Genomic DNA, 72,089 nt, shown 5'->3' with positions numbered 1-72,089 from the left:
AATTCTTCCCATCAAGGATGATTTTGATGGGAATTGTGTAGGGTTTGTTTATGTTTTTGTTTTTTGTATTATTTTTAGGGGAACGTGTTTATGTTATATGATGTTTGGTTTCTTTGTTAATTATTGGTTCTTTTGAGAAGAAGTGTTCGGTTTCAGATAATTAGGATTTTTTTTCCCTTTTAATTATAATTTATTATAATGGTTGCGGCGACTGAGGGTGGTGTTGTTTCTATTCCCTGTTTAATATCGAATACCACAATGTTGCGTTAGCTTAAATTCAATAAAAATTACTCATAATATTTTTTTTTTTAATTTTTGCTTTTGTTTTTGTATGTTTTTTTTTTTATTATTTTTTTATTAGTGTTACTGTTATTATATTTTTTTATTTTTTCTTTCTTTTTCCTTTTTTCTGAAGTTTATTTCTTTTTTATTTAATTTTTTCTTTTTTATTTTAATTTGTATTAAAAATATAAAATTAAAAGAATTATAAAAAGGTATACAAGATAGAAAAAATAAAAAAGAAGAAAAAGAAAAAAAATGAAAAGAAGATGATGATGATAAAAAGAAAAGAGAGTTTTAAATTATGTAAACTTTATCAAAAAAATAACACCAAAATATTTTAAATGTGACACAAAAAAAATTATTTTTGACATTAAAATTTATTAATTGACACAAATTTTTATTAAGAAAGTGAAACAAGAAAAATTATGAAAATATAAAAAAAAGGTGAGTAAGAGGAATTTTGAATTGTGTAGAATTTATTAAAAAAATAGAAACAAAATTTTTCAACCGTGACACAGAAAATTTTTTTTTAACACCAAAATTTTTTAAACGTGACACTAAAAATTTCTAAACCAATTAAAAATGATGAGAAAGTTTCTTAACTTGTGGTCCTTTAAAAGCTTTTGATTTTTTGTCATTTACCAAAAATTTCTTTATCATTTTGAAATGAATAATGCACTTTTCTTATCATTGAATTAATTGAGTGGTATTAAATTCATATATAAGAGTTCCAATTATTCATGTATTATTTGTAACAAATTAATGTATTTTTTAGTTTCAAAACATATTTCAAATGTATTTTGTTGGTTGAGTGAGTTACGATTTTTGAATTTATGATTTTTTAAAATTTTTTTGTGTCATTTATAAAAAAAACCCATATGTCATTTTCAATAGATTTTTTGTGCCATTAATAAAAATTTTCTGTGTCACTTTTGTTATTATTAAACTAATTTTGTGATATTGAATTCAGAAGAAGAAAATGATGAAGAAAAAAAATGATAATGTTGATGATGATAACAAAGAAGGAGATGAAAAAAAAAAAGAAAAGGTGGAAATGGAACAGAGAAAAAAAAATATATATATAAAAAGCGTGTAGGTAAATTTAACTTGGTTGAACTTGCATTGATTTAAAAAAAAATTGGTTATCTAATATTTCTATTAGATTGTTAGCATCAAGGTTGCGAGAACCGGACCGGTCATTGAACCGATCAAGTAACTGATTTAATGGTTTAATGGTTCAACCAGGGTTGAACCGTGGTTGAACCGTAGTTGAACCGATTTAATTAATAAACATGTGTTTGGTAAGGATGTTAGAATTTTATGCACTTGTATGTATAAAGTTTGCAACCGAAATAAAGTTTGCAGCTAAAATAATCAAAAAATAATCAAAATGAAACTTTTCTACAGCAAGCATCATTAACCCTTAAAATTAAAGATGACAAATTCCTCATAGTAAATAACATCAAAGTAATACATTTAAAAAGAATAAATAAATAAACAAAAGGAGTTCAGCTCAAAACATGAGTAAGCCCTTCAAAAATTAAAGTTTATTTGGTCCGTCGAATATGCATTTGACATCAAATTGATCATCAATTTATATATTACTAAATTGGTCAAATTAGTTCCAAAGATATATGGGACATTAAATTGTCTCTTCACTATCAATCTGTTACATTTCTTCATAAAATTAGACCTCAAAATCATAAAATTGGTTCTTGATGAACAGAAAATTGATTATTAAAGAACCATTTTGATGCTGCTGACACAAATGAGCATCAATGTGTTGCCCTACGTACCTGAACTTTTCTAGGCCTACATGAAATATAAGGATTTAAAATAACAGAACAAAAAGCAGCAGAAGCAAAACTTTGAACAGAAACTGAATTTTAATTCAATTCTCTAGCAACAACTTGATACATTATATGCATTGTCTGGCTCTGTATAAGAAAAGAACAAACTGAGAAAATATTTGCCTTGGATTATATCAATTCATACAGCATTCAAAATCCAGAATTATATTCAGCAAAAGTCAATGTAGCATTCAAAATCTAGAGTTCCAAAATTGTATCAATTCTATATAGCATTCAAAATCCAGAATCCAAAATTGAACTTATATCAAATTTATATTAAGCAAATTCAAAATTACAAAAAGATTAATTCATATAATTAACAAAATAAAAAAAAAACTGAAAAGCAGAAGAACTCTGCATCAAGCCATCGATTCATATATTTAACAAGACAATTGAACTAACAATCTCCCAACAAACAATTCATATAGTGAATTAACAAAATAAAAAAAATAATTCAAAAACCCAAGAACTCACAGTGGCAGTGGCAGAGAGCAGAGGTCAGAACAAAACACCAACAATCTAGCTCTGTTAACAACAATGAACAGCGAAAAAAATTAACTCAGAAAACAACTAATTAACCCAGAAAAAAAAATCAACAATCAACCTAATTAAATCCAGAAAAATAGTAATTAGCTCCCAAAAATAAAATTGAAGAAGCAGTGGAGGGATGGAGGCTTACCAACGGTGACAGTGACTGAGCTACGAGAAAGAGAGAGAGAGAGAGAGACAGAGACGAAGCAAAAAAAAAACGCCGACAAGAAGCAAACGTGAGTGAACGACGGCGATGACGCCGATGAGAGAAGTCCAGGACTGAGTTGTGGTGCACCGGTGAAAGCCATAAGCGAACCAAACTTAACAAAATCACTAAAAGCAGTAAATCAGGGCCGACGATGACTGGCTTGACCTTCGAGAGGGCCGAGCAAACCTTCGAGAGGGCTGTCACTATCGGCGGCGACAGTGGAAAGGGCTAGCACGCGAACTGGAGCTTGAAGGTGGCTGCTTTGATAGGGTTTCCTTCGTGTGTGAGAGAGAACTGAGATCTGCCTTTTTTTTTAAATATATATAGCGAACCGGGATGCTCAAAAACCCAGACGGTTCAAACGGTTTACCGGTTAACCACCGGTTCGTCCGGTTTTTTCCCGGTTTTTTGCAGATCGGTTTCTAGCATCAACCAAACTGGCCAGATGACCGATTTCCGGTTAACCCGGTCAAACCGGCCGGTCTGGTTCAGTTTTCAGAACCTTGGTTAGCATATCATCCTTGTTAAATCCTTTTATAAACACAACCAAAGGCCTCAGATTAATTAGCTAGGATTTTGTGGAAAACTTTTCTTTTAAATATTGGGCTAATTAAGAGAAGTGTTATCCCAAAATAGGCCTGCTACACATCCATGTAACCATGTAATCAAGTTGGCCCAAACTTAAAACAACTAACGCGTTTCCAATCTCATTAAATAAACATGACTTCCACGCGCCCCATACAAACGAAATGACTACTTCATTCGCGCTTCATTATGAAAAAGCATTCCTTCTTTTTCAAAACACACGAAACCGCTCCGTCTCTTCGAATCTCTCTCAAAATCACTCAAACTTTAGTCATGTTCTCTGCAAAAACCACTACTACAGAAGAATCGCGAGAAGATTTGGCAAGGAACAACTAAAAAAGAACGAAAACAGCATCACAGACTACCAAAGGTATGAGAAAAACTACTGTTCATTTGAAATCTTGCAATGTCGCATTTCTCCTAGTTGCATTTTAGCTTTACTGAATTGATTTTCTTTGTTTAGTAGATCGAACTATTGTGAATGCATCTCTATATTATAACTAGGGTTTGGAATGAAATTTATTGTTGTTTTCATTCAGTTCAGAAGATAGTGTAACTAGTGCTTTAAAATTGGTTGTTACTCTGTTCAGTACTTCTTTTGTATGGAGAAATACTATTCTTGATGATTAAAAGTTGAAATGATTTATTATTGACATGAACATTTTTCGGTTTGGTGGCATTCTGGAAATACTGTGATTGAATTTTTACAGTATAACTAGGGCTTTGGAATAAATTTTGTGGATATTTTTAAATTTGGCCAAATGAATTTTGTTCTTCGGTGGCTTTCTTTTGCTTTGTTCATTATTTAAGATTATTGTGATAGCATGCAGCAATAATTTTCTAACTGTTTCATTATTTATCATGTTTGATTCTGTGCATAAATGTGTTTTGCTTCGGTGGCCTGTGGCATTTTAATTGACTTGAGTAAGATATACATGCTTGTGCTTATTGGTGTATTGAGTGAAGTATTGACCAAACTTTTTCATTATAGCAAAACAGAACAAGATAATGGCAACAATGAAGGAGAAGCTGCACTATAATGTAAGCACATTAAATATATTTATCCGCTTTCATTTGAATAATATCTATTTTGTATTATAAATATATCCTCACATTCTGTTTCAAAACTTGCAGAATACTCATTATTGCAGATGCCAAACAAAGGCAATGGCAACAGTATACAGGGATATGACTCAAGAAAAGAAAGATATAGTGGAAGAAATGGGATTTGGTGCCCTGGCACATATCCCAGAAATGAATGTTTCTCATGCCCTGTTGAGAGAATTGATTGATCACTTTGATGAAGAGAAAGGATGCTTGAAAACTCTCCAGGGCAGAATATACATAACTCCTCGAAAAGTAGCAACTGCCTTGGGCATAACCAACAGAGGTAATACACTTTCCACTTACTGCTTATTTTCAGTTCATTGGTTTACAGAAAATTAAACTGAGCCTTTTTGACTGATTTTTGCTCCTAAAATATTGTAGGAAATCGTTTTCATGATAAGGTTGATTACAACAAATTGAATCCAGAAGACAAGAAAATATTTGACAGTGTCAAAAATATTTCCTTGGTGACTTTGACAAGGAATGTGCTGGATATGAGCGTAGAGGGGAGGAGAACCGGAAAAAATTCAAGAGGACTTTTGTTATCTTCATACAAAAGTGCTTTTTGCTTCCTACAATGGTAAGTGTGGCCTCCCCAATCTATAAGCCACCGATCTTTCATGTGGACAAAATTTGGGAATGGGATTGGGCAAAACATGTGCTCAACTTCTTGATGAAAGGAGTTGAAAACAAGAGAAAGGGGAGGAAACAGTCCGTTGATGGTTGTGTTTTTGTATTGATGTTGATATACTTTCATGAAACCAAGTTCCCTCGCCCGTTCACACCTGATGCTCCCCCAGCACCTTGGGTGGCCCATTGGACAAAGCAAATGATGCTTGAACGGATTTCTAGCGAAGCAACAGAACCATTGGTAAATACTCTACTAAAATTCCCCCTAAAATTTGGTTTCAAATGCTTTTAAAATACTCTACTAACTAAATAAACTTCTGTTTTAGGTTATAATTAATTTATTTGTCCTACTGGTAATCGTTCACCATATGAACCTTGTTCGGTTAGGTGGGCTCGCTCCCTTTACTTCATCTGATTGTTAGTGTGTTCAATTGAGTCCTTGTGCATGCAAAAATGTTTCTTTGATCATTAAATAATTATCATGTTTTATGGATTTTTATTCAGCACATTACTATCATTCGGTAAAGTGGGTTGCTCATGTTGATTAAATGGTTGTTATTGTATTTCTCATTAAATAATTGAGTCTTTGTTTCTGTTTTAGGGATTTCTGTACAAAAAATAAAAAAAGAATGAAAAAAAAACAAGGAAGTTGGATAAAAAAGAAAAAGAAAAGAAAATAAAAAAGAAAATTGTCAATCTGGATTCTTCTTCGGAAGAAGAAAGATTTTCTGAATCTGAATCTCAATCTAAATCTGACAAAACACCACCGGCAAAGAGAGCAAGACAAAAGAAGGTGGTTAAAAAACAAAAGCTTGTTGAGAAGGATTCACAATCAACAAGTGAAACTGAAAGCATTCTCACAGATTCAAAAAGCAAAAGTGAATCCGAAAACCAGTAAGTTTAATGTTCATATTGATTTCATTTAACTTGTATTTGCTTAAATTTGTTCTTATACGCTTGTTCTTATGTATTGCAGAGAAGAAGAAATCAAAAAAACTGGAACAAAGAAAAGAAAACAACCACCGAAGGTGGTTAAAAAACAAACCAAAAAAAGGAAGCCTGTGCTGACAGATTCAGATAGCACAAGCAAATCTGAAAGCCAGTAAGTATTGTTCAGCCAATGAATTTCTTTTGGTCCGGTAGTCTTCTAATTTTCGGTTCTGCCTTCTAATTGTTTTCGGTTCGGTGGTGTCTGTCAGTTTGGTTGAATTGATTGTTATTTTCTTGTTCTTGCTTATATTTTTCTCGGTTATAAATTCAATGTGTTTGTCTATCTTGCAGAGAAAAAGAAATTGAGAAAACACCCATAATGAAAAGAAAACAACTGCAAATGGTGGCAAAAAAATAAATCCAATCTGAAAAGGAGTAAGTTTCTTGAATCATATTTTCTTTTATTGATACTTTCGTTTTAGGTGTATTGATACTTATTTTATGAACTTTCAGAACTGAACAAGCAAAAGACAACGCTGCAGAAAGAAGAAGGCAAGCGTTGGAGACGATAAGAGAAAAGAGATAAAAAAAGAAATGATGGAACTTAGTCAATAGACATTGCTCCGGATCAGTTTGCCTCAACAGAGGCACGAAATGAATCCTCTCAGACGTAAGATTCAATTTCTTATACCAAGTTCTTTTCCTTTCTTTGCTTACTTTTGCTATAACCTTTTGTAATTCCTCTAGATTCAATTAATAATATTTATTTATCTTGGTTAGACTGCCAACTATAAATCTTGGAAGTGAACCACTCTTGCAGACTTAGGGAAGCTCCACATTGTCTATAAATGCCCAAGACAATACCAGGTTCGTTGCACTCTTTACTTTCGGTTTGGTGGTTTCCAAAAATGAATTTGATGTGTTTCTAAACCTCTGCTTTTAATTTTGGTTTCTAATTTTAATTTATATATTGTTTTTAGGAAAAATACCCCAGAATCCACGGTTAAATATTTTAGAAAAAAATTCATCCAAGAAAGACTTTAAAAAGTCCACCAGTGTAAGTTAACAATATTTATGTTACTCTATCAGATTTAGGTAATTATATTTTGTTTAATTAATCTCGCAAAAAACATGTTTAAATGTCACTAGTGTTACACCCAATTCTGAGCTACAAATCATTCAGGTTCAACAAGAAACTCATTCTGAACCTTTGAAAATGTGAGCTTTTCAATATGCAGATTCCCGTTTCTTAGAACAAATTCTAATTATTCAATATTAACTTCTTTCTTGTTTACATTCCTAAGAAATCCTCTTGCATTATCTCTTCCAAATTCTCTTTAGGAAGAGTTGATCAATGATGACTTTATCTATGTCCCTCCAGAAAGTCAAACACAACAAATCTCTGATAAAGAGTAAGTTTATAAATATTTATTCACCACATGAATCTTGTTTGGTTCTGTGGGCTTGGTAATTTTAAATCATTATTGAAATATTTGCTGTTTAATGCAGCAGCCCTCCCAAACAAGAAGAAGAAGAACCTGAATTGTAAGTTTTACCATTATTCACCACATTGCTTAATTTAGGTTCAGTGGGTTTGGTTATTTTAAATCACTTGATAGATAGTGTGTTCAGGATTTAGGGTTATTTTAAATCACTTTGAGATCTATTAATGCAGCAGCCCTCTGGAACCACAACAGCAGCCCAGCAAAGAAGCAACAGTGCAGCAATCGGAAGAAGAAGTAGATGTTAATGTGTAAGTTTTACTGGTTATACAAATGCCGATAATTTCACTTCACTACATGTTTTAATTGTAAGTTTTATCTCTTCTGTTTCTTACAGCTTCCCTCCGGAAGCTAAAAAGTAGGCTGTCGAGATATCTTAACCGAGGAAAACAGAGCGAAAACCTACGTTGTCTATTACGAGTTCTATTATTGAAGAATTAATGAAAGATGACTATTTCTATGAAATTTCTGATGATGAGTAAGTTGCACATAAAAATTCTTTTTATTAATTTTAATGGGTTGTTTTTGAACTATTATCTGTTTAATGCAGCAGTCCTATTGAAGAAGAACAGCAACCTAGCCAAAGGGAAGATGATATGCCATCCTTTAGCCTTGGGATAAGTCCACCAGCATCTCAAACAACTCATCCCTCTGAGCCGCATGTTTCACAGCTTGAAATCCTGGCAGAGGCGGTGGTAGATGTTGGAGTGACGGCAGCATTAAAGTTTGTTGACGTAACAACTTCCGAGCCACCCTTACCAGCTGCCCCAGTTTTAAAAACTCCGGAAAAAAAATAAAAATCTCAAAGGAGTTGATCGAAAAGTGTTATCATTGGATGACACATGTAAAAAAGACAAAAGATAGTAGCAACGAATATGATGCAATATTCGTCTTGAAACATAAGGCACTTTACGAGGGGTTAAGAGAATATTTCATGTCTCTAATGCCCAAAGAACAAGTGCATGCCACGGTAAATTCTTTCCCAATTTCGTTAACGTTAATGATTTTTCTAAATACTCTTATAGAGTATATCTCATAAATTTTCTACTTGTAGGTGGTCAGTATACATAGCATCATTCTCAACCAAATAAAAACTCGCCGGTATCAGGAACAAATATACATTGTGCCGCTGGATATTGTGGTAATCTAAATTTCTTATTCCGTACTGATTGTTGTTCAGTTCGGTGGGAATGTTCATATTGATTCACCTGATTGTTATGTGTTGTGTTAAGTTCTTTTCCATGAAGAAAACTTTTTTCTTCATGATTGAATATTTTTCACGTCATATTCAGCATATGAATTGTGTTTGGTTCGGTAGAAATTTGATTTAACTGATCTTCGTTTTGCAAAATTTTATGTTGGGAACACATGGCATGGAGTACATTGATAGAACGACAAACAAGGCATACTGGTTTGATATTGAGCAGTATGCCCACCACTGCTAGTTTCTTGACAAAAGAAAACTTGCTTCGCATCCATTTGTAAGTTGTAATTTCTAAAAATTCTTCAATAATTCTCTCATTTGTTATTTGTTTCCACTGAAATATTCTATCATTTACCCACAATTTAGCTATTTGTGCCAATTTTCAATGGAGCTCATTGGTGGTTTTGGATTGCTAATGTCAAGAAAAAGAAATTATATGTGCTTGACCCTATCAATAAGCTGAAAAAATATATACCTGATTCAAGAGTAATGCTGAACAAATTTGTTGTAAGTTATTTTTCTTGTAAAATATTCAAATAATTTAGTACATGAAATGAGTTCAATTCACTGTTGATGCTTTTTATTTTTAATTTTTGTGTCTCTTTCAGGGATTGATAATTTCTCAGAGGAGGGTTTACGCTGGGGCAGAACCCCTTAATGGAAGATGGGCTGGGAAAAGAAGTAGAGTATATCCAATTAAATGGTCAACGTACAGAGTAAGAATCTTTCTCTTCTATAGGGCTATATTTAATGTATTTTATTTTGTATACTATCAATCGTATTATACTCAATTCTTGCTTAGCTATGATTGTAGAATATACGTCATGAAATGGCTCGAAACAATTGATCCACAAAAGATCAAAAGCGGGAAGAGATATAAATATAGAGTTTGGACACAAGTAAGTACTTTCTAAATTAATAAACTTCTTTCTTTTCTTATTTTAGTTGGGTTCATTTGTTATGTAACTAATTCCTTTCAATTGAAATGTAGGAAGAGATTGATGACTTCAGGTACCAATATGGTCCAAATCTTCTGTTGCATGAAATGAACAAAATCAGAGAGCAAGTGATTTGAGAATCTGAAGCAATAAGACTGCCAAAGTCATCTGCTGCCCTCTCCAGCCCTTATTGTAAATTCACATCTGGGGATTTAGATAGTAAATAGGATATATTGTGATTCAATGGTTGTATTTGACAATATTTTGTTTAACTTGTTTAAAAAAGCAAACAATGCTTCTTTCAATGTATATATGTGAATATTAATGTAAATGTTAATCTATGTATCTAATCTCAATATCAATACTTTTTTCAATGTATTCAATGTATTCATCTGAGATGTTAATTTATAAATCTCTTGGAACTGTCTGGCTGCTATTTTATTCCAGGTTCTCAGTGATTGTAATTAGTGTATTTACCAATACATTAGTAACACCAAAAAAATACAGTGAACCGAAATTAATATACTGGTCGAACCGAAAGTTGCAAACACACTGTACATAAATTCTCAGAGCTAATTACAAAAAAATATTTCTATCAGTATTCAGTTTCAGAAACACTTGAACTCTCTGACATAGCAAAATAAATTAACTATTCAATTTCAATTTTGATTTTGATTGCTATTTTGAAAAATTGGTTTTATAACTGGTTTAATAGTTAATAATCTCTCATAAATCTCATGAGCCATATACATATTCATGTATCTCTTGATAATAAATGTTTATTTTACTTGAAAACTACTTGTGCTAGTGGAACTGAAGAAAGAACATTGCTAACGTATGCATAGTGTATAGTGACGATGGAATGAGGCGTATTTAGATAGTAAATAGGATATACTGTGATTCACTGGTTGTATTTGACAATATTTTGTTTAACTTGTTTAAAAAAGTAAACAATGCTTCTTTCAATGTATATATGTGAATATTAATGTAAATGTTTAATCTATGTATCTAATCTTAATATCAATACTTTTTTCAATGTATTCAATGTACTCATCTGAGATGTTAATTTATAAATCTATTGGAACTGTCTGGCTGCTGTTTTATTCTAGGGGCTCAGTGATTGCAATTAGTGTATTTACCAATACATTAGTAACACCAAAAAACACAGTGAACCAAAATTAATACACTGGCCGAACCGAAAGTTGCAAACACACTGTACAAAAATTCTGAGAGCTAATTACAAAAAAATGTTTCTATCAGTATTCAGTTTCAGAAACACCTGAACTCTCTGACATAGCAAAATAAATTGACTATTCAATAAAAGAAAAAATTGACTTTTGAAATAAAGAATTTCACAAAAAATGACTATTAATTAAAGACTAACAAAAAATTATACTAATAAAAACTAAAACTCGTATAATCTTCTCTTGAATAATTCATATTTGGTGCATTGTAAAGAGTGGAGCTTGACTGAATCGATGATCCGTTGTCTAAAAGGTTCAGCTACAAAAGACATAATTAATTGTATATCAGCAAAATGCACAATTGAATTTTTAGCTAATCAAAAGCAAGTCAATTTTACCTCACTTGGAGCTGTCTTTTTCTTTTTTTACCTCGTTTTGGCATTTTGGCTCTCAAAAAAACGAAAAATGCTACCCACTTATCCTAAATCCCTAATTGGCTCGGTGACTCCCTCTTCCCTCACTCTCCGATGTTCTCTCTCTCCCTCACTCATTGTTCTGACTTCACTCGTCTGCCGTTCATCGCCGTTCTCCACCAGTTGGCGCTGCTGCTCCTTTGTCTGGTAAGCTTCGCGCACAACCTCGCGTCTCACTCTCTTCTCTGCTTCTCGCCTTCTCCTTATCTCGTTCTCTGTTCTCTTTTATGCACGTCGAGCCTCTGCCATGTTCGCCGCGCTGCCGTCGAGCCTCTACTGTCGCTTATAATTGCATACATTCGTCAAGCCTCTGCTGCCTCTGTTGATCTGCTTTGCTTTGCTGCCATCATTCACCATTTTTCTACCTGCGCTACTACACAACCTTGCCGCTTCTCTTCCTACATGACCGTGTCGCTTTACTGCCTTCATTCAGGTATGTTTTTTTAAAAAGATTTCATAGTTGTTACTTGAGTTTATTATTGACTTCCTGAATTTTCTAGTTGTTACTTATTACTAATTTTAGTTTTTTAGTTGTTCTGCCCCTGAAATTGTATAAATTATGAATGTTTGAATTATGATCATTGTTAATTCATTTTCTTGAATATCTAAATTCTGATCATTGAAAGCTATTACAGTTACAAATTTAGTAAATTACAGTGTTACTGTGTGTCTATGTTAGTATATGATATGGTTCAATGTTCATAGTTGATTATTTGATTTAGGAGAAGAATTTTTATTAAGGGACAAACTTACTAATTTGATTATTTATTATTGTTGATTTAGGGATAAAATGTTTGAAAATGTTGGTTTAGGGACAAGATGGTGAAGATAAGGATACTGATGCCATGGAAGATGAAGATATTGAAGAATTTCAATTCGATTTTTAGTTTATTACGCCATTTACTTGTTATTTTGTTGTTTTTTTTTTTTTGATTGGGAAATACCCAAAATCCCTCAAGATGAGTTATATGTCCCTGATGACAGCAAAAGAAAATCGGATTACATTATCAAAATCGCTGAAAACAATATTCCTCTAGGACCAGACTCCGGCGAGGAATTCCATCTTTTAACTAAGCAATCTGTCAGAGAACATGCCCGTCACTACAAATATCTTCACATAGGGTGTGTCTAGGTAGCTGTCAAACCCCTCATCAGAGAAGGTCTTAATGCTTCCATCCTTATATGTCTTAGAGATATTAGGCACAATGATTTCCAAGATTCCTTAATCGGAACAGTAGAAACAAGCCTAGGACACGATCCGGTTTACTTCAACTGTTTTCCAAACAAAACAGTCAGTTTGTTAGATATCAACATCCTTGACTCTCTTTTCCTTAACATCCGAATTCATGGTCTTAACATGAAGGAAGGATCTATCCCAGCAGCTTTAATCTATAGGATTCAATACAAAGTCATGAACACTTGTAGTTCTAGAGTCCTTCTTAAATCCAGTGATCGTGAAACTACTTTGTTTGTCACAGACATGACAAAAGCCAACGTCACGGTCCCAAGGCTCATAAAGTGGGATGAAATTGACCTCCCTCAGTCATGGTCAATTGATAGAGCCATTCCAACACAACCTAGACAAGCACCTCTCTTACGAGAAATAAAATAGGATGAATCAGGAAGAGTAGAGATTTTCTTTGATAGACGAAATTCTTTTTCTTTTAGATCTGAAGCAAGAACATCTGATGATTTTTTTTTCAGCAAGAAAATCTTTTTCTGTGACTTTGCAATCTCAGTTTTCAAGTAAAATTCATAGATCTGTAAATTCTGGAATTAATATTTCTGGGGTACAAAATAATGCAAACATTTCTCAACCATTTTATCAAACTGATGATGATGTTGATTTACAATCTATTCAATCTCCAACATATTCTTCTATGAATGATGATGCCCATGAGTAGCATAGAATTTGTTATAAATAAAGAATCCCTACATAAAAATCTTTACTCTAAGGAGTATGACCTCCATAGAGAATGGTATTTACGTACATATACAGCTTCCTAAATCTCATCATTTAAAGAAAAATATTACAGTTTTCTCAATGAAGTCAGAATGCATATTCCTTTCTTTGAATGGTTTCATGCTTATTCCATCAAAAACAATATCAATTATCCTTTTAAAAATAAAAAACTTTCGTCATCAGCAAATGTTATTTCAACCTGGAAAGTTAAAGATGGAAATTTAATCAGATCTGAGTTTCCTCCAAAAGAATCTTTTGTTATTTCAAATACGGAAGGACATAACCCAGTTATGGCCTCTCCATTTAAAACAAAAAACGTAGAAGAAGCTGTCGCCCCAAAGACATTAAAAATATCATTGAACAATCAAACTACACCAATAGGTTTCTACAATGTTTGGGTGACAACCTTTCATCTTCAGGATCTCATTTGACTTTGAAAAATGTCTCTGAAGCCTCTACTTCCAAACCTATTGAAAAACACCTTTTTAAACCTTTCAAAATGAGTAGCAAGGCTAAATAGAGTCTTAAAACTTCTATTTTAAAACAAGAATCTAGTGATTCTGAAGTCATGCAAAAGATTGACCAACTTTTAAATCGACTTAGTACTGTCCCTGAAACTCCTACAAACTCTGGTGAATCTATATCTCGTATACAAACACGCTCATCCAAAGCCATTAATGCCCTTGGCCAAGATTCTAATGAGACTTCCTCTGACCAAAGTGATGATTCTGACAAATCAACTCTCAAAGTTAGCCCAATTATGACCAATTCTATGACTAAGTAGAAACGTTTAACCAAGCCCTCTACGCTTAGTTATAATCGTATGTCTGCTCCTGATCTAGCTCTTGAAGAAAGGGAACTAGGTTTTGTCAGCTTCAATGCCAATAATGTCTATGAATGGAACATAGATGGCAAAACCGAATACAATATCATGAGTATGCTTCAGCATATGACCATGGTAGGCACAGCCTATCAAGCTGCTCATGAAACCTCTGAGGAATAAGCAATAGCCAATGTTATTGTTTCTGGGTTCTCTGGTCAACTCAAAGGTTGGTGGGATAACTACCTTTCTAATGACCAAAAATAATCAATCTTTTCTGCCATAAAGGTTAACGATCAAAACGAACCCATCCTTGGAGATGACGGGGAACCTATCCCTAATGCGGTTAATACCTTAATTTTTACTATAGCAAGCCACTTCATAGAGGGATCCATCTCTTTGGAAAGATCATTCTGCTGAATTACTTTCCAATCTCAGATGCAAAACTTTGTCTGACTTTAGATGGTACAAAGACACCTTTCTTACTAGGGTCTATACCAGAGAAGACAGTCAACAGCTCTTCTGGAAGGAAAATTTCCTAGCCGGACTTCCCAAATCCCTGGGAGATAAAGTAAGGGACAAAATTCGTAGCTTAACTCCAGATGGGATAATTCCCTATGATGCGTTAAGTTATAGTCAAATTATCTCTTTCATCCAAAAGGTTGCTCTAAAGATCTGTCAAGATGATAAGATCCAACGGCAACTTGCTCGTGAGAAAAAATAAAACCGTATCGATTTGGGAACTTTATGTGAACAATTTGGTTTTCCTGCTTGTCATCCAAGGAAATCTAAAAGATCATCCAATCAAAAAGTTTTTAAACCTTATACTGAAAAGAATTTCAGAAGACCAAGAAAAAGTTTTCAAAGAACCAAGAATGAAAAAGGTTTCCAAAAGAATTTCCAAAAGTATCCCCAGAAAAACCCCATTATTTGCTATACATGTAAAAAACCAGGACATATTAGCAAATACTGTAGGTTAAAAAGAAAGATTAATAATCTGAACCTTGATCCTTAGATTGAGAAACAGATTAACAATCTTTTAATTGAAAGTTCAGATGACGAATCTGGACCAGAATCCTCGGATGATATCAATAATATCCAAGTTGATGATATTGAATCATCCTCAGATTCTAATGTCAAGCAAATTAATGTTTTATCCAAAGATCAAGATCTCTTATTTGATGCTATAGAGGCTATTGAGGATCCAGAACAAAAGAAAGACTTTCTTTTGAAATTAAAAAAATCTTTACAAAAGGAAAAGAAACCCAAGAACCTTGTCCTTAGTAATAAATATGATGTCAAACCCATTTTCAAAAAATTAGAAAAACAAGTTATTCGTCCTATAACCATTCAGGATCTCCATACTGAGGTCAACAACCTTAAAAAAGAAATTCGAGAGGTCAAAAGAAATCAAGCCAATCATCAACTCATTCTCTCGCAATTAATGCAAGAAGAAGAGTCTGATGATGAAGAACTTGGTTCTCCTATAAACCAACCTGAGTTTTCGAAAAAACAAGAAAATGAAATTTCTAACGACAATTATGGAAAAGAAATCTTGAGAATAATAAACATATTTTCCTTTATGAAATTTCATATTAATATCCGGATTGTCGTTAAAGATTTTGTTCTTGAAACCATAGAACTTTTTGACTCAGGTGCCGATTCAAATTGTATTAAAGAAGGTCTGATCCCCACAAAGTATTTTGAAAAGACTACTGAACTTCTTAGCTCGATAACGGGTGAAAGACTAAATATCAAATTCAAATTATCCAATGCTTTTGTTGAAAAGGGTAATCTTAGGATTCCGACTAATTTCATCATAGTAAAGGATATCAAAAATGATGTAGTCCTGGGGACGCCTTTTATAATCCTTTTGTATCCATACCTAGCAGATTTTCCTGGAATTACCCCTTATGTGGGTGGACATGAAACTTTCTTTGAATTTCTAGACTCACCAACCCAGAGATCTCTAAACCTAATTGAATCCAAAACCAAACAGATTTGTTTTTTGAAAGAAGAAATCTCCTTCAAAACCCTTGAATCCCAACTTTCCCAACCAAGGATTCAAGAAAAAATCAAAATTCTTTTAAATCAAATTGAAAAGTCTATCTGTTCAGATCTGCCTCATGCCTTCTGGAAAAGGAAAGAACACATTGTGGATCTTCCTTATGAAAAAGATTTCAAAGAATCACGAATCCCTACAAAAGCTCGCCCAATTCAAATGAATGAGGAGCTTTTGCAGCATTGTCAAAAAGAGATTAAAGATCTTTTGGAATCTCTTTTGGACAAAGGATGAATTCGTCCAAGTAAAAGTCCTTGGTCCTGCTCAGCTTTTTATGTCAATAAGCAAGCTGAGATAGAACGAGGAACCCCCAGGCTTGTCATCAATTACAAACCTTTGAATCAAGCTTTACAATGGATTCGTTATCCTATCCCAAACAAAAAAGATTTGCTCAATAGGCTAAACTCAGCAAATATCTTTTCAAAATTTGATATGAAATTTGGTTTTTGGCAAATCCAAATCAAAGAATCTGACAGATATAAAACTGCATTTACAGTTCCATTCGGTCAATATGAATGGAATGTAATGCCATTTGGTCTGAAAAATGCCCCATTTGAATTTCAAAAAATCATGAACGATATTTTAACCCCTATTCAAACTTTGCAATCGTTTATATAGATGATGTCTTAATCTTCTCTCAAACTTTAGGAGAACATTTCAAACATGTAAAAACTTTTATGTACATCATCCAGAAAAACGGACTTGCTATTTCCAAATAAAAAATTGTCCTTTTTCAAACAAAAATTCGTTTTCTTGGTCATATGATTTCCCAAGGAACAATAACCCTAAGTGAAATATCAATTTTGTTTGCTGAAAAGTTTCCAGACTATATCCTTGACAAACCTCAGCTCCAGAGGTTCCTAGGATGTCTTAATTATGTCTCGGAATTCATCCCAAATCCTAGCAATCTTATCAAGCCTCTTCATGATAGACTTAAGAAAAATCCTCCGCCATGGACGGACAAACATTCTGAAATCATCAGATTCCTTAAAACCAAAGTTCGCAATCTTCCTTGTCTTTACCCACCTGTTCCTTATGCATTCAAAAATTTTTAGTCCGAGTTGATTGCAAATCGGCTAAAGAAGTCTTACAAAAAGATGTTAAAAACCTTGCATCAAAACAAAATTTTACCAGATGGCAAGCCATCCTAAGCATTTTTGATTTCGATATTGAGCACATCAAGGGTAACTCAAACTCTCTCCCTGACTTTCTCACACGTGAATATTTGCAGGGAGACAAGCAAGCACAAGATGCCTAAAAAGGCAATTATCGCCTCTTCAAGGGGCAGAGGCAGAGGAATTCGACTAGCCCTTCCAAGGCCATCCAAACATTCTCAATCTGATCATGAATCTGGGTCACCTACCCAACAACCCTCCAAAAATCCAGCCCAACAATCTAATGAACCAGCAATCAATCAAGACAAACAGACTAAGGCAGATTACGCCTTTCCAATTGAAACCCTTTTGACCTTACAAGACCAGGGTCTCACTAAACTTAACAAAAAATCTTGGGCTGACATTTGCAGAGAGTCAGATGAAGAAATTGACCTAACTTAGCTGATATCCCAAGTAGCCAACCAAAAAATAATCGTACAAAAATCAAGAGAAAAGGCCATAGTCCTAACACCACAAATATCCTCAATCACTACCAAAACACAAAAATCCCAAACCAATTACATATCCACAAACAAATATTCAAACATTATCCAAATGGAGCCCGAATTTTGGATAATTCTCCAAACAAAGTCATCCCAAAAATCTTTCCTACTGGATTCCATTTCAAGCCATTAGCGCCAAATAAAACTCGCCAATTTTATGAATTCATTTTAGTAGATACTGACTCAGTATCTATTAACACTACAAGGACAAAACCAATCCTGATCTCATAACCCATTCAACAATCCAAATCCTCAAAGTCTTGACTCGAAAGCAATTTGGGAACAATCTAAACAAAACCCAAAAGTTTTCTCAAAACTATGACCCAATAGGTTTTAATTATTGGGACTACATGGAAGCCTGGACTAAAGTATTTTGGTTTCAAAATACTCAGCACAGACATTCATGGTTAATCTATTTTAAAAGAAAATCAAATTATGTTTTTCCAAATTGGTTCTACCAATGGTGGGACTTCTTTGGGCCAATCCCAGAAATCCTACCCTCACCTACCGATGAAGGGTATAAACTTTTTCAATCAAAATTTGACATTCAGGAAACATGTGTTCCTGTAATGTTGAAATTTTTTTCAATTTTTTCACTAGCGTGGGTATTCTCGTGGCAGTACAAATATACAAAACCAGACCACCCTAAATCATTTCCAATCTTACAAAGGCATGGTTATGTCAAATGGTGGTCTCAATTTGATTCATCAATGGCGTATCCAGAAAAAGTCAGAGAATGGTTCAAAACTAATCCCACTAATCAGAAGATCTCAGATCCAGAAACGACTTCGTTTCTCAATCAAAAAGCACAAATCCAAGCAGCCCTTGCAGCCTCACAATCGAAAGAATTAATCAAAGAAAAGCTTCAACAAATCCTTCACTTACTTCAAGAAGATGAAGAGACTTCATCTAAAGAAGAAAGTGATGAACAAGACAAACAAAGTGAGGAAGATTGTTTCGAAGTTTGCCTAGGTGATGATTAAAACCCAAAAAATGTAATTGTGATCACCAAGACAATATTCGGAACTGTTACCGGTACTGTAGCTATAGTTCAGGTCAAACTTACCTACACTGTAGAAACAGTAGAATCTTCAATTATAAAAGGAGGCCTCGTTCTCATTGTGAGGCACCCTTCAGTTTTATACAATCATAGAGAGAGGTTAGAGAGAGAAGCTTTGAGTGTTCTCTTGTAAGCTCTTCAGCTCCTCTTCTTTTCTCTTCTTTTCTCTTCTTCTTTTCAATCAGTTTTCTAATAAATCTTTTATCCAATCTTTCAGCTTCGTGTTTTTCATATTTAGTTTTCTGCATCTGCATATGTGTGCGGACTACCGCCACATCTAACTTCACTCTTTTTGGCATAACGAACTTTTTCCTTTGCTTCTCTCTTTATATTATTGCATCTCAGCCATGACCTTGTCAAACGCCCGGTGCAGAATTCTAGTCAACTCCTCGGACTCGGATGCAAATTCGCATATATTGTGCGACTGAAACACCAATTCGTCGAATCTCTTACTTCTCGGCTCCATTAGAGGCTTGATAAACCCATATTTTATGATATATTTTGTGCTTAATTTGAGTGATTTATTCAATCCTTCACCCACTTATTCATATTAATTGCATGGTTTTACTTTCCCTTCCTTATTATGTGATGTATGTGAAAAACATGTTTCCTATGCTTTAATATTAATTATTTTAATTACCCTTATTTCCATTCGATGCCGTGATTATTGTGTTGAGTAGTTTCAGATTTTTTAAGGCAGAATGACTTAGAGAATGGAAAAGGAAACATACAAAAATGGAAGGAAAGTGCGAAATGGAGTTTTGCAGAAACTGGTATCCACGCGATCGCATGGACGACGCAATCGCGTGCCAGAAGCGAAGAAGCAGCGATGCGGCCGCATGACTGACGCGACCGCGCGCCTTAAGTAGAACGCATACGATGCGGACGCGTGACTGACGCGATCGCGTGGCAAGAAAAAGCTTCAGATGACGCGACCACGTGACCCACGCGGACGCGTGATAGAGGCCACATATCAGAATTTACAGAACACGCCCCCAGCGATTTCTGAAGCCCTTTTTGGCCCAGATCCAAGTGCAGAACACATAGACTAGAGGTTATAAAGTGGAGGAATGCATCCATTCAGAAGGGAGCTCGCATTTTTTATTACTTTCCATGATTTAGATTTAGTTTTGAGAGGGAGATTCTCTCCTTTCTCTCTTAGGATTATGATTAGGATTAGGATTTAGGACTTCTCTTAGTTTTTAAGAGTGACTCTCGATCCAGGTTTAATATTTACTTCAATGCTTTTATTCGTACCTATAAATGTTGCCAACTTGACTTATGAACCCTTTCCATGTTATGATTTGAGTTAATGATTATTTGAGGTATTTCAGTTATTGATTGCTTTCTCTTTAATTTGTGTTACCATTGCTTTCCATCTAAGGACATTTTTATTCCAGCAATTTTACTTCTTCCCCTTTTGGTCTTGGTTAAGAAATCAGTAACTCAACATTATTAAACTCAGCATAATTGATAATCGCTATCTTACTAATTGAACTGAACTTCAATAATCCCAACTTTTTCTTAGGAAATAAATAGGATTCGAAGGTCAAACTAATTAGTCCCTTGACTTTCCTTTGCTCTAGTAAAGGTTAACTAAGTGGAATTTAGATTCAACTTTCATTATTGTTGAGAGAGATAACTAAGTTGGACTTCCAATTTCTCTTACCTTGCCAGAAGTTTGCTTTACAGTATTTATTTATTTTAATTGCCATTTACTCTACTTGTCATTCAAATCACTTGCTTCTCACCTTCTAAACCCCGATTACAACCTTTATAGCCAATAATAAGAACATACTTCCTTGCAGTTCCTTGAGAAGACGACCCGCGGTTTGAATACTCGGTTAACAATTTTTAAGGGGTTTGTTACTTGTGACAACCAAAACGTTTGTACGAAGGGATTTCTGTCGGTTTAGAGACTATATCTACAACGCGACTGTTTTTATGAAATTCTTTACTGGCAAAAATCCCAACGTCAAAATGGCGCCGTTGCCGGGGAGCTGCTAACGTGTGCCTTATTATTGGTTATTGTAAATATTTTTCTTTTGCTTGTTTATTTATTTTTGTTTTTTCCTTTTTATCTTTATTTGCTACCATGAACTCTCACCCCTCTCGCTTTGAGTTTGGTTCTAATTTTGTTGAAGGAAATAGAAGTTACAGCAGGAATGTGCATAAAGGTCAAACCAATCAAGGATGGATGGAGCCAAGAGGATCTAATCAACCTTTTAGGCAGCAACACCCTCCGAGATATCCTGGACAAAGACCATTCTACCGTGCATACCCAGCTGAAAGATATGGTGGACAACCTTATAACTACCAACAAGCCCCACCCCGTGCATATAAACCATCCTTTCAACATAACCTCGAACCACCACACTCACAAGCTTCTCTTCACCATTCGCCACCATATGATCCTTCCTTACCCCAGTACCAATCCAATCACTCCCAATCACCACCACTTTCCTTTGTATCATGTCCAAGTCCGGCAACCCGAGAAGTAGAGGTTCGCCTAAAGGAAACAGTAAATAAATTTCAAATAACCATTCGACAACTGGAGCAAGTAGTAATTCAATGGGTTTCTAGGCGCTCAAATACACAAGGATCAACCACAGCCCCATGTGAACAATCTAACGAAGAGCGTAGCACGAAGGAGATACCAGAAACTCCAGTGGACAAGACAGAGAATGAATTCGTACTAGAACAGGTAGAAGAAGCTGTCATTGTTCAAGAAGAAGATCTAGGAGATGCTGAACCTCCATGGGAATCCAGAACTGAGGAGAACTCCGTCAAGGACGCTACAGTTGATGCTAAGGAGGATATTGTACAATCCCCAAGGCAAGTTATTTATGAAGAATCAGACGGAATAACCCAGGACACAAATTCCCTTGATGATGATAGTCACAAGTCAAACTCTCTTAGTAATGAATTTGTATCTGCAAGTGAATTCTCTGAGATCGAAGAATCTTCCCCAAGTGAATATGAAGACGATGCGGAGGTAGATTTCTCTCAACCTCCAATCTATGACTCAAGTGATGAGGAAGACATAGAAGACTTTGACCAGGACATAGATACAATTGTAGAACCTTGCAAGGAAGTGGAGGAATTCACAGAAGAGCACAAGGGAGTAGAACTTACAGAACCACCGGAAACACCTATCCCAAGGCCATTACCACCTAATACAAGCTTCAAGTGGGTACAATCCTTAACCTTTAACTTTACTTATTCACTTGAATATGGTTTACTTGAAACAGATGGCCAGCTTAGAGCTCTCTGCGGCTTTAAGAGTAAGAGGGAAATGGCTCGTACTCAGAGCCAGTGCACATGGTTCAATAAGGTTCCACGCTTCACCTCGAAGTACATAGATTGGTATCATGCTCAATTGCATGGATCACGGAGAACGTTTGGTCACCATGGTGAGATTTTACTCTTTAAACTGTCCAGATGGAAACATGTAGATCAAGACGGAGGCGGATTTAAAAGCAAGGCTTGGGATCCTGGAGTTTATTCTGACGTTTGTCACCCCGGGAGCCTAACAATCTGTTTGAAGATGCTCAGAAGCTTTACATGCCTAGTTTGGGACCCCGGAGGCTATTGGCATTCCAAGCACTGGTGGAGATTTTTGGACGAATTTAAACATAAGCCGCCATAGCAGGAAGCTCCTCCAATGTCCAACTTAAGGACTTTAACTAAAAGTGCTAGGTGGGAGACAACCCACCATGGTATGATCGTTCCTTTTGCAATTTTAATTTTATTTCGTTTTGTTTGTTTTTGAATTTTATTTTTATTTTATTGAACCTGGAATCATGCATAGCATTCACATTAAGCATTGCATCCTGCATTCAAAAAAAAAAAAAGAGGGATGCACAACGCGACCGCATGCCCCATGCGATCGCGTCATATGGCGAAAACACTACCCACGCGGCCGCGTGACCTGGAGATCGGCGTAAATATCTAACGTCCAGAAAGTTAGGCTGAAATTGTGCGGCCCTTGTGCGTTTTGCACAAATTGACCCACGCGATCGCGCGCCCCACGCGATCGCGTCACTTGCACAATACCAATCCCACGCGACCGCGTGAGCAACGCGATCGCGTCGCATGGATTGCACATCACCCCAGAAGGAGACAGAGAGTTGCGCTGAAACGGTGCTGGAGTCGTGCGTTTAGCACAAATTCCAGCGACGCGATCGCGCGACCCACGCGACCGCGTCACCCCCTCTCCTACCCCCTCTCACGCGATCGCGCGACCTACGCGATCGCGCAACCTACGCGATCGCGTTATTTTTCTGTATTTTTTTCTTTTTACTGTTATTTTCTGAGTACTTATACATTGCTGCTTTTAAGTATTTTTACTCTATTTCTGCATTTTGCATTTTTAGTTCATATTTTTAGTTATTTAGTTTAGTTTGCAATTCTGACTTATTAGTGGATTAATTAGTATAGTTTACCTTTTTTAGCATAAGATAGCATAGTTTAAATTAAAAAATATAAAAAGGAAGTAAGCTAGGAAATTGAACATAACAGATTTAAATCCATAAACCTTGTATATATAGCATTACATCATATAATTAAGTTGACAACATTTCATCAAGGAGGAACATCAAAACTTTAAAGACTACCCTAAATAATTTTTTTATGAGAATAATGGGAATTTTTAACTAAACCTGCATAACATATATGAATGATATATGATGCTTGAGTTAGAGAACACACAGCCTGTGAGTATTGAGCTTAATTGTATGGTTGCATTCAAACTATAATTTCATTCCTGTGTGTTTCGCTTCTTTTTATTCTGATGTTCTTTACTTTGCTTTAATCTATATGTCCAATTATAGAATGTAGATACATGCCAAAAGAATGATTGAGGCCATCATTTGATTTTAGCTCACTTACACCAAAATAACCTACCTTTCACATCACCCTTGTGAGCCCCTTGAGCCTTTAAAATCTCTTTTATTCTATTTAGCCACACTACTAGCCTTAAGCAGAAAAACAAAATAAAATCCCAAGTTGAATCCTTGGTTAGCTTAAGATAGAAAATTTTGAATAGATTAAAATATGGGAAACCTATTGGGAACATGGATGATAGAAACAAAGGGTAGAAGAGTTAAAAGAAATAGAATAAAAATTTGGGAAGCATTCTCATGAGAAATCAAAGTGATTCAATTACCATGTGCATTAAAAAAAAAAAAGAAGTTATTTTTCAGCATTTAATAAAAGGGGATACAAAAAAAATTCCCCAATGCAAAATAAGAGCAATGCACATGGGATAAAAACAAAAAAATTGAAGCATGAGCATGTAACAACAAGTGGGATAATATGGGAAAATTGGTAAAGAAGCTTGTTCTACTAAATATGTATGTTAGGTGAGATCTTAGTCTAATTAAGGATTCACTTATTAGCTCACTTAGCCTTATACATATATCCTTACCTTTACCTTGGCCCCATTACAACCTTAATTAAAGACCTCATGATTTTTTGGTATGACTGTACTCTATAATTGTTGATTGGTTAGATGAAGAACAAAGTTATAGAAAGTAAGAATAAAAAGAAAAGTAGAGTGAATAAACCCAATAAACACTGAGTGACTAGAGGGTAAACACAAAATCCAGTGAGGGTTCAATAACTCATCAACATATATCTGTGCTTAATTTACTAATTGTTTTGCAAGTTTGTACAATATTTTTTTATTTCCCATCTCATTTGCTAAAATGCTTTATTATTTAAGGGTTGGCTATATATATATGACTCCTTGAGAATGTGAATTAATTTGACTACATGTAAGCTTTATATATGAGTGGATAAATTGGAATTGCATGACTCATTTAGGTAGATGCATTTAGAATAGGTTGCATTGCATAACATTCCACCACTTTAACCTTATTTTTTACTTTGGATTTAGCATGAGGACATGCTATTGTTTAAGTGTGGGGAGGTTGATAAACCCATATTTTATGATATATTTTATGCTTAATTTGAGTGATTTATTCAATCCTTCACCCACTTATTCATATTAATTGCATGGTTTTACTTTCCCTTCCTTATTATGTGATGTATGTGAAAAACATGTTTCCTATGCTTTAATATTAATTATTTTAATTACCCTTATTTCCATTCGATGCCGTGATTAGTGTGTTGAGTAGTTTCAGATTTTTTAAGGCAGAATGACTTAGAGGATGGAAAAGAAAACATACAAAAATGGAAGGAAAGTGCGAAACAGTGTTTTGCAGAAACTGGTATCCACGCGATCGCATGGACGACGCGATCGCGTGCCAGAAGCGAAGAAGCAGCGACGCGGCCGCATGACTGACGCGACCGCGCGCCTTAAGTAGAACGCATACGACGCGTACGCGTGACTGACGCGACCGCGTGGCAAGGAAAAGCTTCAGATCACGCGGACGCGTGACAGAGGCCACGTATCAGAATTTACAGAACACGCCCCCAGCGATTTCTGAAGCCCTTTTTGGCCCAGATCCAAGTGTAGAACACATAGACTAGAGGTTATAAAGTGGAGGAATGCATCCATTCAGAAGGGAGCTCGCATTTTTTATTACTTTCCATGATTTAGATTTAGTTTTGAGAGGGGGATTCTCTCCCTTCTCTCTTAGGATTAGGATTAGGATTAGGATTTAGGACTTCTCTTAGTTTTTAAGAGTGACTCTCGATCCATGTTTAATATTTACTTCAATGCTTTTATTCGTACCTATAAATGTTGCCAACTTGACTTATGAACCCTTTCCATGTTATGATTTGAGTTAATGATTATTTGAGGTATTTCAGTTATTGATTGTTTTCTCTTTAATTTGTGTTACCATTGCTTTCCATCTAAGGACATTTTTATTCCAGCAATTTTACTTCTTCCCCTTTTGGTCTTGGTTAAGAAATCAGTAACTCAACATTATTAAACTCAGCATAATTGATAATCGCTATCTTGCTAATTGAACTGAACTTCAATAATCCCAACTTTTTCTTAGGAAATAAATAGGATTCGAAGGTCAAACTAATTAGTCCCTTGACTTTCCTTTGCTCTAGTAAATGTTAACTAAGTGGAATTTAGATTCAACTTTCATTATTGTTGAGAGAGATAACTAAGTTGGACTTCCAATTTCTCTTACCTTGCCAGAAGTTTGCTTTACAGTATTTATTTATTTTAATTGCCATTTACTCTACTTGTCATTCAAATCACTTGCTTCTCACCTTCTAAACCCTGATTACAACCTTTATAGCCAATAATAAGAACATACTTCCTTGCAGTTCCTTGAGAAGACGACCCAAGGTTTGAATACTCGGTTAACAATTTTTAAGGGGTTTGTTACTTGTGACAACCAAAACGTTTGTACGAAGGGATTTCTGTCGGTTTAGAGACTATATCTACAACGCGATTGTTTTTATGAAATTCTTTACTGGCAAAAATCCTGACGTCAAGGCTCATCTTGGCTGCTCTTGATGTATGTGTGTCTCCTCTTTATGTTCTTGCTCCAGCGTTCTAGTATGTATTTCGGTGCCACATTATCCACTCGCTCAAAGCTTAGGACGCTTAGGGAATGGCGGCACAATATGCCCCTAGACTCGAACAGCAAGCACCGACACTTTACCTCCCGTGATACTGCATCGTAGGTGACGAAAAACTTGTTGAATGTGGAGTTGGAAACCTGCTCTATGACTTCATATGTTGTGAAACCTAGGGTGGAATGCATTGATCTTGTGATACAGTTCACTTTACCTTTGAATTGAGCTTGAACTTCCCTAAACTTCTCATGGGTATATACATGCTGAAACTGTGCCTCTATTGTGTCAAATTAAGATACTAATGTAATAATACTGACAGATTTTATATTTATTTTTGTATTAGTTATTTTATTGATGCATTCACTCGATATACCTGTGTTTTTCTATTGCAAACAAAGTCTCAAGCCTTTGCTGCCTTTGTTCAGTTTAAAGCAAACATTGAGAATCATACAGGTATGAAAATTAAAGCTTTGAACACTGACCATGGCAGAGAATATCTCTCAAAGGAGTTCACTCAATTTCTTGCCACACATGGTATTAATCATTGCTTCTCTTGTCCTCATACGCGCCAACAAAATGGGCGTGCCAAGAGGAAGCATCGTCACATTACTGAGACCGGCCTTGCAATGCTGGCTGCAGCCTCCATCCCTTTGATTCACTGGGATAATGCTTTCCTTTCTGCTGCCTATGTCATCAACAGGTTTCCCTCCCCTATGTTGGAACTGTTTCAACATACATCTCCTTCTCAAAAGCAGCAATTCCCTCACACTCAACTCTTGATGCCAATTCTGCAACCTTCATCTATCCCTACTTCTTCTTCTTCTCTTCACTTATCCTCTATTGGCTCTTCTACCTCTAATCCTTTACCCTCTGGTAACTCACACTCCCAACCATCATCTATTCTTACCAATTCATTATCTCAGACCCCTTCTAAATACTTTTCTCCTTTTCCTTTATCTTTTTATGATACCTCTCAATTTCATACCACTATTCACCCTAGTAGCATTTCAATTAGTGACACTGAAATCCATTCTGGCTATGTTCCACCACCCACTTCTACTTATAACTCTCATCTCATGCTCACTCGCTCTAAAACTGGAGTCCATAAGCCAAAATTATTTACTGCCTCTGCCAATGATTCTTTTGACTTAGTTAATAATTCTGCTACCAATATTTCTCAAGCTCTAAAATCACCTCATTGTATTCAGCCATGATAGAGGAATTGAAAGCTCTTCATAATACCAATACTTGGACACTGGTTACAACTAATTTTCAGGCAAAAGTCATTGGGTGCAGGTGGATCTACACCATAAAAGACACTCCAATGGTAGTATAATGAAGTATAAGGCTCGATTAGTTGCTAAAGCCAACCACCAAGTTGAGGGCATTGATTTTGATCAGGTCTTTGCACCCGTGATCAAACCAACTACCATACGTGTTGTTCTAACTATTGCTTTGACTTTTAATTAGCAAATTCATCAATATGACTTCAATAATACCTTTCTTAGTGGCGACCTCAATGAACTAGTTTTGATGAAACAACCCTCCCGTTTTCATTTTGGTTGTGCTGATCAAGTTTGTAAGTTAAACAAGTCCTTGTATGGCTTGAAGCAAGTAATATATTCTTTGATGTAGTCTTGGTTTCTCAAACTTTCTGCTACATTATCCACTTTTGGCTTTATCAAAACACGTTCTGATCATTCATTATTTTTTAAACATCAAGGCACATTGAAATTATATATTCTTGTTTATGTTGAAGATATTTTAATTACGAGTAATGATCCTATAGCTATTGAGGCCCCTATTGACCAACTTCATAAGATATTTTTTTTAGGTAACGTTTGTTTTCGAAGACAAGACAGAGACATGAACAACGAATGTTTAAAAGGTATTTGGAGGTAGAGATATGGACACGGAACATATTGTCTCCAGGATCTTATTTTATATTTTTGTGTCAACTCTTTTACAAAAGATAATGATGGGCACGAAATTTGAAAAGGTGGACACAGACTTTTTTATCAAAATTTTTTTCTTTTCTATCCATAGATATTTTTTATTATTCTACTATTATCCCTTCTTAATTTTCCAAATTTTAGCTTCTTCTCTACATCGTAGTTCTTCTTTTTCTGCATTATTTTCTTTCAGATACTCTCTTTTTTTGATAGAATTTTTTACTTGACTGGATCATTAATTTATTCATTTTATCGTTCATTCTCTTCTCTATGGCATGCTGTATTAATAGAGACTTAATTTACTTTTCTACTTTATGTTACTTTATTTATTTTTAATTTGTTACTTTAATACCATTTTTATCTTATTGGTTCATAGGCCAATTCTTTTTGTAATTTTCTGTGCTCCTACATACTCTTATTTTTTTATTAAATTAATTTGTACTTGATGTAAAAAATTTGGAATCACATGGCTATTTTAGTCATTTCGCATAATATCTTAATTTTGTCCATGTCTATCCAAACATAATACATGACATATTAGTGTCTTATCCATTGTATCCAAACACAATAGTGTCTCCGTTCTATTGTTTCTGTCTTAGTGTCATATCCTCCTGTCTCCAAAAACAAACACAACCTTAGGCATCGAAGCGCACAAGCTTCCATTCGGTGCATACCATCTCTCTCAAACAAAGTACATCAGTGATTTGTTACAACGCACTGGTATGCATATGCATGAATCCAAAGGTGTCCCTACTCCAATGGTTACAAATTTAAAACTGTCCAAGCATGGCACTGACTTATTTGATAATTCTACTTTGTACAAGTCTATAGTGGGCTCCTTGCAATATGCAACTCTTGCAAGACCAGAGATCTCCTATAGTGTTAATAAAGTCAGCCAATATCTTCACCAACCTCTGATCACTCATTGGAATTGTGTTGAATGAATACTCAGAGATATCTCCGGTACCATCGATCAGGGGCTTGTTTTTCAACCCAGCACTGATCTTCGATTATATTGTTTGCTTTTGTAGATTCTGACTGGGTTATGATCTTGATGATCGAAGGAGCACATCTAGTTATGGCGTTTATCTTGGAGGCAACATTGTCTATGGTCCAGCCACAAGCAATCTTTTGTTAGTCGTTCGAGTACAGAAGCAGAATACCGTGCCTTGGCCGCTGCTGCTACTAAACTTGTGTGGATCCAGAACCTCCTTAGTGAGCTACAAGTCCGAATTCATGGTGTTCCAACTCTTTACGGTGACAATGTTAGCGCGGTTCTCTTTGTTGCCAATCCTATACTCCACAGTAGCACTAAGCATTTTGAGTTTCACCTTCATTTTGTTCGAGAACATGTCACTCAAAATCAGCTTCATGTTATTCACATATGGTCTGAAGAACAAGTTGCTAATATGTTTACCAAAGCGCTCTCCTTTGATCCTTTCTCTAGTAGTGTTACTCATATGACAGTTATGATAGTTGCAAAAATCAGATTCTGTTATAATATGTCAGGGTCTTAATTTCTTGGGTTCTTGGACAGCAAGACATTACTGATTCATTGCTATATATATGCCTTGTTTGCTACTGTAATGTAACAACACTTCATTCAGATTACAATTCAATAATTCTCTCTTTTGGTCCTTTACTTTCTCTAGCTTTCTCTAGCTATTTCATTTTTGTATTTTTCTGCAAGGAAAAGTCTAGGGGCCAGCAATTTTATTGCATTTTGGCCAGCATGTAACCAGCAAAGAAATGTGAACCATTGGATGATATTTCACACCAATCTCACACCATCAAATCATCATTGATGGCTAGTTGATGGCTACCAATAGGAGTGGCAAGCGGGGAAGCCCGCCCCGCCCTGCCAGAAGCCCGCCATTTGGCGGGCTGGCCCGCCCCGCCCCGCCTAGTGAGGCGGTCCTAGAATCCTAGTCCGCCTCGCCTAATGGCGGGCTGGCGGGCCGGCAGGCTAAGCCCGCCAAATATCCTCTTTTTTTTTATTTTTTTTATTTTTAACTATTAAATAATATATATAAAGATATAAAAAAATCTCTTTTGTTTTTTACTTTTAACTATTATAATTTCTAAAAGCATAAACAAATTATAATTTTTGTATTCACAAACATTAAAGTCTTTGTAATTATAAATATTATTTCCAAAGCAAAATAAACATAATCCAAAACATAATTAACAATATTGTCTCCAAAACAAAACAAACATAATCTAAAACACCCAATTTTCATCTTCATTTTCTTGTAAGTTGGGTTGGGAAAGTTGGGTTTTGGTAAAAAAAAATTATAAAAATACCCCTTGCTAAAAAAATACTAAGCCCGGCGGGGAAGCCCGCCCCGCCCTGCCAAAACCCGCCAAAATCAGCGGTTTAAGCGGTGCGGGTTAAGTGGGCTTTTGCTATTTGGCGGTCTCAATTTTTCAGCCTGACCCGGCGAGTTTAGACCCGTTTGCCACCCCTAGCTACCAATCACAAATGTTGCTGGCCCTAGCATTGCTCTCTCTGCAGATCTATTACCATATAGCAATTAAAGGTGCATCAGAAAACGAATGTAAGTAAAGCCACTTTGAATGTTATGGATTTGATCAAAACCAGTGAACAGACCAGTTTTGGAAACCGGACCGAGTCAATGTTTTTTTTTTTTTGAAAACCGCTAAAATGGCGTCGTTTTTATTTTCTGGAAGAGGATAAAACAAAACCCCGAAATCCGTTATTACCCGAACCCAAAACCAGATCCGGCCCAGCCCAGGTCCCCAGCCAGAAACGGCGCCCCCTCCCCATCCCCAAGACCCCAACTCACTCTCCAGTCTCCATCTCCCGCTCCGCTCTCACCTCCCTACCTCACTCACCGGTCACCGCCAAACACAACGGCAGCCAACGGAGGTCAGTCCCTGCGCCTCGCCGTCACCGTAGGCTCCTCTGCTGGTGCGTCCTCCGTGACTGTGCTCTGCTCGTTGAGTTTACAGGTGGAAGTGAGAGGTTACTGCTGGTTATTGCGTAAACCCAAAACCCGCCACACTTCTCATCTCTATCTCTTCTCTGTTAGCGTTCATCATCTGCTTCTCTCAGCCGCTGCTTCTTCTCTTGCCACCGCTCTGCTGTTCTTCGTTGCCAGGTGCAATGCTTTTTCTATTCTCCGCTGCAAATCTTCTCTCTCTCTCTCTTTTTTTGTTTCTTTTTATTTTTATTATTTTAAAATTTGATAGTTAGCTTTCTAACTTTTGTGTCTAGTACCCTTACTTCCAGGTAAATTTTAGTATTTAATTCCATTATAGCTTTTTAGTTTTTATTGATGTCAAATGTGTTGCTGCTGCTTAAGTTTGAGTTTGCTGCTCAAATTTTGTTACTTTATCAGAATGATGTTAGGTGAATTTCATGTTGCTCAGTTTGGAAATGAAAGCTTAACTTAGATTGGTGCCGATGAGTTTTTGCAAATCAAGGAAAAAGGCTCACATATGAATTGAATTCATTTCCATGTGCCGATGAGTTTTGAATGGATGGCAATTTCTTAGTATACTTCTCCGGCGAAGAAATGAAATACGGAAGAATTGCATAAACGAAATGAAAAGTAGTATTATCTTTTAATTTCCATTTGTTGTGATTGATTATCGGTTTACTAATAGGATTTAATTTTATGTAAAGTGTTAAAACTTGTATATAGATATCACAATATATATTGTTACATCAGTATTAGTTTTCATACCCACTACATGAATGCTCATCTTTGTGAGTGAATTATTTTGATTGCATGAACTTTTTACATTGTCTGTGCATTAGATATCACATTATATATTGTCTGTGCATTAGAATCAACCTCATATATTTTTTTAAATGTCTATTAATGAATTGCTAATTGATTGAATTCTAACTTGGTGATATAGAAGCGTGGTTGTTTGGACCACAAGAAGTAGTGTGTTAAATCCTGGGCCAACATGGCTACCCAGACAATGTCTGAAACTGCCCAGAAAATTGTCACTCCTGAAACCCTCCGCTATGCAGCCAAACAATCTGAACGTTGCCTTGTTGTCCCTCTTCGTCTTCGCCGTGCCATTAAGAAATACCTTCGAGGTACTTTCTTTTCTCTATGCATACCTTCTTCCACTTTATTATATGTAACACAATATTTTATGAATTCATGTGTGTTGTTGCAATTTTTCATGGCGAGCTTATGATTATAGAGCAGGAGGATCCACATATGAAGAGGAAAGTGTTGAGATTATCTCAATCTTTCAATACTATCAAGAATGTCAACCTGCAGCTGGCCACCACTACATCAAAGGAGATAGTTGAAGACCCTTTAAAGTCTTTCGAACAATCAAAGCGTTGGAAGATCAAGAGTTCTTATGGCGACATCGGTCTGTCATACAGGGATGATGAGACGGTTGCATATGTCGCTTCTCGCATGCCTGCTGTTTATTCAGCTTGTTACAGAGTACTTAAGGAGGTAAGTGGATAAGTTTATCCAAAAACGAGAATTTTAGTCATATGTTTTATGTTAGTCCTTTCCTATACTATCATAATAGAGATAAAGAGTTGAAATATGATATAATGAGGAAAATGGGACGAAATTGTATGTCTGCTTGAAAAGATGAAACAAGAAACTCTAGGATTGTACTTAAATGTATTTATTTTCCGGCTGGGCTTTATTAAGTTTCACACTCAATTAAAAATGATCCGCAGGACAAGAAATTATAAGGGTTACTGAGTAATACTGATACATGGGTGCTCTTAAGAGAAGCAATTATGCAACCAAGAACTAACTGAAATAAAAAAGGATGAAATGGATATGAAGTGATTTGCATAAAACAAGATTTATAGTTGTATATTTTTGGACTAAATTTAATCAAACTCAGAAGCTGGATTATATTGAATACAACAACAACAGAGTCTTGCCCCACTAGGTGGGGTCGGCTACATGGATTAAATGACGCCATTGAGCTCTATTATGTACCGTTTGCATGTAGATTTCGTTTGACCACCTCATGGATGGTCTTCTTAAGTCTTCCTCTACCTTTCACCCTTTGTCCATCTTCCATTTCATCCACCCTCCTGACTGGGTGCTCTGTCGGTCTTTTTCTCACATGTCCAAACCACCTGAGACGCGATTCTACATCTTTTCCACAATAGGTACTACTCCAACTCTCTCTCTTATATCTTCGTTCCTTATTCTATCCAATCGCGTATGGCTACTCATCCATCTCAACATCTTCATCTCTGCCACACTTAATTTATGTTCGTGCTCTCCTTTGGCTGCCCAACACTCTGTACCATAAAACATAGTCGGTCTGATAACAGTGCGATAGAATTTACCTTTTAAGTTTTAAAGACACTTTTTTGTCACATATAAAACCAGATGCACTCAGCCATTTTGATCAACATGCTTGGATCCTATGATTTACATCCTGTTCAATCTCTTCATTATCTTGTAGGATGCATCCAACATACTTAAAACTTTTAACTTTTCGTAGCATGTTTTTTCCAATCTTCACCTCCGTATTAGGGTTTTTCCTTCGGCGGCAGAACTTACATTCTATATATTCTATCTTGCTATGGCTTATGCACAGACCATATACTTTTAGAGCTTCTCTTCAAATCTAACTTCTTATTTAGGTCTTCTTTGACTCTCCCATAAGGACGATATCATCGGTAAAAAACATGCACCATGTCACAGGCTCTTAGATATGCTTTGTGAGTACTTATGTGGGATTGGAATCTGTTAATCTCTAGTATCTGGGATTTGAAACTGTTAATCTCTCTCTTACACTTATGTGGGATTCGAGCATCCTTAAGGTCCATATGTTTTACTTCTTTTATTTATGTTCACTATAATAACCTAATATAACTAACTTTTGAATAAAATGTTGCTGGATTTGAAATTAATCTCAAATTGCTAAATGTTTTTTTAGGTTCGTAGAAGGCTTCCTGGTTTCTCCCCAGCCAAGGTATTAGATTTTGGTGCTGGGACAGGTTCAGCTTTCTGGTAAAAGATTCTTGAACTTTGCTTTGGTGAATGGTTAACTTTGATATCATAAGTTTTAGTTATTTTGGACTAATTTATTATTCACTTTTAAATCTGATGCAGGGCACTGCAAGAAGTCTGGCCAAAATCTATGCAAAAAGTTAATCTAATAGAACCATCGCAGTCAATGCAGCGTGCAGGTCGAAGTCTTATACAAGGTAATTTATGATCCGTTTTATCAAAATATGATAGGTTTCTTGAGGTTTTTAATTATTGTAAGGGATGATACAGAAATATAAGTTTTAGGAAAAGGCTAGAGGGGAAACAAACCAACATTGTGTGTAAATTTGCGGCAAGAGAAGATGGTGCGCTAAAATGCATATTATGATTGTGTTGATGTCATTCTTGAGCAATTCAGAATAATATTTGCTATGCATAGGGTTTATTAATCAATAATAACTGTCACATTCTACTGCAAATATAACCATCAGAATGGGGGATGCCATCATATGTTTTATGGACAAGGGTGTTCCTTGTGCTAGGCTTGCCTAGAAAAGCATAAGTTTAAAAATAGAAAGATTATATATGCTTCCTTTAAAGTTTGGAATCATTAAAAGAAAAGTACATGCTTTATTTAAGTTGTTGAGCAAAGTTACTGAAAATAGTGAAGGATTTGCAAACATTTTATAAAGACTTTAAATTTTTTCCGGTCTTTTCATATACCTATGATACACTATCAGTAATCAACAGGATTTGGGTTGGAATTTTTGGTGATCTTGGTCATGTATCCCAAAGGATCTATGGGATGTATCATCAATGCCATGTTTTGGAAGTTAAAACAAAATAGATCAAGCAGCACCGGCATAAAATTTGAACTACCTCAGATTAACAGAGTACCTACAGAACTTTCCAAAATTTGAATATGTAACCTTCTCTGTCTCAGGTGGATCAGAGATAAATAACATACTCATGATTGTCTGCATGAGACTGATATCTGGAATCAATTTTTAGTTCATGGATATAGCCCTATTTACTTAAATCTTTTGGATGTTTTGTATGTTATACAGTTGGGATTGTTGATTTGATTCCTTCTCTTGCATTATTGACAAAAGCCAAAGGTGATTAAATCACATAAATCAGTTTTTTTTTGTTAGAGGTGTTTGGTGACCTAACAGTTTGAAGAGAAGCAAACTTGGATTTGAAGATGGTCGCCACAAACTTAACACTCTAAGATTATTGATTGGCTGCATATGATAGAAAGAACTGTCAGAGGCTATACTTAATTATTACCTATCATATCATTCCAATTTAAGCAATTGGATAGAGTAGTAATAGTCTTGCTAAGAATGAGTGTTTTCTCATGTTGAGGTGAAAGTATGTTGCCAGGAGAAAAACAGCAAGCCGTTGGTTTACCCGTTATAAGAGAAAATAGTGTCAGCTAAAGGCCTTGAAGGCACAAGGAGATTTTAAAGTGCGAGATATATCTGATTGATTTCACTCAGTGTGGTTATTCATTTCTACATTAAAATACTTCTCTTTCAAGTGACGATGCTTACAACGATCTGAATAATCAACTGTATCCTAAGACTTTTTCCCTTATAAAATGTTGTGGAGTTTACATGAATTATGAAGTGGATTTTCTTGTGGGATTGAATATATTGAATTCTTTCATTTCTGATATTTCTTAGGAAATTCCAGAGAAAATTATTTGATAGTTGATAAAGTGTGGTTTTTGTTCTGCTATAGGTCTCAAGAATTTGCCACTTATTCATAGTTATGATAGCATTCAAGCACTTTCCAAAAGTATTGGGAAATCAGAGAGAGGGCATGACCTTGTGATTGCTGTAAGTTTATTCCTTTGGATTATTTACCTATATTAGCATCAAGTTATTTGTTCTTTAGTTTATGCAAACTATATCTGATTCTGAAATCAGTATGAAATTTTTGTTCTTAAGTAATAATATCAAATATTGATTATTGTTTTGGCATATATGCTAAAGTAATAATAACAATGTTCATATACAAAAGAATTGCATGAGTGCTATATAAAATAAATCTCTAGCAGCATCATCTTCAACAAAACGAGTAATTAATTTAAAAATTAGATAAACAATCTATACTTCATGAATATTCAAAAAATGCTATGTGCACACAAAAATCAGCCACTATGTATTTGTATATAAATACATACATTATTTTACTCATTTTCTAGGTGTATTTTGTATTTTAACATATTTTATATGGGTGGATGATTTTTTATGTTCACTTAGCATGGTTGTTCTTTTACTGCTGGTACAATATATTTAAAATTAGAGAAAACCAATGCTTAACTATATATAAAGTTTTATTTCTGCATATTGTTTTTCATATATCAAAATCTATTTTTCAGGTCTGATAGATTTGCAGATATATTTCTTTTTCACTACTCATCTGTCCTATTACATTGAAATATATATATATACACAATTTTTTTCATTGTTTGATAGTTGATATAGAGTTTTAATAAGTTGCACATCTAGTTTAATTACTCCAATTTTTAAATTTTGGTTGAAACAAATTAAGTATTTAAGCTGGTTATTTCTGTTTGTTGGGTTTTCATTGTTTTGTTGTAGAACTCTTTGTGGCTTCTCTGTCATGCTGCAAGGCGCATAATTTTGTTTGGCATTTCTCATAAGCATTAGCTGTGAAAACTGTAAATTATCTTTCTCGTTTCTTAAATGAATGCTTATTTCTTTCAATCTGTTTCATGATTGAAGTCCTATGTGCTTGGAGAGATCCCATCACTACAAGATCGAATTACCATAGTTCGCCAGCTTTGGGATCTAACACGGGATGTTCTGGTATGATTCTAAGCATATAGTTTCTTGTACTATGAGAGATAGGATTTCTGGAACTTATTTAGAATGTTACCATAGGAGCTTTAGGAGCAAAGTAACTGGGAAAAGAAAAGGAGCTTTAGGAGCAAAGAAAAATGTTTATAAATCATAGAAAATAATTTCTATTGGAAGAAGTTAACGAAAGCAGTTGTAAATTTCATAAAGTTATATTTTTGTTTATTCTTTTCCTTTGAATATTACTTTACAAAGTAACGATTTTATGTGATTTCGAACTTGATAAATTTATCTTTCTGTTTGATCTATTTCTATCATTTATTTCTATTTATTTTGCAGGTTTTGATTGAACCTGGAACACCTCATGGATCCAATATTATTGCTCAAATGAGATCTCACATATTATGGATGGAAGAAAGAGTATATTTACTGTATTTATATTGTTCTGTTAGGAAAATCTTGAACAATGATAAACAATCTCTGAATGGTCTTTTGCTGAATTTGTAGAGACACCGTAAATCGAGTCTTAAAAATGAAGAAGCTTGTAAAGATTTGATGACTCAGAAAGCTGGGGCTTTTGTGGTTGCTCCTGTAAGTATTTTAGGGCTTTATTGATTTTTTTTTATAATTTATTCTTTCAAGATTTCATAAAAAAGTTAAAAATAGATAATACAATAAAATTGTGTTTCCTATTGTTTCTTATTTTATATATTTCCTTTACAAAATCAACAACAAATGGAATTGAAACCAAACCAGCCCATTTTCACTCTGCATTTTTCCTATTATGCAGTCTAATTTTGTGTTCCATTCTATCTTTTTCATTTAGTAAATTCCCTTTGTGCAGTGTCCTCATGATGGGACTTGTCCGCTGGTAAAATCTGGAAAATATTGTCATTTTGTTCAGCGGATGGAAAGGACGTCCTCACAGCGTGCTTACAAGGTTTCTACTAAATCCATAGTTTGCTTAATGCATTGGGGAGATTCATGTGGTCCTCAATTTCTGTTTTCCTCTTCTGTTGATATCAAAGTGATTAACATTTCTTTCTTGTCTATAATCTATATTGTATCACTTTGCAGCGTTCAAAGGGTGAGCCTTTACGCGGCTTTGAAGATGAAAAATTTTCCTTTGTTGCTTTCAGACGAGGACAAAGACCAAGGCAAGTTTTTGTTTTCCTTGTTTGAACCTAAGAATTAGCTACAGTAAGAGAGTAATTTTAATAATTGTCAATGTTGACTATATTTTTCATAATATCTAACCTAATATGGACATGTCATCACTTAATGAATTGAACTATGCTTACAATTATATGCAATGTTAACTTATTAAATTCTTAAAGGTGTAAATCTGTTGACAGCTTTATAACTAAATTCTAAGTAGAAATGGTGAGAACTCTTTTCATGACTTTAAAACAAGCCTATGGTCATGTTTTGTGGCATATATGCTTTCATGATATGAACTTCTGAAAACTTTTCACTCTTGCATTGGACTAGGGAACCTTGGCCCCTCGATGATATAAAACTCGAGACTCTCAAGGAGCAGCATGATAAAAGAAATCCAGAGGACCTTGAGATTGATTATGGTACTTGTTTACGCTTGTGCGTATTTGTTTCCTGTTGAAATACTTTTTGAACAAAATATATGGTCTGAACTCTGAAATTTTTTTCCCCTCACTGTTTTAGAGGATTGGTTGAAAATGCAAGAAGCTGATGATACCCCTCATGAAGTAGTGAATGCGATAACTTATGATTCTGATGCTGCGGAAACTGACAAGGATGATGGTGATGAAGACGAAGAGTTCAAGGAAGCAGAGGAAGAAACAGATAGCGCTGATCTTGGAGGCGGTTGGGGAAGAATTATATTTATGCCTGTGAGGAGGGGTAGACAAGTGACAATGAATGTGTGTAGATCCACCAACAGGAATGCCTCAGAGGGTTCTTATGATCGCATTGTTGTTACAAAGAGCAAGAATCCTACATTACATCATCAAGCCAAAAGATCTATTTGGGGTGACCTATGGCCATTTTGAAGCAAGCATTATGTGGGCTGTGTTCAATTCTCTCTGTTTCATTTCTTGGAGTTTTGGCCTTTCAATTGGAATATAGATTAAATTACAGCATTTTACAAAGCAAAAGATTCAAATCAACCTTCTTCCTTGTAATAAACCAGTTAATGCATGTTAACAATTTTGATACTTGTAAAAGAGAAATGCTGGCTGTATTCATGGGTCAATATTTAGGCTCATACATTATCTACTATTGAGTTAAGCTCACATAACTCTCGGTGACCAAAAAAATAAAAAAGCTCACATAACTCTCCTTTAGCATGAGTGGTATATTTCTTAATTGTTATATATATGGTTCAAAGCTATGATTTTTTTTTTCCAATAGTTACCAAATATAATGACTTTATTCAAGGAGTAGTTGTTGAGTTGATTATAAAACGGAAGTTAATGAATCAACTACTTAGTCAGTTGTTTATGAATAATAAAGCTGATTTGGCAGCAATTCAATGAGCTATTTGTGATGTAGAAATACACTTACATAATTTATCTCACCATTTAAATTATATTTAGTACAATTTGGTTCCCCTTTTTTGGGGTGTATTTTTTTTTTTTTTTTTTATCAGTCAAATTGTCTAACCGGAAAAGAAAAAATGCTTTTAATATAAGCAATGGAAAAGTTTATGGGTGCTATTGTGCTAGCGTAGAGTAGCAGTAGGGTTTTGTGAGAGTTCAAACTATGTGAATTTAATGAAAATGCAAGATAAACAATTATTTTTATAATCAAATCCAATCAAGTACCTTAAAACATGTTTTCCATTTGTCTTATTTACGCGCTCAACGTCTTTTTCCTTCTCTTTTCCTACTTCTTTTACGTATTAGGGTTTAGGATTTAGGTCTAAACCTAGGATTAAAAACATGCTTGTATCATATATGCCTCATTGCCTCTTTACAATAGTCACATCCGATAAGCTTAAGTGTTACAAAGTTTTAGGGTATTGAGATTCTTTATAGCTGCTTTAGATGTTTGATTGTTGAGTAACCCTTATGTTTTTGATGTTTGAACTTTGAAGCAATATACCAAGCCAAAAACTGGAATTGTTGTTTTGATTATATTCTTTAAAACAAATAATTGAATCCTTGAAATGCAACTCTTGTGCATTAGAGCTCCACGCAATAGGGCATATTGGATGCGTATTAAATGGCCTCCACAAGAGGCAAAGGAAATAGAAAATGAACCTTCAATAATGAGTCAACGCCAAGATAATTAAGTAAAGTACTTGTTTTGTATTTGACTTTGGATTATCGTCTTGTATGTGTGCTTATAATAATTTCTATTATTTGGAAAATATATGAACAAGTAGATGAGGTGGTTGTGAAATGCTAAAACGATCAATCAAGGTGAGATAAATTTTGTTTTCAACACCGTGTGTTAATTTTTAAAATGTATGGATAATTTGAAGCAGATTAGTTCTTATGGGTAAACTATTTTATTCACTCATACTATGTTCAACATTGACATAAACTAGGTGAGCATTTCATTATTCAAACGTTCTCCAAAATTTTTAAATTGTTGTAACCAACAAAATTATAAGTTTTATTATTAGTTATTAGTGTGTTAGTGTGTACCAGTTTTGCCTTTGAATTTGTGATGATACAATAATTAGTTGTTTATGAAGAATAGTAACATGCTGTTATTGATTTAGCAAAGCTAAGATGGCAGTGCAATTTAAGTGTTTATTATGTTTATGTTTCGTTAAGAATTAGGTCGCACTAGCTACCAAATTATAATTTGTAAATCATATCACATCAAAATCAATGTGGTTACAGTCTAACTCAGGTCATCGTCTTTCAAAGAAGGGTATATCATAATTGATTTGATTTTAAGGGGTTTTTATTTAATGAAAGCAAAGAAAATTCTATTTAAGCAAGATAAATAGTAATTAAAGTAACGAAAATATTTGGTGATAAAAAAAATTAGCCAAACCTTATTTAGTAATTATTAGTTGTCGTACTAATTAATGAATTTTAAATAAGACAAATCCTAATAACAATTCATGAATACTAAATAAAGTAAGTTTTTTTGTTTTCCTAGCAGTACTGTTAAAAGTAAAACAAGAGTAATTAAAGTATTTATTTTGAGAAGACACATATAAGTTATTTTGGTTTACAAATCATACAAGTTGGGCTAAACCCAACAAAAAGGACGCTCACCCATACGAGCGTGTTAACACACGCGCTACTCAACGTTTTTCATAGCGCGGTTCGCATTCCTTCTCCTCCTTGTAAACGACCCTCAATTTTAAAAATATAAATATAAATAAGTTACTATTTATTTTATAAATTGGAGTTTCTTATTTTTAAAAATTATTTTTTTATTAAAAATAATTAAATTAATTTATAATTATTTGAATTGAATTAAATTCATATTCTTATATATTTTTGTTATAATAAAATATTTTACATAATTAAAACTATAATTTTAGTAATTTATAAATAATGAAAATTATATATATATATATATATATATATATATATATAAAATAGTTTAAGTAATTGATATTTTTAATTTAAAAAAATAATAGAGTTTAGTTAATAATATTATATCAACTTCGATATCCGCCGATATGAATAAATATCGGTACTTTTTAGTGAACTTAACTTTGCTAATGCTTTATCGTATATTTTTTGTCATTATATTATTAATGTCATTTATATTAGTAACTCATATATATTATTGTTTGTATTTTAATATATCCAACTTTCATAATTATCCGTTTAAGATATTTATAATTTGAATCGCTGAATTAACAACTTAAGAACGCGACACGTGGCTTTTTAGTGACACCCAACCCTCCCTAACATACATTATCATCATTAACAATTAAGCTTCTTCATTTTCAACGAAGCCATGAGAGGAAAAAAGAGAAAGACCGAGAGAGATTTTCATGGAAACATAAATTTTTGGCGTTCGATTTCTTGCGATCCGTTACTCCAATAAAAAATCTAATCCAGTAAAAGTGTTTGTATGTTCTTCCTCTACACGTTGACCCAACTTTTGATTAGTGGAAGTTGACGGTGACATAGTTTCTCTTCCCCTTGAGTTTGGCTAATTAGAGTTTTAGGACGCACAGACGATTTCTGATATTTTCTTCTCCAGTAGCTCGATCAAAAAAACTTCTTTGGAGATCCCGTTAGTTTAATTTCGTATAGAGGTAGGGTTTGGTAACTTTATAATCATTAAATGTGAATTTGATAAGTGAATGTTGATTTGGTAGATTATTGTTTGAGTTTGAATGAGTTAATTTGGTTGAATTATTATTATTGATTATGATTTGTTGGTTCGGCTATATATGAATGACCAGTTAGCGTGTTTTGGTAAATTTTGGGCTGGAATATCGTTGAAAATAAAGTATAAATTTGGTGAGATTTGATGGTCGATGGATTAAATTAAAAGTGACAAAGAATCGGTAATCGAGAAACTCGAGAACGGATTAAAATAAAAGTAATATTTTGAAAGGAAAGGGTTAAGGATTTCGGTTTTGATATAAGAGAAAGATTAATAATTAAATTGTATTTTTTACGGGGTAAAAATAGGTATTTTATAAAAGATCAGGGTTGTTTTTATAAATATGAAAATAAGTGGGATTCAAATATAATTTTATAAAATATAGAAGTTAAAAATAGAATATTAAAAATTTCGTGATTTAGAAAGTAATTAATAAAAGTTTAAAAATAAGGTTTTATAAACTAAGTTTTAAAAGAAGATTATAAATATTATTTTAGATACTTCTTTAAAATTATTTATTTATATTAAAATAAATTATTATTATAATTAGTATTTATCAAAGATATTATTTTGTAAGAATATTGTAATGTGTAATATTAATGAGTAAGCAAGCAAGCAAAGTAATCCTAAAAACTTTAGAGAATACAGACTTAATTAAAGAACTTTATAATTCTTTTTCATAAGGCACTTAGGGAAAGGCGAGGGAACAATGTGAGGATGATTTATATTATGAATGATAAGAAAGAAAGAAGAAGAAAGAAAAGAAAAGAAAAGAAAAATATTAAAGAAAACCTCTGACACAAAAGAGCAGAGAGAAAAGATTAAAAGATTCTAAAGAACCTCTGCACAGGAGAGCAGAGAGTAAGAATAAAAGAAACGAAAGAAAGAATGAACTAAGATGATTATGTACCTGCTGAAAACGAGCAGAGATATGGTGGTGAGTCCACCGAGATTTGCTTCCAGAGATACATCGGCCAATTCAGGGGATGGTCGCACCTGTAAGACAGAGGTTGCTTGCAGAGATTATCACTACATACATTGGCTAGAGAGAGCCTCACATGTAAGACAAAGGTTGCTTATAGAGGTTATGATTGTATACATCGGCTCAAGAGAGTCGCACCTGTAAGACAGAGGTTGCTTACAGAGGTTATGACACTGGAAACCAAACTCAGACAAAGGTTGCTGAGTTGCATCGGGAGCGGGTCGAAACCGACAGATGAGCTCATTACCTGCACTAGGGATAGACATGCATCATACTTGTTTGCGAATATTTGTTTGTGAGCGTGTTTTCTATGATTGTGTATGCTTGTGATTGGGTTTTGTGTTCTATAATTGTTGAATTGGCTCGTACTTTGTGGACTGTTGTTGCTGACCAAGTATATATAAAATGAACTTAACTTCTAACCCCGACCCTACTAAGAACTCCCCAGTTCTTACCCCCTATTTTCACCCCTTTCAACTACAGGTGCAAAGGCTTAGTGCGGAACTACAAGAGCATAGAAGATTCTGTGTACAAGTTGAGTTCTTAGATTTTATTTTCCCCTCGTCATTTATTGTTTTTATTTTTTAGAGGGGTAGGAATTGTATTTGAGACTCTTTGAAATAAGTCTATGTATATAAATCTATGTGAATATATATAATTTTGTGATTAAGCGGTTTAAAACAAAGTCTCCTTTCGTTTTCTTAATAAGAGTTTCCGTTCGTATTCACGAAGGCTCAATATTAAATAAACATAGTATGTAATTAAAGGAATAGAGGTAAGTAGCGCTCAACCTTTTAGTACGATCATGAGGTTCTAAAAGTTAGGGTGTTACACTCCTCCTCCTCTTCTTCCTTCTTCTTCTCCTTCTTCTTTGCTTTTCTCCTCTTTTTTCTTCGCCTGTTTCATCTTTATCGTCGTTTTTTTATTACTGTTATTGTTGCTGTATTTTTTCCTCCTCTTTCTATTGATTTTGTAACATTATATATTTTTTTCTTCTTTGTTTGATTTTTTCTCCCAAGAAGAATTATGAAAATATGAAATAAGAAGATGAAGAAGAAGAAGCAGCAACAGAAGATAAGGTGGAGAACGAGGAAGAGTTTTGAATTATGCAGAAATTATCAGCACACATACACCGAAAATTCTTAAACAATACATCTAAATATGTTCGTGTTACACCGAAATATCTTCGTGTTACACCCAAATTTGCTGCAAATATAGAAAAGTTTTTTCTCTAATGCTGCATTTATTTTGTTCTTCTTTTTTTCCTTATTTGTTTCTTTCTTTTAGTTGAACGAATGTAAGTTCATCCTCTTCCAAGTAATTTTGTACCATTATGTGTTTCTTCTTCTTCTTTGTTTGATTTTTTTTGTTTTTTTTCTTATTAAAAGAGTAAAACAAGAAGAAATTTGAGAAAATAAAACAAGAAAAAAAAAGATGAATAAGAAAAAAAGAAGAAGATGATGATGATGATGATGATGATGATGAAAAAGAAGAAGAAAAAGCAGTAGAAGATGAGGAGGAGGGAGAAAAAGAGTTTTGAATTATTCAAAACTTATCAGCACACATACACCAAAAATTCTTAAGGAATACACCCAAATATCTTCGTTTTACACCCAAATACAGAAAAATATTTTCTTTAATGCAGAACTTTTACATTACATTCAATTCAAACCATCAACGACGAACAATAATTTTCATAAACAAAAACATTATTCACCTACAGAATCATAAACTACTAACAAAAACATTAACCAGAATCGAACCACACCTCGGCCACTTGATTGGATTCAAAATAATCAATTTCGTTCTGATTCGACTGACAATTTGAACTTGAATTATTCATTATCTTCAACAACAAGATAACTGATGATGGAGGAGAAGGAGGAAAAGAAAGGAAGAGAAGAAATTCTAATGAAAAAAGAAGGAAGAATAAAAGGAGGAGGTGATGTTGGTGAGAGAGTAAAACAAAAAGAAACATGAGAAGGTAAAACAAAAAGAAAAAGATGAATAAGAAAAAAAAAAGAAAAAGATGGTGATGATGATGAAAAAAGAAGAAGCAGCAGAAGATGAGGAGGAGGAGGAAGAGAAAAAATTTTGAATTATGTAGAACTTATCAACACACATACATCGAAAATTCTTAAACAATACACTCAAATATCTTCGTGTTACACCCAAATTTGCTGCAAATACAGAAAAGTATTTCTTCTAATGTTGTATTTTTCTTTTTCTTTTTTTTCTTTCTTTCTTTCTTTCTTTTAGTTGAATGAATGTAAGTTCATCCTCTTCCAAGTAATTTTGTACCATTATGTGTTTCTTCTTCTTCTTTGTTTGATTCTTTTTGTTTTTATTCTTGTTAAAAGAGTAAAATAAGAAGAAATTTGAGAAGATAAAATAAGAAAAAAAAGATCACTACACCACGAATGTTGAACGGAGGCAGAAAATTAGGGGCATTTCAATTTGCCACCGCAATTTGGGTCTGCGGAAGAAGGAACCCTTCGTGTGCCGCAACATCAGCGGCGATTGCTGAGTGAAACGCCGCTAGGTGAGGATCTACTCATAACTCAATTCTTCCTTTACCCCTTTTTATCTTATAAATTTTAATTGATTCCTCCCCAAATTCGCACACATGAGGTTTGAAAAAGCAAATTTTGTTTGCCTATAAAAACATGTACGGGGCAAATGAAAGATACACACAAGCAATAAAATAATATTCTCTCTCTTATACTTTTCTTTCTCTTTCTCAATTATATACTTTATTATAATATTATTAAATATATTAATTATATCTACTACATTGATATAGTAATTCTAGTAAATATTACTACTTGAGTTATCTAATTATATTTTCATATTTTATATTTGTTACTTCTTTCTTATTTATTTAGTTATTTTACAACACGTTATCAGCACGAGACTCTGATCAAATTTTTAGGAAGACTCAGGTAACAAATTTTCATTATGTCGAAACTCTTTCATCTTGAATTTAATGCTCTTGATATATCTGGAAACAATTATTTATCATAGATATTAGATGCTGAAATCTATCTTGATTCAATGGATCTTGGAGATACCATTAAAGCTGAAAATAATACATCCAAAAGGATAAAGCCAAAGTCATGATTTTTCTTCGTCGTCATCTTGACAAAGGATTGAAAAATGAGTATCTTACATTAAAAGATCTTGCAGATCTTTGGAAATACCTTGAAGAAAGGTACAATCATCAAAAATGGTGATACTTCCTCAAGCCATTTATGAATGGACGCACTTGCGTCTACAGGATTTTAAATCCATAAATGAATATAATTCTGTAATGTTTCGAATCACCTCACGAATGAAATTATGTGGGAAAAAGATAACTGATCATGATATGTTGGAGAAAACTTTTTCAACCTTCCATGCCTCGAATGTGCTCCTGCAGCAACAGTATCGAGAAAAAGGATTTAAAAAATATTCTGAGTTAATTTCTTGCCTTCTTGTTGCTGAACGCAACAATGAGTTGCTTTTGAAAAACCACGAAGCGCGTCCAGCTAGCGCCGCCCCATTTCCTGAAGTAAATGCGGCAAATTACCCCAAAAGAGGTAAATGGAAAGGTTTTAATAACAAGAAAAATTATGGAAGGAAAATGAATTATATTCAAAAGAGAGGATCTCACCAGAAGTGGAATAAAGAAAGAAATATTGGGAAAAATTAAATCAACAGAGGATAAGTGTTTCCGTTGTGGTGGAAAAGGCCATTGGTCACGTACCTGTCGTACCCCAAGGCACCTAGTTGATCTTTACCAAGCATCTTTGAAAAAAGATGACAAAGGAAAGGAAACAAATTTTGTTTCAAATGATGCTGAAAATTTCACTACTCATTATGATGTATCTGATTTCTTTGAGGACCCTGAAGGAAATATTGGTCATTTGATCAACGATGGAATAGTTTAATATGTGGGGTTGTTAAGTATCTATATAAATAAATAATGTAAAGAACTTATTGTTAAGTTTTTATTTTCTATGTATTTAAGTTTCAAATATGATGTATATAAATAATGAAATATTAATGTTTATGTTTTGAAATCATTAAATGTGTCAAGATTTAAAATAAAATTTTAGTATATGACATTATTTTCTTAGAAAAATAATTCCGATCAAGTATTCAATTTAACTGTGCATACTACTTATTTTATTATTATTATTATTTGTCTTTGAAGAGAATGGCAAGGATATGTAATGAAGATGTATGCCTTGCGGATAGTGCAAGTTCGCACACTATTCTCAAAAGTGATATATATTTTACCCATCTTGTGCCAAAAGAAGAATATGTTAATACTATTATTGGCTCAAGCAATGTGATTGAAGTCTCCGGAAGAGCTATAATTTTGTTTCCCATAGGAACAAAATTCATAATAAATAATGCACTATTATCTACCAAGTCTCTAAGAAACTTGTTGAGCTTTAAAGATATTCGCCGAAATGGATATCATGTTGAGATAATGAATGAGGAAAATCATGAGTATTTATGTATCACAACTCATGATTCAAATAAGAAAGTTATATTTGAAAAATTACCCTCACTTCATCTGGGTTATATTACACCAAGATTAGTGCAATTGAATCACATGCCATTGTAAACCAAAAGTTTACTAGCCCAAATGAATTCATAACTTGGCACGACCAATTGGGTCATCCGGGAACAACCATGATGCGAAGAATTATTGAAAACTCCCATGGACATTCACTAAAGAACCAGAAGATTCTTAAATCTAGTGAATTTTGTTGTGCTGCATGTTCTCAAGGGAAGTTAATTTTAAGGCCATCACCAGTAAAGATTGGATTTGAGTCCCCTAAATTCCTAGAAAGGATCTAAGGTGATATATGTGGACCTATCCATCCACTATGTGGATCTTTTAGATATTTTATGGTCCTGATAGATGCATTTTCGAGATGGTCACATGTGTGCTTATTGTCTTTTCGCAACCTGACGTTTGCGAGATTACTAGCTCAAATTATTCGATTAAAAGCATAATTTCTAGAAAATCCAATCAAAGCAATTCGTCTTGATACTGCTGTTGAATTTACTTCCCAAGCTTTTGATGCTTATTGTATGGCTAATGGAATAAGTGTTGAACATCCAGTAGCTTATGTTCACACACAAAATGGGTTGGCAGAATCACTTATTAAACGCCTCCAATTGATTGCTAGACCCTTACTTATGAGAACAAATCTCCCAACCTCGGTTTGTGGGCATGCTATTTTACATGCCGCAACACTTATTCGTTTGAGGCCAACGAGTTACTATCAGTTCTCTCCTATGCAATTAGCTTTTAGCCAGCAGCCAAATGTTTCCCATTTAAGAATATTCAGGTGTGCGATATATATTTCCATTGCACCACCTAATCGCACCAAAATGGGACCCCAAAGAAAATTGGGGATATATGTTGGATATGATTCTCCCTCTATAGTGAGGTATCTTGAGATACGAACCGGAGATGTATTTAAATCCCGGTTTGCGGATTGTCATTTTGATGAATCAAAATTTCCAACATTAGGGGGAGAGAATAAGCTTCCTGAAAAGGAACTTAATTGGAATGCATCATCCTTGATGCATTTAGATCCTCGATCAGGGTAATGTGAACTAGAAGTTCAAAAGATTATAAATTTGCAACGAATAGCAAATGAGTTGCCTGATGCATTTTTGATACAAAGAGGATAACCAAATCTTATATACCAGCAGAAAATGCCCCAATTCGAATTGATGTCCCAGTTGGACAAATTGCCACCGAAGTAAATACACGCCAGAAGCGTGGCAGGCCTGTCAGTTCCAAAGACAAAATCCTCGAAAGAGAAAAGAGGTAAATACTATTCCTGTTGAAAAAGACATAGTAGAGACACCTGCAGTTGTCCAAAATTCTGATATAGTTTTAACGCCAGAAGACGTTCAGGTACCTGAAAATTGTGAAAATGACGAGATCTCGATAAATTATATCTTTGCAGAAGAAAAATGGGACCGAAATAAGACAATTGTCAATGAAATATTTGCATATAATGGCATTAAATATCATGCATGAAAGTAAGGATCTTGAGCCAAGATCAGTTGAAGAATGTCGACAAAGAAATAATTGGCCAAAATGGGAAGAAGTCATGAAGGCTGAATTAGACTCACTTGCAAAATGTGAAGTCTTTGGACCTGTAGTCCGTACACCAGAAGATGTAAAACCTATTGGATACCGATGGGTATTTGTGAGAAAACGAAATGAGAAAAATGAAGTTGTGCACTACAAAGCTCGACTTGTGGCACAAGGTTTTTCACAAAGGTCCGGTATAAATTATGAAGAAACGTATTCCCCTGTAATGGATGCGATAACATTGCGTTATTTGGTCAGTTTATCTGCATATCATAAACTGCATATGCGTTTAATAGATGTGGTAACAGCCTACTTATACGACTCATTAGATCGTGATATCTATATAAAAGTTCCTAAATGACTAAAGATATCTAAACCATCCAATGAATATTCACAAGGGTTATACTCAGTCAAATTGCAAAGATCTTTATATGGTCTAAAGCAATCTGAACGAATGTGGTATAATCGTCTTACTGAGTATCTGGCCAAAAACGGATTCAAGAATGATGATATCTGCCCCTTTGTTTTCATAAAGAAAACTGCATCTGGATTCATTATAATTGCTGTGTACGTTGATGATTTAAATATCATTGGAACTCCTGAAGAGATTCCAATAATTATAAAAACTCTAAAAGAAGAGTTTGAAATGAAAGATCTTGGAAGGACTAAATTTTGTCTCGGCTTGCAGATCGAACATATAAAAAATGGAATCTTTATTCATCAAACGACATACACAGAAAAGATCTTGAAAAGATTTTATATGGATAAGTCACATCCCTTGAGTACCCCAATGATCATAAGATATTTGGATGTGGAGAAGGATCAATTCCGTCCTAAAGAAGAGAATGAAGATATCCTTGGTCCTGAAGTACCATATCTTAGTGCCATTAGAGCGCTAATGTATCTTGCTAATAATACACGACCCGATATATCATTTGCTGTGAATTTACTCGCAAGATATAGTTCCTCTCCAACCAGAAGACATTGGAGTAGAATCAAACAAATCTTTCGATATCTTCATGGAACAGTTGATTTGGGATTGTTTTATCCCTATGGATCCAAGTCACAATTAGTTGGCTATGCAGATGCTGGATACTTGTCTGATCCACATAAAGGGAGATCTCAAACAGGATATCTGTTCACATATGGTGGTACAACTATATCATGGAGGTCCACAAAATAGACGATAGCTGCAACCTCCTCTAATCATGCTGAAATACTCGCGATACATGAAGCTAGTCGCGAGTGTTTTTGGCTCAGGAGTTTGATCCAATGTATTCTGTCATCATGTGGACTGATTGATCATAAGATAGCTCCAACTGTCCTATTTGAAGATAATGCAGCATGCATTGCTCAACTTAAAGGTGGATACATCAAAGGTGATAGTACAAAGCATATTTCTCCCAAATTCTTCTTCACTTATGATCTTCAAAATCAAGAGACAATTGATATCCAACAGATCCGCTCAAGTGACAATCTGGCAGATTTATTTACAAAGTCACTCTCAAAATCCTCATTTAAAAGATTGGTACATGAGATTGAGATACGCCGATTTCGAGACATTAAATGATGTCGACAAGAGGGAGAGATTGTACTCTTTTTTTCTTGGTTAGGTTTTTTTCCCATTGAGTTTTTCTTAACAAGGTCTTTAATGAGGCAGTTCCCATCACAATGGATTTTGTACTCTTTTTCCTTCACTAAGGTTTTTTTCCAGTGGGTTTTAGTAAGGTTTTAACGAGGGATAATTCTAAATGAACATCCAAGGGGGAGTGTTATGACGAGGATGCTATGGATAAGAATGGATGTCCATTAATGGGCAATTCAATTTTTCTATGTTGAAAGGAACAAATCTTTATGTTGAAGGAAATTAATGAGGTTTGAAAAAGCAAATTTTGTTTGCCTATAAAAACATGTACGGGTCAAATGAAAGATACACACAAAAGCAATAAAACAATATTCTCTCTTTTATACTCTTCTCTCTTTCATATTATTCTCTCTCTTATATACTTTATTATAATATTATTAAATATATTAATTATATCTACTATTAATATAGTAATTCTAGTAAATATTACTACTTGAGTTATCTAATTATATTTTCATATTTTATATTTGTTACTTCTTCCTTATTTATTTAGTTATTTTACAACATGTAAAATCTTATTAGAAGTAATTAAAGTTGTCAAATGATGCTTAAATTTGATAGAGTACAATAATGCTAACATAAGAATGAGTGAATAGTATAAAATATAGGAAAAGTCTAGGGGCCAGCAACTTTGTTAAATTCTGACCATCATGTAACCAGCAAAGAAAAGTGAGCCTTTGGATGAAATCTCACACCATTAAAACTATCGTTGATGGCTATTTGATGGTTACAAATTACAAAAGTTACTGGTCCACTAGTATTTCTCTAAAATATATATTAAAAATAAATTAAATAATATATATTTATACATTTATATCTGATAATAAATTTTGACGTATAGACATTAGTTTTTATATAATAATGTGATTTTATTTGGTAAGATGTTAATGTGATTTGTTGATTCAATTGACTTTTAAAGTTTTTTATTTATGGTAGTATATCAAGGCCTATTTAAAAATAAAAAATAAGGCGTATTTAATTTGCTTTTATAATTAGGACACCATTCATAAAAAGATGGTAAAAATATATTTTTTTAAAGTTGTTTATTTGGTCATATTTAAAAAATATTGATTAATAATCAAAATATAAATTATGAATAAAAATAAAGATTTTAAAAAATAAATAATTATATTAATTATTCTAAATAATATTAATACAAACGATACTAAATTTTTTAAAAATCTTAATTTCACAATAAATTTTATTTAAAGAATTCAAAAATAAATAAAAATTATTTAACTAAAAATAAAATAATTAATAATAAAAATTAGTAAATTAAAATATAAATCTTAAACAAAAAAAATTATTAAAAGAATTACAAAAATTGTAAATAAAAACTCATATCTTAAAAAATTATTAAATTTGCGAAATGAGAAAAAAATATCAAAATATAATAATGAGATGTAAGTAGAAAAATAATATTATAAAATTTATAAAAATTAATAAAAATAAAATAATCTTCTAATAAAATTTTTGTTTAAAATATAAATTTTAAATAAATTAAAAAATTAACATCAAAATCAAATTAACAATTTTAAAAATATAACAATATTTTTTAATAAAGATAACACTTTTAATTTATGACATGCACATATCAAAAATTTAATACACGACAATTTATCCAATAAATAAGATCAAACATATTATCTGAGTCTCTTTATAATTATCTCAAGTACATTAGCATTGATGATAAAAAAAACACACCTCCAATTCATGGGAGGATTATTTACAAATAAAAAACTATCCAGTCAGTACATTTGTTTGCTTTATAAACTTTGTTAAAAGATAACTCCCAGGGTTTGTTTCTTAGATTTTGAATTAGCTTGATAAAGGGAATTGCAATCACCAGTGTACGTACGTAATAGGCCAGCAGAATTCAGTTTAACCCAACCTTGTTGTGACACTTTCCATTTCAATCCCCTCCGTGCGGCATTTGGTCGACGGCGCTCAGGACTCCTTTCATGGTGGTTGTGATCATCGTTGTCGGCTAGTTAACAGGCGGCGTCTTGCTGCGGATGGAAGTCGTCGGCACCGGTTGGGAGGTAACAACACAGCTGTGTAGGTATTGACGATAGCCTAAAGGTTATACAATGATAATAGGTGAGAAGATATTGATGAGGGTGAGGGAAATTGACGATGGTGGAATGGAGTTTTATATTTTTTATTTTTATAAAGTTTAATTTTATAATTTATTTGTTGTCACGATAAATTTATCTTTTTATTAGTGAAAATATCAATTTTAACATGAAAAAAATAATTTTTTAAAAAAAAAAAGGCCATTTTAATTTTGACTCAAGACATTAAAAGACAAAAAATACTTAATTTTTTCAAAAAAAATCTCTAACCTTTTATCCTATAAATATTTAAATTATTAAAAATTAAAAAATACATTTTAAGTCTTTTGACTTCCTTAAAACCTAAACACATGTGGATACTTCCATCCATTTGTGGCTGGAAAACGTATCGAAGAAGTCTGCCGTGGACACCGTTCGACAGACGTGGCCGTTACAGCGTTCTTTTTTCCTATCAAGAGCTTTGATTCCGTATCCATGGCGAATGATCGCAAAATCCTAGCTGACGCGATCTTCGAATCAGTGCTTTCACGTTGCAAAACAAGGAGCAAAGAATCCAAGTAGTAGCTGTTATTGCTGCTCTGGCTCTTGATCTCGATTTTTTCAAGGCCTCGAATCAAATCAGCGGTGGCGCATAGGAGGCGAACAATTGCTCTGCATCAGTAACAGAGTTAGCCTTCATAACTGCTTCTTGCGCCTTCTGGTCACGAAACAGATAGCACACGCTCCACAGAGTCGTCACGGCGTGCCCCGCCGCTGCGCTCGAGGCCTTCATCGCCTTGCTAAGTATCGCCGCCACACACGTGCTGTCCTCGCATATCTCCACTCTGTTAACGACACCGTTTCCAGAAGCTTCAGCACATTCTCCGCCATCAAGGCACTTAGGCTCGATCCATTATAAGCTTTGAGACCTCTTTCACTGCTTCGAGATGTACCAGCTTCAACTTGTTCTTTTTTGCCGTGGAGATTGCCACCAGGCATGACAAAGTGTTCCCGATCACCACTAGATCTTTGTCCGGCGAGATTAGCCTAAGTACCTGGGAAATTAGACCATTTTGGGACAAGAAAGAAACAAAGAAAGAATGAGAAAACGACTCCGTTTCAACCTAGGGGCTTTTTTCTGTCCCTGAACCTTTTTTTTAAACCATCCACATAAGACTAAAAGTAAGTGTCGAAAAATTAAGAATTTATTTGTTCTTTTTATTGTCAGTTAGCATAGATTTTTGTTTCGGTTTTTGGTTTCTAAAATCGGTCATGTTGGGCCGAAGAAGATTATTTTTGTTAGTATAATAACTGGTCCTGGTTCACCAAAAAAAAATAATAAATGGCCCTGAAGTAGCGTTAATTAAAAGTTAGCCACCGACTTGGGTTAGCGTCTAAACCTATAATATATGCTTCAGTATACGTTTTCTTTTCAACAGTCCTCAATCTTCACAGTGTTCTCTAGTTCTCTTTAGCGCAAATTGCATCATATTTTCTTTTTCTGTTTTCATTATCATTTTCACTTTTATAGTTTCATTTATGCATTGACATAACAGCATAGCGTAGTTGCATTATATTGCAGGTGAAAGTAACAAGAGCATTGCCATTAGGGTTTGTTTCCCCTCTACATTTCGTGATGCCATTGGTTCTTGGATCTTTCACAATGCGTTATTCATCGGCTCTCTCGTTTCCTCAAGGGTTTCAAGGCGAATTATTCTTCATTCATCACTCTATCTTTCTTTCCCTTTTCTGTTTTGTTTTCCTTTCACAATTGTACAAGTTCATAACTGTTTTGGAAACAAAAATGTTGGTGTGTTTTCAGAAGCAGAATAATGGTGAGAAAGAAGCTGCTGCGGTTTATGGGTCCCCATCGATGCGTCAATGGTCATATTTTTACCTACAAGCCTCTCATTTTTTAAGAAGCCAAGTCTTATCATCAACGAGAAGGAGGATGAAGAGGGTATCTTTCTTTTTTTTTTCTTTTTCTTTTTCTTGCACGTTATAATGGATTTTTTGAAAAAAAAAAAAAAAGAGACTTTTCCACTGCATTATTAGTTAGTTAACGGCAATGCTTCAAGACTCAAGAATCAAGATGTTTCTATTTTAGAGTTTCCTTGGTTTTGCTTTTTTTATTGTTTTAAAATTAAGCAATGGATATTATTATAAATGTTTTAAAAATTGGATACAAAAGAAAAAAAATAATAGGTCTCTTTGATTTTGCATCGTGTTAAAAACTCTTGTGTGTATTGTAGTTATTGAATGGAAGTTGGGACCCTGGGAATGGTCAAGCCTTACACCTACATTGTCAATTTTAGTGGAGTCAGTATAATCAATTTACTCTTGGTGATTCTCAGGTGGTAAAGTAATTCGTTAGTTGTGTTGTTAACATGTTTTTCATTGCAATAAGTATTAAGTAGATTAATGATTGTCAATATGCTATTTTTTCATCTTTTTTGTCTGACATATACTACCCATGAACATGTGGAAGTGGAACCTGCTACTCTTGTGCTATTAGGCAAACAATGCAAAAAATAATTTTGGTATTATTGATTTACCAAACTCTCTCATCAAAGGATCCTGAACTGTTTATATTTTTCCAATACTGTAGTTGCAATGTGAATTTACTGATTTATAATATAGGGCCTCGCAAAATGGAAATATTATTGTACATCAATTATTGAACTTGTTTAAATATGTTGGGCTAAGCACTGTTGTAATCATATTTGGTATAGTGTTGTCACTACTTCGCTAAGAATTATGGGTAAACTATTCGTTTGATGATCATTTTAGAAAAATGTTGGATATCAATGTGGCTAAAGTCATTCGTGGGATAAATAAATTATTTGATCTGATGGCATGGTAGAACTCTGCGATTATATTCATGACTCTTTTGAACATGTTAAAAGGAATGTTATACACCCAAATGTTTGGAATGTTATGAAACCTGGTATGCATGGCATTCATAACTCTGCCTATGTAAAACTTTGTTGCAAAAGTTTTTACGTAGCCGGTTCCAAGCCCGGATAAAAGAGGAGGATGAATGAGGGTAAACATGGCTTTTACGATCTTGAAAAGATCGAGACATAACATACTTGGACCCAGTTTGAAATAACGGATGATATACGTTTGCTTTTATGATGAGTGATGGTAAACATAGCTTTTAAGATCTTGAAAAGATCGAGATATGACATACTTGGACCCAATTTGAAATAAAGGATGATATACGTTTGCTTTTATGATATGAGAAAAAAGGGGACATGATCTACTTGACCCAAAAAATTGAAATTGTCCGTTGGATGGCATGTATGGCTTTTATAATCAGGAAAAGATGGAAATACAATTTGAAATAAATGGTGTTAGCTTCTTTTGTAAGAGAGGATGGTGATATCTATACATGACCCTGAAATTTATAATGTTATGATATGATATACTGATTTTATGGTAGTGTTGGGAACAGATTATGGGGGCTTGAATAAGGGAAGCATGTTAGGGTGTTACAATGATAATGGGTTTAAGGGCTGTTTTTTGTGCAAATCTATGGTTGTAAATGGAATACTGCAAATTGCAGTATAGACGAGTAGGAGGAATTCTTTGGTGTAGACACTATTTAGAGATTGATGTGTGATTATCAAGTGGAAGACACTGAAGCTTGGATAAGCATATCTTCTAACTACATAAAACAACTCCGCTGCACATATTGTGGTTTCTTGTTGCTTCCTGATCTAAGATATGAAAAGATTGATGCATGTTGCCTATCCAATTTAGCTAGTTGAAGATCCAGTACTGAAGGCATTCTGAGATTGGTGTAGTATTTGACTTTGACCCATGTTTTTTTTTTGAACAACTTGACTCTAGAAAAACATGGTTTGACTAGTATGCTTTGGTCATGATTTCTCTATGTTCATCTGCTGTTCATATTAAATAAAAATGTTTTGCTCCTTGAAAAAGTAGTCTTTTTCATTCAAAAAAAATTGTTTTAACATTTGAATTTGGAAATAATTGTGAAGTGAGTATATAACTATTAAGAAAAGTGTTGCAGGCTAGAATCATTGGTGGGATAAACAAATTACTTGATCTTATGGACATGGTAAAACTGTGGGATTATATTCATGACTCTTTTGAACATGGTAAAAGAAATGCTATACACCCAATGATTGACAAGTTATGAAGCATGGTATGCATGCTATTCATAAATCTGCTTATGTACTGCTTTGTTGTAAAGGCTTTTATATAATCGGTTCTAAATCCGGATAAAAATCGAGGATCAATGATGGTAAACATAGTTTTTATGATTTAAAAAGATTGATATGATATACTTGGACCCAATTTGAAATATGTTGCTTTTATGATATGAGGTGATATAATGTACTTGATCTAGTTTGATCTTAAAAGATGTCTTTTATTATCTGAAAAAAATTGAGATCACATACTTGAACTAGTTTGAAATAAAGAATCTTATAAATTATGATTTGAAAAGTTGGTGGAATGACATATTTGATCCAAAATTTGACATGATGTAGTTGACTCAATCAAATAATTTTTATGATCCGAAAAAATTTGAGATATTACATACTTGATCCAATTTGAAATAAAGGAGGGTATACATTGCTTTTATCATTTGAGAAATTGGTGGAATGGTATACTCTACCTAAACATTTGTTGCTTTTATAATCGGAAAAAAGGTGGAAATACAATCTAGTTGACTTTAGAATTTGAAATAAATGGTGTTAACTTTTTTTTTTTAATCAAGAGGATAGTGATATTGATACTTCACTCTAAATTTTATAATAGTCTGCTTTTATGGTCGCGGTGGAAATAAACTGTGATGGCTTGAACATGTGCAGCATGTTAGGGCATCACAATGACGTGTGGTTTAGGGATTGTTTTTTATGCAAGTCTATGGTTGTGAATGGAATACTGCCAAGTGCATTATAGAGGAGTAGGAGGAATTGATTTTGATGTAGATGATTGTTCATATCCTGGCCCAACATTAAAGGTCCAGGTCCAAATAAAAAGCCCAATAGATTGGCTCTTACTCGACACCGACCTTCTCTTAAGAAGTCGGTTCTAACGACGACTTGCTCTAAAGAAGTCGGGATCGACTGATAGCTGGCAGATAGCACTTATTCAAATAAGTAACTGCCCCTAAAATCTCTCAACCCACTTCCAAGAACCATGTCTCAACTTCTCTAAGATAAAGGGACGGTTATCCTCCTTAAAAGGTGGAACTATTCCAACGGTGGTTATTAGTTCACCACTATAAATACACTGACACCACTCAGGTATTCCTAAGTTCTAATACTCTTTAAACCTGCTTATACTCTTGCTGACTTAGGCATCGGAGTGTCTTTGCAAGTACCACCCTCCACTCTCACTCACAAGTCGGAAGGAGGCTCCCAGACGCGAACCTGTTCGAGGGCTTCCTCCACTAGACGATTGGGCCAACTTAACGAGTCTAGTCCATTAATCTCCAGTTACCCATCGTAACATTGGCGCCGTTGTCGGGGACCCGAGAGATCAACTAGTAATGGCGAACAATTCACCCGAATATAGCCACACAGCGTCCGATTCTGAGCAAGAGAATCTGGACGTTGGGAACAAAGACGCAGACATGGCCACCCACCAAGGTGCGACCAACCAGAACAGAGAGGGCACTTCTGGGTTGAAAGACCCAAAGGCAAATTTTTCTGACGGGCGCGAGTCAGGAAAAGAAGGACAACCCCATGCGGCTGATTTCATGGGTTTGTTCCACGGCCATCAAGGGCGCTTGGAACAGTTGGAACAAGAACTGGAACGGCAACGAGAGACAGAGAGAAACTTGAGAAACGAGGTAGAGCGACGAAATGAGCTAAAAGAAAAGCTCTTAAGATTGGAGTCTGCTCTTAAAAGCCGAAGCTCCCGTAGCGACCGAGAAGATTCTCCCTTGGGAGGAGAAGACCCATTCAGCGAGGACATAATGAGGGCAAAAGTTCCAAGGAACTTTAAAAGCCCTGATATGGACCTCTACGATGGAACCACGGATCCGAAGCATCATTTAAGCAACTTTAAAAGTCGGATGTACCTGGATGACGCTTCTGATGCCACTCGTTGCAAAATTTTTCCGACCACCTTGACGAAAGCAGCGATGAAGTGGTTCGACAGTCTTCCCCAAGGTCGGTCACTAGCTTTGACGACCTCTCGCGAAAGTTCCTGATGCGGTTCTCCATCGAAAAGGACAAAGTGAAGCACGCACCGAGCCTCCTAGGAGTAAAACAAGAGGTCGGAGAATCTTTAAGGGACTACATGGAAAGATTTAATAAAGCGTGCTTAGAGATTCAAGACCTGTCCACAGAGGTAGTAATTATGGGCCTAGTAAATGGACTTCGAGAAGGTCCCTTCTCCCAGTCCATATTGAAAAGGCACCCGACCTCCTTAAGTGATGTACAAGAGAGAGTTGAGAAGTATATCAACATGGAAGAAAACGCTAGGCTACGAGAGCCGAACTGGCAACATGGGCACTCTCACTCATTAAAAGAGAAAGAAAGAGAGCCCAAGAAAAAAGAGGAAGTCGGCCCCGAAAGGCCTAGGGGATATCACTCCTATACTCCTCTACGAGTTTTCCTGGTGGATGTATACAGGAAAATTTGCCATACTGAAAGGCTACCACGCCCTAGACCCATCAAAAATAAAAAGGGGAGGGGGAAAAGTCGTGGCGACTACTGTGAGTACCATAAGATATATGGTCACTCAACAAATGATTGTTATGACCTTAAAAATGTGATAGAAAAGCTGGCCAGAGAAGATCGACTAGATAGATATCTCATGGAAAGGTCGGACCATCAGGGAAAGAAGAAGCGAGACGACGAGGACCGAAGAGATCCACCACCACAGACTCCGGAAAGACATATACATATGATCTCAGGGGCTTCGGTGGAGGCGGCCTCACAAAGTCATCTTGCAAGAGGCACTTGAAGGAAGTCTACCGTGTCGGGAATGAGGCTCCCGACCTCCCAACTATCTCATTCACTAAAGAAGATAGGCAAGGAATCATTCCTGGACACGATGATCCAGTTGTGATAACTATGGTTCTTGCCAATGCCCATCTTCACAGAACTCTGGTAGATCAGGGGAGCTCAGCTGACATCCTTTCCAAACCAGCATTCGACAAGCTGGGGTTGGATGAAAAGGAGTTAAGAGCTTATCCTGACACCCTGTATGGATTGGGGGATACACCAATAAAACCGCTGGAATTCATACCCCTTCACACAACTTTTGGAAAAGGGAAAAAATCTAAAACTCTGAGCATCGACTTCATAGTCGTCGATGTGGGGTCAGCCTACAATGCCATAATCGGCTCAGAGCAGTGGTATCCACCCCTCTTCTTTGTATGAAATTCTCAACACCAGAGGGAATAACAACCATTAGGGGGGATCAGAAATTGGCGAGAAAATGCTACAATAAAAGTCTGAACCTGAGAGGAAAAGGTAAGGAGGTGCACACAATTGAGCTCGGAGAAGTCAGAGCCAAGGAAGAGTTGCGACCACAACCAGGGGAAAAAAATTGAGGAGGTACAGGTCGGAGAAGAGGAAGGAAAAAATACCAACATAGGAGCCAACCTGAAAGAAGATTTGAAGGAAAATCTTATAAGGCTCCTACGAGAAAATTTCGACCTCTTCACTTGGAAAGCTTCCGACATGCCAGGGATAGACCCCGAGCTTATGTCACACAAGCTATCAGTGTATCCCGGTTTGCGACCTGTTCAGCAAAGAAGGCGGAAGCTCAGACCTGAGCGGGCTCAAGTGGTGGAAGAACAAGTGCAAGCCCTCCTAGAAGCTGGCTTTATTAAAGAGGTCAAGTATCTGGTATGGCTGGCAAATGTGGTGCTAGTTAGAAAACAAAACGGCAAGTGGAGGATGTGCGTCGATTACACCGACCTGAACAAGGCGTGTCTCAAAGACCCATATCCACTCCCAAGCATTGATACTCTAGTAGACTCCAGCTCATGGTATCAATACTTGTCCTTTTTGGATGCATACTCAGGATACAACTAAATCCCGATGTACAAGTCGGATCAAGAAAAAACATTCTTCATCACGCCTAGAGCAAACTATTGCTACGTCGTCATGCCTTTTGGGTTAAAAAATGCAGGAGCCACATATCAAAGGCTGATGAACAAGGTGTTTGCTCCTCACCTTGGGAATTTAATGAAAGTCTATGTGGACGACATGCTAGTAAAAACCAAGGATGAGACCAACCTCTTGACAGACTTCTCGCAAGTCTTCAACACCATAAGGTTGCATGGGATGAGGTTGAATTCCGCAAAGTGCATCTTCGCAGTAGAGGCTGGAAAATTTCTAGGATTCATGCTCACACAAAGAGGAATCGAAGCTAATCCCAACAAGTGTAAATCAGTCCTAGAAATAAAAGTCCGACTTGCCGCCCTCTCCAGGTTCTTGGCGGGATCAGCATTAAGATTCCTACCACTCTTCTCTCTACTAAGAAAAGGATGCCAGTTCGAATGGACTCCTGAGTGCGAAGAAGCATTCCAGGAGTTCAAAAGATTTTTAAGACAACCTCCCATTCTGACCCGACCTAAAGTTGGGGAGGAACTCGTCCTGTATTTGTCTGTAGTAGACAAAGCTGTGGTATCAGCTCTAATACGGGAAGAAGAGGTCGGGCAGCATCCTGTATACTTCACCAGTAAAGTCATACAAGGCCCTAAATTAAGGTATCAAAAACTCGAGAAGTTTGCATATGCCTTAATAGTAGCCTCTGGAAGGTTACCGCCTTACTTTCAAGCCCACACAATAAGAGTTCGAACGAACCAACCCATGAAGCAAATCATCCAGAAGACGGATATTGCGGGTAGGATGGTTCAATGGGCAATAGAGCTATCCGAGTTCGACTTGAAGTACGAAACTTGGACGGCAATAAAAGCCCAATGCCTCACCGACTTCGTAGCAGAATATGCAGGAGACCAAGAGGAAGAATTCACTACATGAGAGTTATACGTTGATGGATCCTCAAACAAAATAGGAAGTGGTGCAGGCATAATACTGGTCAACAAAAGGAGAACACAAATATAAGTCTCCCTCAAGTTTGAATTCCCAGCTTCTAACAACCAGGCAGAATATGAAGCCTTGATTGCAGGATTAAAGCTGGCAGAAGAAGTCGGTGCAACGAAAGTAGTGATATTCAGCGACTCTCAGGTGGTGACCTCCCAAATAAATGGAGAGTATCAGGCTAAAGATCCCAATATGAAGAGGTACTTGGACAAAATCTTGGAGTATCTTAGGTGCTTTGCGGAAACTGAAGTTAAGCATATAACTCGGGATCTCAACAGCAGAGCAGGCGTCCTCTCCAAGCTAGCAAGTACCAAACCAGGAGGGAATAATAGGATCCTGATCCAAGAAACTCTTCAAGAACCCTCTGTAACAAAAATAGAGGCCAAGCAAGACGTCCTTGAAGTCTTTGGATTAGACCTCGGATGGATGAACTCTTTAATCGAATACTTAAAATTCGACATCCTGCCCAAAGAGGAAAAAAAAGCCAAGAAAATTTGGAGGGAAGCACAAAACTACACTTTGGTGAAAAATATCCTCTACAAAAGGGGAATATCAACACCATTATTGAAGTGCGTCCCGACCTCAAGGACGGCAGAAGTCTTAGAAGAGGTCCACAATGGTATCTGTGAAAATCATCTCGGAGCAAGGTCCTTGGCTAGGAAAGTCATCCGAGCCGGGTTCTACTGGCCGACTTTGCAGAAAGATACCACTGAGTTTGTAAGGAAGTGTCAGCCATGCCAAATGCATGCAAATTTTCATGTCGCTCCCCCCGAGGAGCTCATAAGTATAACTTCTCCATGGCTTTTTGCTAAATGGGGACTGGACCTGTTAGGACCCTTTCCCCAAGCACCTGGATAAGTAAAATATTTAATAGTGGGAGTAGACTACTTCACAAAGTGGATCGAAGCAGAACCATTGGTCACCATCACCGCCTAGAGAAGTCGGAAATTTCTCTATAAAAACATTATCACAAGGTATGGAGTACCTCACTCTATCACCACTGATAATGGCACTCAGTTCACCGACTCAACCTTCAGAAACTTGGTAGCCAGTATGAAGATCAAGTATCAGTTCACCTCGGTAGAACATCCACAAGCAAATGGAGAAGCCGAGACAGCCAACAAAGTCATACTGGCAGGGTTGAAGAAAAGGTTGCAAGATGCAAAAGAAGCTTGGGCTGAAGAGCTTCCTCAAGTACTATGGGCTTATCGGACTACGCCTCAGTCTGCCACAGGGGAAACACCCTTCCAACTTGCTTATGGCATAGAAGCCATGATACCAGTTGAAATCAACGAGTAAAGTCCAAAGGTGAGCTTCTACGACGAGTTCGGAAACATACATGGACACAAAGAAGAACTTGAACTACTCCCTGAAGTCCGAGAACAAGCCCAGATAAGAGAAGTAGCATTGAAACAAAGGATGACTACTAGATATAACAAAAAAGTCATTCGAAGAAGTTTCACCCCAGACGACTTGGTTTTGATTAGAAATGACATTGGAGTCAATAAATCTAGGGAGGGAAAGCTCGCTGCCAGTTGGAAGGGACCCTACAAAATTAGTGAGGTCTTAGGAAAAGGCTACTATAAGGTGACCGACTTAAACGGCACTGAGCTACCTAAGTCGTGGCATGCTTGTAATATGAAAATGTACTATAGTTAAAAGCGAACTCCATTCCCTGATGTACTCTTTTCCCAACTTTATGGTTTTTTCCCAAAGAAAGGGTTTTCCTGAAGGGGGTTTTTAACGAGGCATCAAAGTGGGGGCTAAAGGGCTACAAATTGTCAAAACCCTTAGTAGCAAAAAGTACCTTTGTGAGTATATAAAGATCTTTTTTCCACATCTCTTTACAAATTTCTTTTATGCTATTATTCTTTCTATGAAACGCGCTGACTTAAGCTCGACAAAACATGAAAATCCCATTAACCGACCCAGAAGGTCGTCAGGATAAAACAACGAGGTACAAGTCGGTGTAAAGAGGTTATAAAAGTAGATCATGATAAACTCGGAGATTTTTTTATTTAGAAGTCAAAAAAACCGAGAAGAAAGGAAATGCATCACGAAAATAACCTAAGTTATAGAAACTCAATAAAACAAAACTTGAGTACGGGAAATACCAAAAAAGAGATAAGAAAATCCATCAAAAAATCAAAGGCATAGGCTGTCCCAAGTCTCTAAGAAAAATAAAAAAATAGCTTAGACAAAAGACAGCTAGCCAAGATAAAAGATTTTCAAAGCAAAAAGATCAAAAGGGGTTTTTTCAAAACCTAAACAGAAAGCATGCACGCAACAAAGGTATCCTAAACCCTTATCCAAAAAAAGGGTATTTTTAAAGTAAAATATTTTGTTTACGGCCACAAAGGGCCAGGAAATGTCAAGAGCAAGCTACCACCAAGATAAAAAATAAATTGTTCAAAAAACAAAGGGCCCACAAGCCGAGCCCCAGTAGCCAAAGTTCAGTTAGAAGAAAATTCGGTATCGCCGGAAGGAAGGCCACCACCACTAGGAGAAAGGTCCACAGGGAAAGAAGCCGGAGCAGCACCGGGGGAAGACGGAGTAGGCTGATCAGGACCTTGAGAAGGAACCCCAGATCAACTCAGCAGGTCCCCACCTTGGCGAGGAGGGGACTCCATTATCCTCTGCCCCCGAGTTTTCAGGTCGGAGTCAGTCTCAGGCCGAGGAGGGAAAACAATGGCTCTATCCAACACGATCTTGTCAGGGTTTTGGAGGGAAAGGTTCAAGTCGGGAGCAATAATCCCGTCCTATTCCTTAAAGACCCTCCAAGCCTCCTCGGAACCTTCAGCCACAGAATCCTCCCAGTCCTGGAAAGCCTCTCGACATCCAGCCAGCTCCTTTTTCAACTCAAGATTATCCCCATAAAGCCTCACATAATTCTGCTGTGCCTTTTCTTTAAGGCCTCCGACATGGCTAATTGGCCCATTAATTTCTTCTCCTTCTCCTGGAACCGACCATTTTCCTCCTTCAACTCGGCGACCTCCTCCTTAAGCCTCTTTTCTTCTTCTTGATATAAGAAAATTCACTCCTCTAGCTCTTCAACCTTCAGGGAAGAACCCAAAGAGCTGAGGGGAGTCTTTTAAAAAATATCAAGCAATTTTGTACACACTCCAGCCGCCCGGACACTCCCCTGAACTAAGAGATTAAGATGGTTTCGAATGGAAACATCATCCATATTAATTCGAGTATAAGGATAGATGTGATTCTGAACGAATTTGGGACCATCAAAATTAGCTTCCCCAGCAAAAGAAGAGCCAGACTCGGAAGTTTTGCGCTTCTTTTTCTCGGGTTCAGGAGAAGATCGGGGCGGAGGAGAGGGAAGAGAAGAAGCAGAAGAAGAAGATACTATAATGGGGCGAGAGGAGGTCCCCAAGTTACGAGGAGGAGAAGGGGGAAGAGGAGGAGGAGGCAGAGTACCAGCGGTCCTGGCGGCGTCAACGCGGGCCCGAGACCTCTTCTTGGCATCCTGTACTTTCTGGTAAGAGGAGCTGGAATTTTTCTTCCCCGTCTCTGAAAAAAAAATAGAAAGATAAGTTATCAAGTCAGAAAGAAGCAACAATCCTCAAATAACAATGTCAAAGTCAGAAGCAAAATCAAGTCGAAAATTAACAACAAACTACCTATCTGGGCCCGAACAAAGCTCGAAGACCTTTGGAGAAACTTCTTCGTGTCCAGATAAGGGGCCCTCCCCCTAACTTTTTGGAGGAACCCCACAACAGCCTCCTCGACCTCATCTAGGTCGTCCAGACCATACTTCTTCGTAGGAGAAGCCTCCAACCAGTGTAAAGGAAAGCGAGGAGAAGAATTTTCATCTAGAAAAAAGGGGTGGTGACCCTCTACGGCTTGAACTTTAAAAAAGAAGTTTTTGAAGTCATGAAAAGATTCATCAAAAAGGGTAAAGACTCTTCGACCTTGGATGGCCCAGAAAGATACCCACTGTTGTTTATTATTTTGCCCACTGAAGGGCTTGGTCATATGAAAAAGAAAGAAGAAAATCTTCAAAGTGTCGGAAAATCTAATTCATGACAAACAAGTTGATAAATTTTCATAAAGCCCCAAGAATTGGGGTGAAGCTGGGTGGGACCAACACGACAATGCGACAACACGGAGATTTCAAAATCAGAAAATGGCAGAAGAACCCCCAAACGGGTAAACAGACAATCGTACATAAAAAAGAAAGGAGGGTCAGCATCAGCGGCTTTCCCAAAACAAACCCAGTCTTCCGGACCTGGGGCAATTAGTTCATATTTTGGCTCATCCTCATCAAGAACACAAATTCTATGGTGAGTACGAAGATCAGTGATATAATCGGTGTCTACGAAGTGTTCCTCCCCAAGGACTGTGACATCCACCCACTGGGAAAGAGACTCTAAGAAAGATATCTTTTTCTAAAAAGGTGACGAAACCTACAAAGTAAAAGGGAGAGGATCAAAAACAGGGTCTCTAAAAGGCCTAAAGCAGGTACTACAATAAACAAAGTCACTAGACCTACAAGTCAGACGCATTGTAAACACTCCTCTCAACAAAATATGCAAACAAAAAAGCATTTATTAATAAAAGAGAAGAGAAAAAACTGACCTTTACTTGCGAAGAAGGGCAGAGGTGATGGTGGCTCAGAGAAGGAAGAAGTTTCTTTCGAGCGGAGGAAGTTGCTTTCAGAGAGTGAAGGCAAAAAGTTTTCAGAAACGAAACAAAAAAAGAGAGGGAAAGTATTTATAAACACGCCAGGGGCATAATGGTAAAAACAGAACGGTCATTAAAGAGATGCGCCGTTACCAATGTAACTGCTCCCCACGTGTAAATACGCAAACTACTAACGGACGCGACGTTTGATTAGACGCGACCGTTGAAATTTTAAATCACATCGGTTTCGAAAAATCACGTCGGTTCCTCATCAGGTCGGCTACAAGCCCGAGTTAAAATACTTGAACCCAACTCTTAAAAGAGATTGCGCTCGAGTAAGGGCATTGTTCATACCCTGGCCCAACATTAAAGGCCCAAGTCCAAATAAAAGGCCAATCCAAAGATTGGCTCTCACTCGACACCGACCTTCTCTTAAGAAGTCGGTTCTAACGACGACTTGCTCTAAAGAAGTCGGGATCGACTGATAGCTGGCAGATAGCACTTATTCAAATAAGTAACTGCCCATAAAATCTCTCAACCCACTTCCAAGAGCCATATCTCAACTTCCCTAAGATAAAGGGACGGTTATTCTCATTAAAAGGTGGAACTACTCCAACGGTGGTTATTGGTTCACCATTATAAATACACTGACACCCCTCAGGTATCCCTAAGTTCCAATACTCTCTAAACCTGCTTAGACTCTTGCTGACTTAGGCATCGGAGTGTCTTTGCAGGTACCACCCCCCACTCTCTCTCACTCACAAGTCGAAAGGAGGCTCCCAGGCGCGAACCTGTTCGAGGGCTTCCTCCACTAGACGATTGGGCCAACCTAATGAGTCCAGCCCATTAATCTCTGGTTACCCATCGTAACAACGATCTTAAGAGAGTAATACGTATTTAATTATCAAGTGGAAGACTCTAAAAGAAGTTTGTGAAACTAATACAAGTTGAGTATTTAATTTTATCTCACATTGTTGTATTTTATGCCCTCCTAATGCATATAAGTTACATACTAGTACCAGAGTATAGACCCTTTAATCTGAGTAAGGTTAAGAAGCTTGCCTATGTGTGATGGTATTAGGCCAGTGAGGTTGAATATGCTCTCAGGAGGGACTGGACCTGGGAAAGAATTCTCAAAGAGACTAAGTTTAGTGAGTTGAGTGCAATGACTTAACGCGAGGCGGTTAAAGGGAGGAAAGAGTCCAGTTGCAGAGAATGAAGATGACATTATATCAAGAGGCGCAGAGGAAGAATATGAAGGGATATAGAGAGCGAAAAGCCCACGAAGGACCAGAGAAAGAGAAGGCCAAAGCCTTATGAACTAAATAGCATAGGGGAAAAAAGCTGAGCCAGAGATAAGAGTCGAGAAAGTAAATGGTGTGTACAATTTTGTGGCATCCTTAGTAGGATACGCTTATCATTAAGCTCCTGGGCAAACATATTTTCCGGGCTGCTCTCACTAGAAGGCTTGAAATAATGTGGAACAAACAGGGAAGTACAGAGATTATAGACCTTGGGAATGAGTTCTTAGTAAAAAAATTTTTCAAGAGGATTTTGACTTTGCACTTACTAGAGGTCCCTGGAAATTAAACAACTATCTTTTTATCTATATGTGGACTCCCAACTTCAATCCAATGGAAGCAACCATAGATATAATTGCAGCTTGGGTGAAGTTACCAGGCTCTGCAATAGAATATTACGAGAAAAATTTTTTGAAAAGTATAAGAAATATTGTGGGGACTCTGCTGAAGGTAGACACTAATACTACGGACAAATGTAGAAGAAAGTAACTTTTTTAAAAGTAACTTTTTTTACTTTTGACTTATGAAAAGTAGTAGTATTAATGTCGGGTGCAATTTTTAAAACCAAATTACAGTTTTCTAAGAAGTTATTTAGGACCTTATAGAGAAATTAAAAAAATGACTTCTCTCCTAATAATACTACTTTTTATCACATTTCTATAAAATAAACACTTTTAGAATTAAAAATCCAAACACAACTTATTTATAAGCTACTTTTAATATAACCTTTTATTGTTTTAGCTATTTTGTCAAAGAGACTCAAAAATGTTTGTTTTGGATGTAGGATTGTAGGACATGAGAAGGCCAACTAGGGGTGTTCATAAAATAACCAAATTGTGGTTAACTGTTTAAAAAATTATAACTATATTTTGGTTAACTAATTTAATAAAATAATTTTAAAAATTATATCCATATTATTAAAAAGTGGTTAATCAAAACCAAATTTTAGAAATCAATTTTTAATCGATTAACTAAAACTAAAACTAAATTTTATGCAATTCTTGTGTTCAAATTGGTTAACTAATTTTTTTGTAAAAATCGATTTTTAACCAATTAAAAATCGATTTTAATTTTTTTTTAAAAAAAATTCAATTTTTCTATGTAAAAAATCAGTTTTTTTTTAAATTAATTATTTTTTAAAATTAATTTTTACTTTTATAATCAGTAAAAATTAATTTTTGAATTTTCTAACCGATTAATAACCAATTTTATCACATAAAATTAATTTATTTAATTAACTAAATTATATTTTTAACTAATCTAAAAATAAATTTAATTTTTGGATTAACCAAACCATCAATAGTCTTAAGACCAATTGTCCTAACAAGCCGAAAAAAAAAAACATTGGAAGGAAAGAGAATAGTGAAGCTCTCAAAACAAACAATGAAGATGCAATAGACAAACATAAAATTTCTACAACAAACAAAGGCAAATGCGTCATTAAGAAAGAAGGTGGGGCCTATGGGCCATGGATGGTAGTACAAAAAAATATGCGTGACAAGAAAGTGATGTGCAATAAAGTTGGTATGAGCGATGAAGGAAGGATCGTGGGTGAAAGGAAGGACAATCAGAATGTGGAAGGTATGTGATTTGCTATTTTGCAAGGATTGAAAGATTTGAATTAGAGAAAAGAAAGCAATGACAATCCCGAGCATGGCGGCACAAATTCTATGGCAATAGATAGCCCCACAAAAGGAAAAACCAATAACACAAATTAGCCCAATACCCTTTATGGACCAAGAAACCCTTTAATCAGGGACGAATCTATTCCTATTGATGTGGGGCAGTTATTTTCAGTATAAATTGGAATTTTATTTAGTATATAATAATAATAATAATAATACTTTTAGGCGAATTATCACGGTAAAATTTAGAAAGTTAGATTTAATAGTGTTTGTATAATTTTTTGAAGTGTTTGAGAATGTTCTAGATAATTTCAAAATGTTCTAAAATGTCCTAAAAAATTTCGGAATACCTTAAAAGGTTTTAGAATATTCTGGAAGGTCATAGAATAATTTAGAAGATTCTAGATGTATATAGAAGTACGAAGAGTAGTATGGAATAATCTAGAAGTATTTAAAAAGTTGTGGTAGGATAGATATTTGTAATGAAGGTTCTGGATGATTAATCTAGACTGTTGATTAGATTTAATCCTAATCATTCATTGAGGAGGTGGATGGATATAAATAGGAGGTGAGAGTTAGAGTTTGAGTGTGTGAGTCATTTGTAACAAAGACTTGACTAATAAAGTGTTCTTTCCACCAAAGCTTTCTCTTGTGTTCTCTTGTGTTCTTAGCTTTCTTGCTAAATACTTAGGGTTAGGCCGACCTGGTCTTAACTCAAGAGGTTGAGTAAGTCTGAGTGCCAGCACGGTAGCGTTGGAGTGTGTCCAAGGCCGTGACAATTTAGCATCAGAGCAAGGTTCGAAAGGAAGCACAAGTGGTTTGTGGGTATGGCTTCTAGTGTAACCATGGAGCATGTTGAGTCTCAAAGGAGAAGGGACGCTATTCCTTCTCAATGGGAGGTAAGAAAGCCTGTTCTTCAAGTGAGCCTAGAGGTAAAGACTCTAACTTCTTAGAAAAAAGAGTTTCTATGTTGGAGAATATTTTATCCTCTATGGATGAGCGCTTCTAAATGATAAAACATGATAAGGAGACCCTCGAGACTCACCTATTAGGAGAACTAGATGCTTTCAAAGAAAGCATGCTCTAAATTGAAGAGAAGCTTGAGAATTCCTTGAAGTTATTTGAGGAAGTTCGAGTTTGGTTCGAGGAAGCAAAGTCTCGACCAACCATTATAAGGGAGATGATAAAGATTGATCTCCCAAAGTCAAAGGAGTTCAAGGGCATGAGGAATGCTTGAGAGGTAGAGAACTTCCTATAGCAAATGGAGAGGTACTTTGAAGGCCAAGGAGTGGTCGAAGAAGCAATAAAGGTATGCACTATAACTCTCTATCATTCTGATAATGCTACTTTGTGGTGGAGGAGAAAATGCGTAGATATGGAGAAGGGTACTTGCAACATAGCCACATGGGAGGATTTCAAAAGGGAGTTGAAAAGACAATTCTTCCCTGAGAATGTGATTTATGAAGCAAGGAAGAAGTTGAGAGAGTTGAAGCACAAGAGTACGATTAGCGACCACGTAAGAGAGTTCGCTACTCTCACGCTTCAAATCCCCAACTTAGCATCAGAGGATGCATTGTTCTTCTTCGTTGATGGACTCCAACCTTGGACAAAGCAAGAACTATAAAGAATAAATATTAAGGATGTCGACGAGACCATCGTGGTGGCCGAATCACTCACTGAATATCATAGGGGAGACTCTAAACCCAAGTCTTCCTCCAATTCTAGTTCTATTAAAGTTGAGAGAGACAAAGGGAAGAGTTTCTCAACTAAGAAGGAAGAAAAATACTCTTCAAAGAAAGAGTACGAGGAAAAGAAGAAGGCTTTTGTGCCCAAAGAAGGATGCTTCGTGTGCAAGGGACCACACCAAATGAAGGACTGTCCCAAGCTAGGGACTCTGGCATCTATCGTCGAGGAACGAGAAAGGCTCAGTCGCAAGTAATTGAGTGTGTTGGATCTGTCCAACTCATGAATGCTGTGAAGGACAAAGTGACAAGCGCTGCAAAAAAGAAAGGCTTGATGTATGTAAAAGCCTTTATCAATGAAAAACCCATCATGGCTATGATCGACACTGGTGCTACACACAACTCTATCACGCCTGATGAAGCAAAGAGGCTTGGATTGAAGATCACTAAAAAGAATGACTGGTTCAAACTCGTTAATACCA

At 35.5% G+C, this 72,089-nt stretch overlaps 2 protein-coding genes across 2 annotated transcripts in view; both read left to right on the top strand.

Moving 5' to 3' along the window:
* LOC112771760 (cytosolic sulfotransferase 15) overlaps positions 1–106 on the top strand; it is a 3,173-nt gene extending 3,067 nt beyond the window's left edge. Inside the window, exon 2 of the mRNA XM_025816573.2 lies at positions 1–106. This exon is cut by the window's left edge and continues 1,032 nt beyond it. The gene's annotated coding sequence lies outside the window, so the exon portion shown is untranslated.
* Positions 107–31,170: 31,064 nt separating this feature from the next.
* LOC112771321 (rsm22-cox11 tandem protein 2, mitochondrial) lies at positions 31,171–39,565 on the top strand. The gene is made up of 13 exons (XM_025816029.3): positions 31,171–31,566; positions 32,333–32,519; positions 32,630–32,895; positions 34,358–34,431; positions 34,534–34,628; positions 36,157–36,254; positions 37,167–37,250; positions 37,581–37,661; positions 37,749–37,832; positions 38,086–38,181; positions 38,319–38,398; positions 38,733–38,821; positions 38,922–39,565. Exons 2-13 carry the CDS (start codon positions 32,384–32,386, stop codon positions 39,266–39,268), a joined length of 1,530 nt encoding a protein of 509 aa, XP_025671814.1. The 5' UTR covers positions 31,171–31,566; positions 32,333–32,383; the 3' UTR covers positions 39,269–39,565.
* Positions 39,566–72,089: the final 32,524 nt, after the last annotated feature.

Source organism: Arachis hypogaea, chromosome 18, assembly GCF_003086295.3.
Source record: "Arachis hypogaea cultivar Tifrunner chromosome 18, arahy.Tifrunner.gnm2.J5K5, whole genome shotgun sequence".
Classification (NCBI taxonomy): domain Eukaryota; kingdom Viridiplantae; phylum Streptophyta; class Magnoliopsida; order Fabales; family Fabaceae; genus Arachis; species Arachis hypogaea.
The sequence above is the reverse complement of the archived record's forward strand: the minus strand, read 5'-3'. Positions and strand labels throughout refer to the sequence as shown.

What these genes read in the sequence shown, in the direction of transcription:
- LOC112771321 (XM_025816029.3), top strand. Translation starts at nt 32,384, where the DNA reads ATGGCTACCCAGACAATGTCTGAAACTGCCCAGAAAATTGTCACTCCT. An exon ending in CATTAAGAAATACCTTCGAG is followed by an intron (nt 32,520 to 32,629) that starts GTACTTTCTTTT and finishes TTATGATTATAG; the next exon opens with AGCAGGAGGATCCACATATG. An exon ending in GGGCTTTTGTGGTTGCTCCT is followed by an intron (nt 37,833 to 38,085) that starts GTAAGTATTTTA and finishes CCCTTTGTGCAG; the next exon opens with TGTCCTCATGATGGGACTTG.